We start from the raw sequence: 72,089 nt of genomic DNA on the forward strand, positions 1-72,089 counted from the left end.
GTTCTTCCTCTGCATGAAGAACACTAGATACTGTCAGTACCCTCTTCCAACAGACTGTTAAAGGTTCATTTGATCTGAAATTGTGGTATTTAGCTTTAGTGCATGAAAATTGAACACATTATTGAATTGTAGTTACTTCAGAATTCAGATATTCTTCTTCCACTCTCTAGGAAATGTTCTTTTAATTGAGTTCCATTGGAAACTGCTGTTTTATGCTTCCTGTAGAAGATTTATGAGAAGTAACTTCATTAGCTATGTTCGGTAGCATAGAATTGGTGCCTTAAAATTAGAATCGGGTTAAAATTAGTCGATCATATTTCTTTTAAATTTTTATGCGTCTGCTGGATTAGCAAACAGAATAACAATGGTCCAATTAAGTGTACTTTCTAAGTCCATTTGATTTGACAACTAATTAAGTTCTTTGGTCAAAATAGAGCCAATGGAAATTCTATCATACTTTACTGGAAACCCTAATCTCTATCTTGATAAGAAAGGAAATTGAAGCAAGAACTTAATAATGAGGACATAAATTTCTCTGCTTTTAATGGAAGTGGTCTTACCAACATATGAATGCATCACTAAAAGGATATTGTATTCTATGTAGCAAATCATATAAACCCTCAAAAAGAGTCCTATATATATATATATATATATATATATATATATCATGCTTAATTTACAAGAGAGTAGTTTTGCTCAACCATACCACCCATGTTGGTGTAAGTCTAGGACATTTCTTGTGATTTATAAAGGTGTTGAGGATCCGGTCCTCGTTGTGTGACGGCATCATTGCTCCCCCTCCAATTATAGTATTTTCTGTCAAAAAGTTCTAAATTTTGTATATCAAATCTTAATTTGCACAAGGTAAAACCGCTTTGAGTCCAGGAGAAAGATGATAACCAAAAGTCATTACAGAAAACGATCACCGAGGGTGTTGTGAAAAGAAAAAAAAACTCAGATTTTTCGTTGTTCACTTGAAATCTAAATTATTCACAGAATTACAGAGATTTCACTATGATAAAAAAAACAAGACAGAATTAGGAGATATATACCAAGTGAAAAAGTCCAAAAAATTCAGATAGGGGAAAGTCCCCCAACCCCCATCTTATGGGCAGAGGGCCGATACCCCTGCAAGGTTGGGCTATATAACATTTTCAGGCTTAGCACTTTCTATCAGAGGGCTTACTAACAGATAAATTATCATACATACATACATATATATATAAATATATATATGCACATTTACATACATATATATATATAGTAGCACAATGCTAAGCTATACTACTAGACTTAACTAGTTTTGCTCTTCAGGACTAGGATTCGTAATTTAAGTAGCTAGCTAAGAAACTTGACATAGTTACAAGAGGGAGCCAATTAATAGCTAATAGTATGACTAGGGACCTATATATATATACACACACAACACACAACTCACACACAGAGTGGCAGGACATTGTTTTTGGAGGATGCGGATGCAATTTTAAACTCAAAACATATTGGATTATCGTCTAAGCAGATAACTGAGACAGAAGATGATACTTTGTCTTCTCTGTATAATGGAGTTTTCTGCTTTCTCAAGTCATCTCCATTACCTTAAAACCATGAATCACAAAAACACGTACGCGCATTATGTTTTCTATTCATCATAATTGGAGTAGTACAGTTGGTGCATCATTCTCTCACTCACCAACTATGAATCAATTGGACTGCGATTTTTGGGTTAATTTTATATCTAGTCATCAATTTGATTTCTCTTTTGTTTTTGTCTCCATCTTAAACTAGTATAAGTCTATATATATTATTTTCAAATAGTTCTCTCTTGTGTGTTTGTGCCTTTTCAGTGTCCAAACCGCCACCAACGACGGATATGCCGACATAGGATCTTCAGAATTATCCTTTTGCATGTTAGTGCCATCTTTTTTTGTATTCTTGAATAACTTTTAATTTGTAACGTAGTTGTTTTTATTTTTTATATTTCAAGTTTATTTAAATGTTTTTGTCGTGATACCAAAGTCTAAAAGTCGAATTACCTAATGCCTAAAGTTGAGAATTACAGTACTTAGCAATATTTCATTGTTGGAAGAATAGTCAAAATTTTCTATTAATTTGTCAACGTTTTGATTTAGCAACTAAGGAACTTGATCTTAAAATGTTGGTATCTTCTTTATGACAGGTGAGAAGTCACTGTCATGGGTAGTCGGCTTGATATGTGAAGAAGCCATCGGTTATGTGCATCAAGAACATGTTTTTTATTTGAAAAATGTTGGAGGGTCGGATTTACACCTGCCGACTATCTCATCGTTATTTATTTATTTTTGAATATTTTATGTGAAGATAATATTATTGGAATTAAATTTCTCCCTTTCTCCAATAACAATATATAGAAGAGTGATATGAAAATTGAAAGTATTGACCTTTCAAACAATATGATATTATCTGTTGGGTAGGTACTTTAATAGTGTAATTTGAGCACCAAAGTCTGGGGGTGCACACGGTTCGGTTTGAACCGGGTTTAAGAATTTTTCGAAACCAAACCAACTCTATCGGATTCATAAAATTTGAAACCAAACTGGACTATTTGACTAAAGGAACTAAACCAAACCAAATCGTGAAAAACCGGTTTGTTTCGGTACGGTTTCACGGTTCTTTTTTTTTTTGGTTTACAGAAGTATTCATATTATCCACATGCACAACAATAAACCAAGTTACCTAATTCAACAACAAACGATCAACCACAATTCAATTCAGCCACTAAAAAATATATATTATTTAATAAATTGATAAGACATAAGATAATTAAGAGTGGACCATATGATTGATAGTTGCTATAAACTTCTGAGTCATTTAGATTGTAAGATTATATTATGTATACTCTATAATTTAACATATATATATAACATAGCGGTTATATATATATATATAACATAGCGGTTCGGTTCGGCCTAATGATCTCAAACCATGATCAAACGGTATCTTTACGATTTCACAAATTTAAAACCATGACCGAACCAAACTATTAGAAAACCAAACCAAAATGTCCGGGCCGATTTTGAATTTCCGGTTTGATTGGATTTTTGTGCACCCTTACCGAAGCCCACTAATAATGTGATAGATAGATGAAGTAGACTCGGGGATTGTCCTTGGCAGTAAAAAGTGTTGGATGTTAAATTTTGTTAATAAATGCATAGGCTCGAGCCTGGACATCTGCTTCCTTGGTGGTAGGCTTGATATCTAAAGAAGTCATCCGCGATATATGCATTAAGGCCCTGGTTTTAAGAATTCTCCCCAATCACCACATATGATAGTTAGTGGAAAGACTGAAAAAAAACCAGTATTGAATGAAGACACCGCATATGTTAGAAAATACTACATATGCTTAAAGTAAATTTATATGCCCGCGATCTTAAGGGTTGGTCTAGTTGAAAAATAATACCTTAAGAAATATCAGCTCTCATGATCAATTTCTCTTAATTATAAATAATTTTTTAGAAGATATACCCGTAAACATAGTCCGAGTTTTACCTGATTCGTGTGGGGTCACCTAGCACGAGTCTCGTTGACTAGTCGGGAGCAAAGTCCCGAACACCCCATCTTGAGTTTATTATAGTGCATTTTTGTAGTTCAGAGACGGATCAGGAAATTTTGTGATTTCTTTAGAATTTTATACAGATTCTTTGTTTCTCATATGTCACAGCGTTCCTCTGCACTTCCCTCATTGACTTTATATATATATATATATATATATATATATATATATATATATAATAACAATGGATCTTTTCCTTTGTTAATTTGTACTGTCAATGTTTGATTAAGAAAGCAAGGAAATCCCATGTGATTCGGCCATTGTTTCTGGAAGCTTTTAGCTAAAATATTTATATGATCAGTGCATTGAATGATCTCCACCATTTATATAATATGATCAATTACGGGGAACCACTTACGGAATTGCTAATTAGAAAAATGTTGGGACAGACTTTATAACTATATAAATACACACACGCATGCACAAGCACCCCCCATTAATTAATAGAAAAACTTTTTCTAGGTAATTTTCTTTCGCATCTCTGCATGTAATCGAGGTCCTCCTGATAGCGTAACACACACCACATTGTATAAGAAGTTCGTGAAGTTCGTCAATGTAATATAATTGTTACATAAACAATATAAAAATATATAATGGGACACGTATAGAATGAAATGGCACGAAGAGATAGAACATAGCAAACGTTTATTATTAACCAAATGGTCAGCACTTTATTACATGCATGCATTCTTAAAATCCAAAAACAAGTACTGTTACAAAATGCCTTCTCCATCCGAATCAATCGTCGTCCGGGCCATACTGGATTTTCCTGACGACCAACTAGTGGTGTCTAGGGTCAGGTCCTCCAGGACTCAGACGGTTGGGTACATAATGACTTTCAAGATCAGTTATATTTTTCGTCCCAAGACGCGCCTTAAACATTTCTTGGGCACTTTGAATCAATGCCCTTTTGGCCGATTTCAAAAATGGATCAGGAGAGCGAGTTTCAGAGCTCGAAAATGAAAGCAAAACCAGGAGAAGGCAGAACCAGATCCTCAACCCAACCATTCTATAGCGACTAGCTTATGGTAGCTATATAATGCTTGGAAAAAATAAAACTAAGTAGTGTAGAGAGTTTGAGGTATAATGGGGGATATATATAGGCCTCCATTGACAGACAAGTCAAATAGGGACAACAATTACATTCAACACAAAGATCTTCCACTTTCGTAATTAAGTGGGTGCGTGTGTGTATATTCTGTATATATATATATGGCTGTGCATCAAAGTCCAATTAAGTGGCATACTTCTGATCAAAATTTTAGTTGACTTAATTCAGGAGTGTGTGGATACTTAATTCTATATGAATCAGTACAAAAGGTTCTCTCATCCATGGGGCCAATTTTTTTGCGGCCTTCGTGGTTTTCACTTTGTGTGTTTTATGTATGGAGAGCCAATGCATATCTAGATATGTGGTTCACATCATATCCAGTGAAAAGCAAAAAAAAAAAAAAAAAAAAAAAAAAAACCAAAAACAAATAACCCTTCAAATTCATTGAAGCTGGCAACTTTAGTTTTCCTCTCTCATTACTCAACTATATATGCCTTTTCAAACTTTTCAAAAGTTAAAAGAGTTGCGGGTCCACGTCTAATCATATGCCTTGGCACTATTAAGCAGTTTTATTATTGTTTATTTTTAAATATAAACTTGGCACGTATTCACAATGGACTATTCTACTTCGACCTAAAATTTCAGTGTTGCGTTTAATGTGTACGAATGAAATAAAATGCAAGCAGTAATGAAATGAGAATGTGTAAGAATGGAATGACCATAATCATTTTGCTATTTGGTTGGACCAATTTAAAATTTATAATGAAATGAAATTCAGATTGAATTCTCTAAAAGACCCTTTAGTGACAAATCAACGAAGTAATATTTATACTTTTTAAAAAATAGAAATGGCAATGATGGTGACGATAGTGGTGGAGGTGGAAAATGATAGTGGTGGTGAAGAAAAATGGCAGCGATGTTGGTGGTGGTAATGGTGGTGGAAGGTGACAGTGGTGGTGGTGGTGGTGGTGGTGGTGTTGGTAGTTATAAAATTCAATGGTGGTGGAGGTGGCAATGACGGTAGTGGAAGGTAGTGGAGGCAACGACAGTGTGGTGATGGTACGTGAAAGTCTGTGGCGGCCGGTGACAGTGATGGAAGGCCACAATGAAGTGGTGGTGGAAGGCCACGGTGGTATAGGTGGTGGAAGGCGGCAGTGGAGGTGAAAATATAAGGTGGTGGTGAAAGGCAATGGAGGTGGAGACGATGGCAAAGTGATGGTGGGAGTCGGTGGCAATACCTGTGGTGAAAGGTGGCGGCGGCGGTGGTGGTAGAATATAGTTGCCTTGACGGCGGTGGCGGTAATGGTGATGGTGGTGGAAGGCAATGGAGGTGGCGGTGGTCGAAGGTGGGAATGGTGGAAGTCGGTGGTGGTGGTAACGATAGAGGTGGCTGTGGTGGAAGGCAGTGGAGGCGGTAGGGCGGTGGTTGAAGGTGGTGGTGTTGGCGGTGGTAGTAACGGTGGTGGAAGATAATGAAGGTGACGACAATAAAATATGATGGTGGAAGCGACATGGTAGTTTTTGGACTTGGAACGTGAGGTTTTTTAGAAATTTAGTTTTTTTTTTTAAATAAATTACTTCGGAATGAAATGACCATTTCATAAATTTAGTTGTGAAATAAATTTTGGTTAATCGGCGTCCTAAACAAGGTAATGATTGAAATGAAGATTCTATTTCATTCCTAGACACTAACATAACCAAAAAGTTTTTATCTATTGCATTAGATAAGCTTAAAAGATAAAACTTATCCATTTTATTTAATTAATAGATAAAAACCCATCACCTAATTTTCTCATTAGAATTTTAAGGTGGAGAAACATACTGATTGGACATTCCATTCCTACACACTAACATACCATAGAGACCTAACAAAAAAGTTTTTGTCTATTGCATTAGATAAGATTAAAAGATAAAACTTATCCATTTTATTCAATTAATAGATAAAAACCCATCAGCTAGCTTTCTCGTTAAAGTTTTAGGGTTGAGAAACATTTTTTATTCACAAATACTTTGAGAAATGAATATTGTAAAAGTTCAGGTATCTGGCCGTTTATTGTTGTGAAGCTTAAGTACATATTAGACTTATAAATGGATCAATTCGAGTCCAATAAAACTATTCATTGATTTGATGTGATCTAATAATTAGATCGATAATTTATTAATAAATTGGATCAAGTGAAAAAAAAAATACACTTCTACTACACTGTGGTATATACCATTCTCCTCATGCACAAAACACTAAGTACTGATTCGGTGCAAATAAGTTTGACCTGACGCAATATGTACAAATTATCCTTATGGAGATATTTTATATATTATTTTTGTGTATATTTTGTTTGATGCACACAATAATATGTAATTTTATATATACACACAATGATATGGAATTTGCTTATATATTGTTTGATTCTTGTTTCATTTATACATGTATTAATTTTTATAAAAAATATATGCAAAAACTTCAAATGTGTTACGTTAAATATAGTTGATGTGCGCATAACATTTTTTCCTTGGACATATTAGATCAGATTATTATCGAATGAGATTTACCTTAATATATATCCCATTTGTTTAGTAAACGAATTGTATGTAATCAAAATAAGAGATTCAAGAGATTTATATGTAATCAATGAAATTTTTTTAATCAATTACATTTCCGACAAGGTTTTTCGATTCTAACATTTGCTTCTCATTTGAGGAGGAGAGGTAATATAAACACCCCGATATCTTAGTGGCATTTCCTACTTACGTGTGTTTTTTAAAATTGGAATCCTACATGTGGTGTTGAAGATTCACAATTCTTCTTTTCATCCATATCTATTTACTATGTATTTAAGTTCTTTAATTGTTTTTTTTTTCTTTTTATTATTTTTGGAAATTAACTAATTTTAAGTTTAATTTTTAATTATACCTTTTAATCTCAACTTTTGAGGACAAAATCACAAAATATTTAAAGGACCAACTTAAATAAAATTCTTCACCAAAAATTCCCTTTTATGGATGTAGTACCAAGAATGCACCCGAATTTATGCTTATCTTATAAATTTCTTTAATTTATCATATATTCTCATTTAATAATTGAATTTGGAATTTACCTTGCACATCTCAATAAACCCAAAATGATTCTGGAATATTATGATCAATCATCCTCTTTTTTTTAAAAAAAATAAATTCATGAATTGCTCTTGGTAATATGGATTAAGATTTAAGAACACCCCTCTTTCAGTTTTTTCAACAAAAAATGAAAATTCATTTATATATTAAGGGCAAATTACACTAACCTCCTATAAGATTTAGACAAATTATATATGAACAGAGCATTTAAGCTTTATTACTTTGACATTCCTTAAAAATGTGAAATGCCATTCATACTATTATCTAATTTAATAATGTCTAGCATTTTTTATTTTTTTTAAAAAAATCTTTGAGTACAACAAATTGTTTAGATCCAAATAATTCAAGGATACCAAATTTTATTAGGTAAATAAACTTTAACGTAATCCTTTTGTTTAAGAAGAGTTTCACTTTTTAAGCTTGTTGAAAAATAAACCCATAGATAAAGGCAATGACGTGTCATGCATACTTGCAGTTGACCAACTAATATGGTAAAGGGTTGTTTGCACCATTAAACTTTTAAGGTTGCTTCAAGTGGAAAAAAAGGCATAAACTTTTTAATAAATTAAATGTAAATGTGGATTAGATTTGTCACTAATCTTATTATTCTCATCTTCATCATCATCGACAATTGGAGGCTTTTAATTTCAAACTTTTCGACTAGCATTAACCATTACTTAGATGAACAACTCACCCAGTCACCCTTATTATAACCTTCCAATAAAAAATAAAAAAAAACTTACCATTATTATATTTATTTTCCTTCTCCTTTCTCTCCTTCCGTACCCCTGTCACTATATTTTCTCCACCTCTTACACTTCAACCCTCTAACTATGGCCATCTCCACCTTTTACACCTCTACCCTTCAACGATGGCCATCACTCTTCCCTTCTCAACTTCCTAGCACCACCCCTCCTCTCCACCAACCATCATATTTATAGACGCATATACCTTGGTAAGAATGTACACCTATATCTATACCCATATGTATAAATTTAATTTGAGCAAGGATCAATATATCTATGCACATGTACTGGTGAATCAAAACATATATATGTTTACACATTGTTCTTCTCTGTTGAAAATCCTTTATACTATAATCGGTAGGAAGGAAAGAAGAGGGGTGTCGGGGTGTCGGTAGAGAAAATATAAAGAAAGAAAGGACAATAGAAAGGATGAGAAACAAGTGAGCCTATTATATGGGTGGAAGATAGGAGGGAAATATAAGGAAAGAAAGAATAATAGAAATGATGAGAAATAATTGAGCCTATTATATGGGTGGAAGATAAGACGGAAACAAGTGAGCCTATTATAGAAGTTTTAAATTATTACTCCACCATTCATAAATATTTAATAAATTTCATAAATAAAGTAAGGGATGGGTTTAATGATAAAAACAACTTAAAATTTTATATTTTCTTTTATCCGATCAAATTAAATTGTTAGTTTTTTTCCATTCTTTTCCATCCAACCAAACAAAAAAAGGGAAACGTCTAATCTCTTCCGGGATGTCTCAGTCATCATTTCTTCTTTCCCTTCCATTCAATGTTTTTCCTTCCTACCAAATAGAGTATTAAACATTTTTCAATTAGTTTTTATCACGTTGAATTATTTTGAGGATTGATTAATATTCCAAAAAAAAAAAAAAAAAACAAGTTATTTAAAGGAGTTGCCAAATACTACCTTAATTAGTTTTAAGTGACTGCCAAATTTGCATCCAAACTGCCAAATATGCATCCAAATGTCATGTGATTTCCATCCAATTTAGATGAAGCACTTTTGTGGTAAATATAGAAATGTTTTTTTTTTTTTTAAATAAAAAATAAATAAATTATAAGGGCTTAAACATGCATGAAAAAAGAATTATTAAAGAATACACTCATGGTCATGGGCCTTGCAATTTAAGCCCATTAACAGCTTTATAATATCAATTAAATCTAATTTCACGGGAAAGAAACATATCACTTAAATGGAAAGGCTCGGGTTTGGTTTAGTGGGTGTTTAGGCCGTGCATGTTTGGGCGTTCTCTTGGTCATGTCCTCGGGCCTATTTTAAATGGCTTTTTGATGGGCTTTTTTTTAGCCCATGGGCTTTCACTTGATTGTTTAACCTTTTGGTCCATGGTTTGTTTCAACTTTCAACTTTCAAATGCACGGAAAGTTAAAAACATAGCAAGCTCAATTCTAAAGTGTCCTATACACATTTTTAAGGCTTCAAAATATCATGTCAACCAAAATTTTGTAATGAAATTTTAACAACAAAATAAAATAAAAATCGGTTAGCTAATTATTGGTACCATTTTGGAGTGATTTGGAAACCAAACTAGCTTCTACTTTAATTTTCTAATTAGCCAAACGCTGTCCGAAACAGTTTTTAAGTCCAAAAAACCAAAAGGACCATTTGAGAAGCCAATCCAAACAAGTTCTTCGAGCTTTAAAGGCCAAGTAGAAACTAGATTGGAAAAAGAGCAAGAAAAGATCGAAGAGGAAAAGGGAAACAAATGAGAGACTTATTGGTCAAATACTGAACTTTATGTGGTTTCAATTTTCTTGCATTCCAAGCACCGTCCAACATTTTCTTTGGAAATACTTTTCATCATAACCACAGACAGCTTGACAAGTCTTCAATAACATTTATTTTTTGAAAGTTGATTCTAGATATTATTGAGCAACTTTGTGTTGGTTAGAAAATGAACCAGTTTCCTAGTCAATTGGAATTTGTTTGCCTTCAAATTCCATAGAACATTATGCACAATGACAATAGAAATATCACGAAATTACTCCTAACCATCAATGTCACTGAATGTGAAAGGCCTGATAGGAAAACAGAGGATTCCGACCTGGTTTCCTTTTTTTCTACCCTCACCTCTCACATTGGTAGGCAGTGACAACCGGACATATCGGATTAATTTTATGTAAATAAGAGTTGATATCACAATGACATAATACTAATAATATCATGACAATATCAGTCCCCTCACATAAATATAAGGTGTAGAATAACTTTATCATATATGTTACCATATATATCTTTTTGATCGTATACACTCAAATTATGACAGATTCATTGATTTCTCATTATTTTTTTATTTATTTACAGTATGACCTATATTTTTTTGTTAAAATTTTAAAAACGCCCATACTCAAGTTTTAGAAATACACCACTATATAATATTTTTAGGCCTTAAAAAAGAAGAAGAGGAGATTACTTGAGTTTTTCTATTATTTTCCAACTCTCTACAACCCACCACATCCATTCTGTGAAATTTACTATTACTCCCATTAAAAGTGAAATTAATTTCGGTGTTCATTGTTATAATTTGGAGTATTATCTTTTTCTCTTCACAAGTTAATTATGTTTATGTTTGTTCTGGACAATATTTATCGACAATTGTATATTAATAAGAAACAAATTTTTTCTTATGAAAACTAAAGATAAAAATAATCACTTAAATTTTTATTAATAAACAAATTTATTTGTTACATGACCTTCATTTTGTTTGTTTTTTTTCAATAAACCAATTACCTAAAATAATAATAATAATAATAATAATAAATATATAAAAAAAAAACTGTGATAATAATCTCAATTATATATATTAGCATTTTTTTATCCTAACAAATTAAACAACTCACATACTAACTTTATCCCTGTGGGACTTGTGGCAATAGTGCAATACCTCAGTGTTACAGCCCTTGGTTCCATCCTATCTCATTACACCAAATAGATTTTGTGGATTGATAGAATGCTTCAATCCACACAAGCACTAAAAAAACGAATGTTGGAATGGTATGAGTAGTAGAATTAAATTAAGTTATAGAGTCTTTCATATTTATATAAAGAAATATAGAGCATTATAAAGAGTTAAAAGATTGCAGAGTATTAGAGAATTTGTATGTGTGTATCAAAAAATATTTTAGATGTGTAGGGAATTTTATATAGTTGTAGATATTTAGATGATGAATTTTAGAGTAGATCTTAACCCTTCATTGTAATGCATCCTAGCTGTCTATTAGAGAGATGTATATAAATAGATGAGAATGACCATTTGTAAGCTCCAAGATGGTAACTTTTTTTGGTTACTCGAGCTATATGGATGTAGATGATAATACTGTACAAATCAGGTAAAATATAAAATATTTCTTCAGTTGCTTCACATAATATTTTTCAATATTTTTGAGTACTCAACAATGTCTGATTTTCTTTGAGCACAAAATTTGTTAGAAACTTTTGTCTACGAAGTATCACATAATGATAGATTACCTGGGACAAACCCAAGGCCAATACTCGTTTAAATTTGGAGTATGTGAGGAAGTTAAACTCATTTCACTAATTCATAGGTTAAAAGTCTAGATAAAAATGTTAAATTTTGTGGAACAGTAATTCTCAATTCTAATATGTAAAATGAATAAAATAAATTCTAATATGTAAAATGAATAAAATAAATATGTCTTTTAATATTTGTGTATGTGTATTATGTGCATAAAAGGTGGAATATTTGCAGCTATTTCATTTTGTTGCACCTAACAGGCGAACATTCTTTTGTATCACATGTGGTGAAGAAGCATCCTGTAGATTTAGTATATTTCTGTAAAAGAAATATGATTATTGATCCAGCCATATTGGAAACGGAAATAGCAGTACTGTAAATGATCAACCAATTTTTTAACATCCTTTTGTCTTGGTTATTTTCTTTGTGAGAGTTGCATTTGATGGAGGTGTCACCTGAGCGCTCATTATTTCATTCCATTCATTGAGTGTCACTTTCTTCATCCTGGGCAGACAATATATATATATATATATAGACATGTATATGTATATGTATATATACAAGTTTGTGGAGTCTAGGTGTAAGAGTTTGGCCATAATCAAATTTATGAAGGAGAGAGAAGAGAAGAAAACAAAATGCCAATGAAGCAAAGGAATAGTGGGAAAGGGGTCTGGGTATTTTGTGTCACAGTCCCACAGCACATGACAGTGACCAAGCGCCTTGAGATGAGTACTACTACTAGCAAGCATGCCCTTTTTCATCAACAACAAACAAACCTCCACCCCCTCTTATCGTCTTCATAAAGTTAGCTACATTGCAGGCGTGCTTTAGACCCCTTTAGGACTCACCATCACACACACACACACACAACCCCCAATTAGTCCCACTTGCACTCCTACATTACCCCCAATTACCATTCTCTCTCTCTCTCTCTCTCTCTCTCTCTCACACACACACACACACACACACACACACATAAGACTAGCTAGTGTCATTTTAACAGGTGGGTTCCCTTCACATAGCAATAAACATCACTGTATTGATGTTGATCCCACCAAAACTCACCCATGTATTGCTGATTCTTGGTCATCTCTATCAGAGAATCCTATTAATGGACACAATCTAGACTTTTTCAAAGGTTGATAAATTGGGTTGATAAATTGGAATTTATATGGTTACGGTGATGTGAAGAAGTCCAACAAATTTTAAAATTTCTATTTTTATGCCGACGTTGCAATTCAGCAGATAAATGATCACTAGGCGATAGGTCTTGATGACAGTGATTAAATTGATTGATACGTATCAAACTTCAAAGTTCGAGATGTAACGTAAATATATGAATAGAAATACTGGGTGAGTTACAGAATTATTTAAACTTGGGAAATTAATGATAAAACCATGTTTTGATATATTTCTTGTACACTTATTGGCAGGTGTTTGTTATTTGATCACTTAAGAGACCAAACTCATTTTATAGTAGTTGTATCACATGGGAAGTCCAGGAGGGGCAATTCAATCATCTCATGTTCCGTGGGCCTGTGCTCACATGCCCTTAACCAAAGCCAATTCGACAATCTAGGTCCTACTTAAATTCTCTCCAATCTTAGTACGAACTTGGAGATTTCAAGGACATTCATTATTGGTGAACAAAATAATTCCAAACCTAAATTCACCAACCAAAACTTTTCTCAAGCTTAACCCAGCACTAATCCAATCTTCTTGTTACAAAAAAAAAAAGGCTACAAAAATAAGACTATAACACAAAAGTTTACGTAGTTTGGCCAAAGAATTAGACGATAGACTTCACTATGCCAAAAAAAAAAATTAAAGATTACAAGTTTTCAAGTTTTTGAATCCTTTGTCTCGCTCTCTAAAATAACTATAGTGTTTTATTTCAACCCAAACGTACCATAAATCCAAGCATTCTTAAATACGCGATTATAAGAGAGTTTACAATATGAATCTACGACACCCAAGACAAAATGGGTCAAACAAATTTTACCACGGACGTTGCCCCTGAACAGCAGTGGACCTTTTTGGGTCATTACCAAATTGCAACAGAACTCGGACCAAAACAAAATTCGGGCCATAAAATTCACATGGACTCATCAAATCTGTGCAGGTTTGGATCATGTGTGAGAATTATTGTACCAGGCAGGAGTAGAATTTAACTGCTGCTGCTTTAACTATTTCCCCAGGTTTGGATTATGTGTGAGAATTATTGTACCGGGCAGGAGTAGAATTTACCTGCTGCTGCTTTTAACTATTTCCCCCCCCCCCCTTCTCTCTCTCTCTCTCCATGTATATGTACATGTGTGTGTGTGTGTGTGTGTGTTTGGGCGTGAAAAGGATTAATGGGTGGGCCGGATGGTGCACAAGGGAAAGAGACTACACAGTACACAGCAGGCAGTCACACAAAGCACACACCTTTTTGTCTGAGCCACACAATGGATAGAGTAGAGTGAGGGTCCCAAACCCAACCTAGTCCTCGGTTTAAAATTATGGGTTACTCTCAAAATTGTCTCACTGCCCCCCTCCATTTCTCACCACACAAATCAAATTCAAATCAAATTTTAAAAATCACTCACACACTTGGGAATGTCCACTTTAAGGTAGCACTAATACTTTTTTTATCATTTAATTTTGCTTTGATTCCTTGTAGATTCATAACATCAGATCACTGTTGTGTTACTCTCAATTTGAATCTATGCTTATTCAATTGGATAGGTATTTTAGTGGCAATCTAAACCGTTAAATATTTTAACCATCAATGATTGTATTCTAACGACATTTCTTCCATGAGGGTAGAGTTCAAATTCTCATAAAAATAATATATATATATATATATATATGTTCATCAAATCTTAAAATATCTCATTAATTAAATTTAACAAAATAAGAATTTGTGTGTGTCTATGGACTTTCAACAAAATAATGAACTCGATTTCAATCGAAATTCCAAATGAATATATCAAATGTTGAATAATACATTACATGTTTTATTTTTGTTCGTGTAAATCCATAAATTAATGGATTATGGAAATTCTTACTTTTGGTGTCCAATTAAATCAAATTTAAAATTCTCTTCTAAATGAATCAAGTATTACGAGTTGTTAGAGTTTCTTTTTCCTTTCTTCCTTTTTCCCTCTATTAATGTTATTATATATATATATATATATATATATATATATATATATATATATATATATATATGCATTTGCATTTGGTCTGTATATTAAAATGAATAAAGAAGAGAAAAATGTCTCTGTCACCACTCTATGGCAAGATTGAGCCGTCAACTAATTATTCATACAAAATTGAAATTAAAAATTTTAAATATGAAAATACGAAAATGACTACTTAATTGAAGTAGGTGAAAGTACTCATTGTACCAAATGCTTACAAAAATGTCTTGAACAAAATCAACCAAAAAGAAAGCCCCTAAACTTCTTTTTTTTTTTTTTTTTAATATATAAATAAATCAACATCACAACAATATACTAACATAAAAGTGTAATCATATATACTCCTATTATATAAAGTGTACGAAAGAAGTGGAGATATATTAATAAAATAGCATATAATAATTAGTATTTTCTAACATAATCCAAACAGCCACTTGTTCCAGCGCTGATGAGACAAAATTATCATCCAATTTGTCTTGTCCTTGTAGGAGTATTAAAATCCTTGTTGTTTCTTCATATTGATCTTTCCCTTTCCCGCTATAAATTGTTTTTTAATATGACTTTCTTATACCATATGCAGTCATAATCGTGAACACGATGTAACAGAATTGGCTGAAATCAATATAACATAACAGAATTAATTATTATTATTATAAATACTTTTTAAAAATACACTGCTACATAAAAATAAATTTTATGAACTTTTTGAAAAACATCTAACACAAATAATGATTTATTTATGAATTCTAAAGAACTGTAGTTATTAAAAAAGGTTTGATAAACGTTTTAGGAAATTAATCAATAAATTTGTGTATATATAATTTATGATCAATTTTCATTAATTTCTTAAAACGTACATTGCCAAACTTTTTTTTTTAATAACTACAGTCTACAGTGATGCCAATCTCTCACACCAAAGGGAGGGTAATTTGGTCATTTCATAAGGCACAGGGCGTCACTTTCCTCGACGATAACGAATCAAAACTGGTGGGACATTCCACGGCGACAGGCGAAACCACATTGTCTGCTTGCGAAAATGCCCCTGTGGATGCGGAATAATTACAAAGAGCAGTGTTATATACTTAAAATGATTTTAATCCCCGAAATTTAGACAAATATACGATTACCTATCAAAATATTCAATGAATCTGAAAGATTGTTCTGAAAATGACAAAACAAGAAATTAATGATAAGTGATCGTCACAACCAATCTAGTTTGCATTATGTTGGATCTAGTACCATTCACAAAATAATTGAACCCATGTGATCTTCTTAGGTTTGAAGCTCAACATATTACGAAACAATTGAAACAAGATATTTGAAATAAAAATATAGTTTGAGTAATTCGTGCACATGGGTTTCTACGGAAATGATGTTAGCTCATACCCACCAATTTAAAATGTTTTAAGAACAAAAAAATAATAATAATATATATATATATATATATATATATATATATATATATATAAATTATTATTAACCAAGACTTCTTATCGAACTCTATCTATTTATTAAAACGACATAAAAATCGATCGGGTAACGTAACATTACTCTTTTAACTTTTGGTAAAGTAGGGCACTCCCTCTCTCACGCTCCGCGTACGGTCTGACTTAGATTTTTACACTTAATTCTGTCGCTCTCACTTTTTAATTCTAGAATTTATTTTTACTTTCGCTTCATGTGTCTTAGCCTATAACCATCCCTGAAAGATTTTGGATACATTGAATTTGTTTTTCATTTACTATATATAGTTAAATGTATGTACACAAGAGTTAAAATAAATTCAATAGTTTTAAGCTTTCAAGGTGTTTATAGCATTGGTTAGAGTGGTTTACACACAGTTTAAAAACTTTAAGCATTGAATTTAAGCCTTGAAGATGTTAATGGCATTGGTTAGAGTGGCATCTATTTGGTGGTGGGAGTGAAGCATACAGTGGAATTTAGTGTTGGCATTGGTGATTTTCTTGAATGCTCTAATTCTTTTTTATTATTTGACATATATAAAAGAGAAATTATATTTTTGACGAAAATGGATTCTAGGTTGACCGTTAACTTCTATTATGGTTGTAATGAAAAATGTGTACTCGTATGAATTTATTTATATATTCTTGTCAATGAAGAGTCGACAAGACACAGAATTCTAATACACTAAAACACACTGTTCAAGGAAGAAATTTTTTTTGTTACCTATGTATATCCTTTTTATAGCGCATGTTACACGAGTAGAAGGTTGAACTCATTTGATTATAGAATAATATATAGTTGCCAAGCATGTTACATCAGCAGAATGTTGAGAGCTCTCCTTTCATTATAAGAATAATGCTTTGCCTTCACACCAGATGAACCTCTTCTTTGTTAGTGATGTAACAAGATGACATGTTATTTTTCAAATTTTAAATATGTAAAGAAAAATAGAAAATATCAGAAAAATATATATTATATTTAATTAAAATAGACAAGTATTATTTTATTATTGTGTTACTTTAATGATAGCAAAAAAATATGAATTCAAAATAAGAATGTGAACATGGATTTAAATACAAGACCACTTGAAATAACGAGTTACTATTTGAATAACTATTCAAACCATTAAAATATTGTTTCATTTTGTGAACTTTATTTTATTTAATTTTGAATGAAAAGGAAATTTTAAAATATTATGGACTCTCCAGTCAAGCAGTACAAAACTGGTTGTCGCATGTAAAACAATAGGATTATAAATTTAAAACTAATTAGAGTGACCTAATTTGGAGAGCACTCAACTCTCTAAATCGATATGTTTGTGTTCCAATATATCTTCTTCTCTCTCAATTTATCCAGAGGTGGAAACCGTGGCAACTATCCGCGCTTTGAAGATTGTTATGTTTCATTTAGGGAAAAGCTAAATGAAAGTTTAAGCCTGATTACAAAAAGGTGGTTACCGTATTAACTACACTGAAAAAGATTGTAGTAAAAGAAAAAGTGAAAAATGTGACAGTGGAGTGGAGTCAGAGAGAGAGAGAGTCAGAAAAGATGTTTAAGCAGGAAAAGTAAATTCACAGTACTTCTAATAATAAACATATGAAAAGCACATCAAAATGATTTGGGGCTACTACTTAAGCGATTGAAGAACAAGGGCAGTGCTGCAAAAAACATTGAATCATGTTGTTCCGAAAAAGGGAAATTAAAGACAGACCATGTACAGTTTTCCCAACAAACCAGAAAAAAAATAAAATAATAAAAAATAATAATAATTTGTGGGGGAAAAGATGATGTTATTTCTTTTTAAGTAAAGCAATAATAGAGATAGAAAAGAGCCCTAGAAAGAAAGAAAAAAAAAAAAAAAAAAAAAAAGAGGGAAAAACAAAAACAAAAGCTGAAAGAGGTCACTTTCAAAGGGGGGTGGCAGTGGCAGTGGCAATTGAAGGATCTCTCTCTCTATCTATCAAAGCCATCCATATTCCATTTAGACACTCCTTGAACTGTAACCAACTGCTCTAACTAATAATCAAGAAGTAAAAAAGAAAATCTAACTAGAGTAGAATATAATTAGGTAAGTCAGGCTTACCATGTCATTAGCATGTTTATCTAATAAAGAAACACTATATTATTTGCTTATGCATAGGTTTAGCCTGCATTCAGTTGAATGAAACTAGAGCTAACTTGAGTGTGAAAATGATGACAAAAATTTGATATGATGCATTTTTCTTTGGATAATTTATACAGATCTTTCTTATGGTTTGTCATAATTACAGATAATATCCTTTCTGTTTCGAAAATTACGCGAACCTCTCCTACTTTTGAAAATATTATACATGGACCTCCTTTATGTGTGACGGACCGTTAAATACATTAACAGAGCTGTCAAAATTACTGAAATACCCTCTCTTTGGCATCTGAAATTACTAAACTACCTCTTTAAGTTATAATGTAGGCATGAGATCAGCTTGTCATCTTCTCCAATTGCGCAAGTCGCAGAATCTCTCACCAACCTTCAATTAAGGATTTACTTTCTCTCTCTAACTTACCCAAATCCTCTCTCATATGTCAGAGATGAATCCATAAAAAACTGCCATTGTTGTTCAATTTGTTCTCAAATGGGTTTTTGATGAGGTTTGTTGGCAAGATTGGGCCACACTTTGATGAGGTTTGTTTTTATAATTATAAATCAGTCACTGATGGGTTTATTATATATCAGTCAGCTGCCGCTGACCTCCACCCACCGGCGAATCATTTCGGCAATCTCTTCCTCCACCTCACGCTCTCTCTCCTCATTTTCTAAGTTTACATAATATACGCATACACAACAAATATATATATATAACTACAATTAATAAAAGAGAATAATTTTATTAATGATTAGGAAAACGTGAGGTTGTTGAAGAATATTGAATAATCAATCAAAGCTTTTCAATTGCAATTTTACTATTCAAGAGGAAAAATGCGTCAAATTCAAACAATACCCACAACAGATTCATACAATTCTTGTAATATTATTTATGATTTGATTTTGATCTCCTTTTAGAATAACACGGCACATACCCACTCTCCCTCTAAAAGCCCGTGTCTCTCTCTCTCTAAAAAAATCCATCTCTAGAAGCCACCAAAAAAACCCCTTTCAATTCCTTTTAAAAAAACCGGTGATGTGTTGAACAGAATTCAAATCCCCAGATGGGCTCAACTCCAGCTGCTGCCAAATCCTTCTCTCTCCTATTTCTCTCTCTAACTTTCTTTACCATCCTTGTGTCCTCCTTAGATTACACAAAATTGGTGTACAGAGGTTGTGCAGACCAAAAATTTCAGGACCCAAGTGGAATTTATTTACAAACCCTCAAAACCCTTTTTGATACACCGGTCTCCCAGTCATCCACCGCCAAATTCTTCAAGACCACCATTGGTGAATTTCTTACGCTGTTTCAATGCAGATGTTTTTTATTTCTCTCTCTCTCTCTCTCTCTCTATATATATAATATGAAATAATATAGATAAGGGTATTTTCGGCATTTTATGAAAAATAGTAGCTGATGTCATCATTTTTCGTTGTTAACAGCCTTGACTATAACAGAAGGGAGATTTGTGTATGATATTTTCAAAAGTAGGAGAAGTCTGCGTAATTTCTAAAATAGAAAGGATGCTGCATGTAATTATAACAAATTATAAGAAATTACCCTTTTTCTTTTATCTTAAGTACTTAAAAACGAGCACACACCCTCACTCGAGAAACTTGATGGTTTACAAACTAGACGGCTAAATAATGCTCTTGTTTACTAACTGTGCGACTAGTTGTAAGCTTGGCACATCCAACGGGGGTAGAAGTTCCAAGGAATAAGTTAGCTTTGGTTGAATTAAAAAGAGATTTGGTACTTGTGTTTGTGTAGGCAGAAAAGGGTAGTAATGAGATTACAAAAGTCCATTATAATATCCTTTTTGACCCAACACTGCCACCCTTGGCAGTGACTTAAAAGAGCTCTAATTGTAGGCAATAGGAAGTATTACTCTTCCCTGATATCCATATATTTACTGTTCCCCACCACCTCCAAACCCTCTCCCCCTTTCTCTATCTCTCTAGAAAATATGAAACAATTCCAAGACAGTCACTGGACACCCTCTTGAATATAGGGTTTGCTTGTTCAAGTGGATACTGTCCATATTGCAACCCTCCTTGTTCTTGTTTCACTATCTGGTTTGCACACATCTATATCAAAAGCTGAGTAAAGACAGAGAGAGATCGAGAGAAAGGGGCATAGGAAAATGGGTTAGGCTCAATTGGAGCTGATTTAGGGTTTCTGATTTCATGATGGAATTTTTTGGATTGAATGACAGGGGATTTTGGGAGAGGAAGAGGCAGCAATATCAAGTTACAAAGTGGTGGCAGATACAGAAGAAGCACAACAACAAGAAGAAGAAGCAAAGAGAGGGGAGTGAGGAAACAAGAAGCCAGTAAGAAAACGTGTTGTCAATCAAAAGCTGGAACAAGAAAAGCACAACAAGGGTCTGAGTCTGGATCCTCAGAGGAATCATCATCACCATCAGAACCAGAACCAAAACCAAAACCAAAACCAAGTCTCAACTTCAAGACATGTAGAAGAAGAAGTAGAGGAAGAAGAAGACCAAGACCAATCAGAAAAGGAAAAAGAACTGGCCTTTCATGGACACAACCATCTATATCTCCCACAAGTCCAAGACCAACACCAACTACTGTATGGAAGATTAGATGCACAAAATCATCAACAACAACAACAGCCTCCACAGCCCCACAAGAAACGCTCTTACCTACCTTCTTCATCCTCATTGGGGCAAAACGTCGAACATGCGAGATTGCAAGAAAAAATGGGAGACACCCATCAACACCACCAAACAGTATCGTCAAGATTGGGTCTAAGAAACGCCGGCGGCGACATCGTGGAAGTTCACGGAGGCCACATTGTCCGATCCACCGGACGGAAAGACCGGCACAGCAAGGTCTGCACCGCGAAAGGCCCGAGGGACCGCCGTGTCCGCCTGTCTGCGCACACGGCGATTCAGTTCTACGACGTGCAGGACCGCCTCGGCTACGACCGACCCAGCAAAGCTGTCGATTGGCTCATCAAAAAGGCCAAGAACTCCATTGACGAGCTTGCGCAGCTACCCGCGTGGAACCCAACAACTGGTTCAACAGCAAATGCTAATTTCGATCAAGAACAAGCGGTTCAAGCCGCTCAGAAGCAGCGAAAAGAGGAGAACCAAGATCAGCTTTTTCTTATCCACCACCATGACTCTGTGATGATGGATACAGTTGGCGGTTCTTCTTCAACTAGGAGGGCTATAGCAACTACGAGATGCGAGATTCAGAATCATCAGCAGCAGCAGCTACAAATTAGTAGCAACCACAACGAGAATAGCTCGAGTTTCTTGCCGCCGTCTCTGGATTCCGATTCCATCGCCGACACGATCAAGTCTTTCTTCCCAATGGGTGCTTCGGCGGAGCCGAATTCGTCGGCGATGCAGTTTCCGAACTTTCCACCGCCCGATTTGCTGTCGAGAATGAGCAGTCAGAACCAAGATCTGAGGCTCTCGCTTCAATCCATTCAGGACCCAATTCTTATCCAACACCACCACCACCACCACCACAACCAAGCGTCTCAACATCAGAACCACCAAAACGAGCAAGCCCTTTTCTCTGGAGCCACCACCCAACTGGGTTTTGATGGGTCTGGCTGGTCTGAGCACCAGTCGGCGGAGATTGGGAGGTTTCAGAGAATGGTTGCTTGGAATAGTACCGGTGGAGACGCCGAGAACAGTGGTGGTGGAGGAGGATTTATCTTTAATTCGCCGCCAACGTCGCCGTTGCTGCAGCCGTTGTTCGGCCAGAACCAGATGTTTTCTCAGAGGGGACCCCTTCAGTCCAGTAACACACCTTTGGTTCGTGCTTGGATAGACCCGTTTTCCATTTCTACCACCACCACCACCGCACATCAGCACCACCACCATCAAACACTTCAGGTCCATCCATCATCCATGTCCGGCATTGGGTTCGCCCCAGGAGGCGAATTCTCCGGATTTCGGATCCCAGCACGAATTCAAGGTGAAGAAGAGGAACACGATGGCATTTCCAATCAGCCATCTTCTGCTTCCTCTGACTCTCGCCATTGAGTGAGCTTAAAGACTAAAACTCTCTCTCTCAAGCAGGTGATTCCTTTCAAAGCCATTTGTGAAATCCATTCAATTGCGTCTCATTCTAAAATTTACATAATTTTCCCACAAATAATATAAACTGTTACATTGAACTGATCTTTCAGAACTCAATCCATTATCAACTACAGCAACCTAGAATTTGCTTGTATGCTGCTATTGCTGTTAGCAGGCAAGGGAGAGAGATTTTGGTCTGTTCAATCAATGGCCGCTACAGTGGGAAGAAGAAATCTGAGTGTATTTCAGGTTTTTTTTAGTTCCCGGTTTGCTTCAATTTTAGTTATTTATGTTTTAATTTGCTGTTGAAATGTGCTCTTGGAGCTCAACTTTGTTATATTCTACGTTGGATTGCTTTGCTTTAATGTTGCTAGACTTGTAAGTTGCCACTGTTTGCTTGACATCCATTTCTTGAGTGACGACTCCTAAAAGTGAACTAGTTCTTCATGATTGTATAGTTTCCTCCTACGAACAGGTCAAATATGCTGAAATCTAGCAAATTTTTTGAGAGATTCTCTTGAAATAAGGCAACACCAGATTGAGAAGGAGCATAAAGTTTTTGGTATTTCATTGCTATACTGATTTTGATTTTAGCTGCTGGTTGCTTTCTGGAAATCAAAATGAGAGTACAGATATAGTGTTTCCCTTGGTTAAAAATGTTCAATTTGTCATGTGAGTGAAAGAGAGAGCTGTCTTTTGGTTGTTTTGTTGCTTTGATACTTTCTAATGGAACAGTTCATGTCTCAACTACTTCCTTAAACCAGCAAAAAGAATTGAAAGAAATAAGCAATCTTTGCATCTCTATCATTGCCTGGATTTTTGGGAGCATTGGATTATAGGTCATTTTCCGTGAACAGTAGAGGTGGTTATCGAAAGGGTTAGAGAGTAAGCTAATTTCTCAATTTGATCTTTATACAAGCTTTCTCCCTTTTATAGAGAGGAATCCTTTGTTTTTTGTAACCGTCGTTTGCTGGTTATAGCTCTGTTTTACATAGACTCATTTAGTAAAGAAAAAGCAGAGCTGGAATAAATCTTGAAAGCGTCGTGTGTGCTTTGTTACTCTTGTGCAAGCTTCAAGCATAACCATCATCAACCTAGAACCCAAATTACTCCTAATAGTAGATTCTTGAATTCTGTTTCTGACTTTAGAAAAGTTGTTCCAAATCAAAGCAGACATAGATGTTGTATTAGAAGAGGTTGTCATTTTGAGTCATAGGTTCTCAAAGCTACTTTAGCTCTAAGATCAGGTTGTGGAGGAATCTAAGGTGATGGGCACATTAGATAGATATAGCAAAGGCAAACCAAGTTGGGGTAAGTGGAATTCAGCTGCAGGAGGAAGTGAGGAATCATGAAAAAGTGAATGTTAACACAACAATCTCAGTTATGGCACTTAGGCTACTATTTCATGGTCCCCTACCCTGTAAATTCTTCTGCATAATAAAAATCTTTAATCTAGCTGGAAACTATGTCTTGCATAAAAGGAAAGACCAAAATAGAAGAACACTTCGGCTTCAATTGAGATGGTGACAACTGTATAATGGTGGTTGGTGCTTCTTTATTGTTGACGAGTCCTACTAAATCTACAATAAATTTGTACAATAATTTGGATGAACGATTCAGAGTTCAAGGGAAGTTTGTTCAGTGCATTTAGAGTTGAAAGCCTGCTGGTATGCATGAGCTGAATCTATAGGCTAGTTATAATGGTAATTTTCATTAAAGAAAAACAGGGTTTATGGGTGGAATTTAAGGGTTTAGGAGAATAGGGACTGTAGTAAGATAATGTATAATAGTGACATGAGTTGGATTGTACTACATTTGGTTTTATTTATTCAAGAATTTACAGAGCATATATAATTCTGTAATAGCTATGTTTTCCTTGTGTAATTGGACCCTTCTTGTTGAAGGAGTGTGTTAAAAAGAAAACAAGAAGTCAGTCCACGGTAGAAGAATCCAAACAAAACTGAATCGTAGAAGTTTCAATCATAAACCCCGTGGTTGGCACAATAATTTACTATTACAATCCTTAATTCCATTATAGCAAGACAACTCATAACCCCTTAGTATGCATATTCTACAGTATCAACAATGATGATTGGAACATTCCCAAATATTAGGTTTGTTTTAAATTTTATATACTTAATACCAAACCTTATTTCTCCACACCAATCTCAAATAGATAAAATAAGGAATGAAGGCAGTAAAAGACCCCAAAAAAAAAACCTTCACAGTTCAGACCATTGAACTGCTAAGCAATAATTTGATCTTGCTCTGCACTTGTTTTATTACTTTCAGCTTGAGACAAGCTTAAAACTTCAGTATTTGCCTCTTGTGGAGCTTGCGTCTCAGCAGCTACGTTGTTCTGTTTGATTCTCTTGCTCTCGCAGTTCCCTTCCCATTTTGATGAAATAGGTTTGACTGAAACCAAGATTTTGGTTGGCGACCGGTTTGTAGTTTTACCTACCTTGCTTCCCTGCTTGGTCTGAACTTTCTTTGGAAGTACGGTAGGTGCAAGAACACGAGCCTCCCATGGGCGAATAGCTATCCAGCGCTCCATCCAGCTCCAACCCCAGCTCTCTTTGCCAAGATCATAATAAGCCTGACCAAAGTATGGACTAGAGTTGGCCCTCCACTGCAAATCAGATTAAATCACGCGATATTTTCGAAAAGAAAAAGCATGAGAATTGCAAATAAAAATCCTAATAATTATTTTCAAATTGGCATACCTGATGAGAGAAGGCGTATGCCATGGCTCGCTCGCGCTTAATGGCTGCTTCTTCTCTCTGTTGTATCCTAGAGAGAATTTCCTCCATGGTTTCATAGCCACCACACCATTCCACCTGTTGGGCAAAATCAGATTATTGTTAGGAAGCAAATTTGGTGCCTGAGTTGTTCATTTGCAGTTAAGTTTGGCAGCTTGGAAGCACTTAAATGCTGTGTAGAAATTTAGAGGAATTTCAATTTTCATGTTATCTCTATATATTCGCTTATTGTGTGTAGAAATTGAAAACACTCTTTGTAAAATCATGAGGCCTTACTGAAACATCCTCACACCAAACAGAAGAATGAACAGAACTGACAACGTGTTGTTCTTGATAAATTTAGGCCATGAAAACAAACATTCATGATGCATCAGGGTCATTAGTACCTGTAGTTCATGAAGCTTAGCCTCGAGTTTTAACTGATTTTCTAATTTCTTTTTCCTTATCCGGCTTTCTGCCACCATGCATAGTCGGCGAGCTCTAATGTCTGCCTGAATTCTGCTCCAAGAATGTATATGGCTCAAAGTGTTTGATGTCTGCATTGCAGCATTATTAACTTCGATCAAGGAGTTAAATCTCACTGTTCCTCTAAGATGGCGTAGAGCTCTCCTTGCCTATAAATTTTATACAGGCAGAGAATTGTTATATACTTTGATCTTATCCAATGCATCCAAATAATAGCATTTTCGGTTTGAATTTTTTTTTAAATAGTATAGTCCATACCATAAATGCCCGAAATGCAGTTTGAATCCGCGTGGCAGCAACATCCTCCCTGCGCATTTTAAAAACACCACCGTCTCTGCTGGAACTACCATTGGCAACATTATTGGATACTTCACCATTGACACCTCCCCCATTTGATCCATTTGATTTTTTGGTAGCTGATTTTACCTGTTTCTTAGAATCTTAGTAGCATGTATATGAATTGAAGATAGAGGTTTTGGGGCAGTTAGAGACCAAATAAATAAATAAAATAAAAATAAATATTGAATAGGAAATTACCTTGGCTTTCTTTGGGCTAATTATTGCCTTAAACCAACTTCCACAACCCATTTGTATCAATCAAGATGCTGAATGACATATAGTGTCTAACACAACCCTAGCACAAAACTTTTCAAACCGAGTAGAGGCAGAAATCCAAGAAAGATTGTGATTTTAGTTCAGAGTCGGTAACGTCAGGTTCAAACTTCACCGTTACTATGATAATTAAAATTAAAACACATGTCAGACCAAATAAAGGCCACTTGAAAATTTTGTATTATGATTAAATTTCCAAATGAAATGGCATTAGTATCGTTATGAATCAATTGAACCAAGAATATAAATATGTTTTATAAATCTAAAAATGGTATCTAAAGCACTGCAGATTTGATAAGCAATACACTATTGAAACAGATGGCTAAAGAATGTAATGAATTAACAAATGAAGATTATAAACACAAATGTCACATCTAGCATCCAAAAAACAAAAAACAGGAAATTAGGAAACAAGTGTCAAGATGTTGAAGATACATACTAGGGAAGAATTTACCCATGACCTTGGGATGTGTTGCAAGATGGCTTGTAAGTAATAGCAGCATCAACAGTGGAAATGAAAGAAAAACATGGGGGAGAGAGAGAGAGAGAGAGAGAGAGAGAGTTTTGAATTTACAAAATATTGCAATTTTATTTATTGAGGACTTCTTCTCTAGTCTCAATTATTTATTTATTTAGTTTTTAAAAAAATATTATCATTATTATTTTTTTGGTTAGCAATTCTCTATTCTCAACTGACACCCCAACTAAAATGAAAGGAATTTTTTGATATTTGAAAGCACAACAGCCAAGCAACACAAAATGGTGTAGAATCAGGTGAAATAAGTCCATGAAAGAAGGTAGTGTCAACCAATCATATACCACCATGTGGCGAAAATTACGAATCTATAGACTTCTTTAACACAGATCCTAGATTGAACTGGTTGAAACAACATAGCTTGGTGGTATGAGACTCTCAGAATCGCAGGGGTTTCTGGGCGTACAGCGATGGATGAACAAATGATTGTTATGGGCCACCTAGTTACGGGCCAGTACTTAATGTTGGGCCGTCATGTAGAATTTAGGTCTTACTGATGTGGGTGGGTCCCATTTATTGATGGGACCACGTTAACAGGCTAGATCAAGTGGTTGACAAGAGTGGTTGATCGGTTGATCTGACGGTTAAGCTTGAGGAATATAAATTCATAGGGTTAATTGCAATAAATCAGCATATTTTTTGCTTTTTCTTGATTGAATCTTTCAGTCATTTTTTATAATTGAAGGGGGTGATTTGCTATATTTTTTAGTTTAAATGACGACTTGTATAGTATAAAAGTTTCTTGACTCAGTCATTTTTTATAATTGAAGGGGGTGATTTGCTATATTTTTTAGTTTAAATGACAACTTGTATAGTATAAAAGTTTCTTACTAAAATGAGCAACCTTTACCAGAGTTATCGTGGCATTTGTTGTTGTTTTTTTTTTTTTTTTTTAAAAATCAATTTAACTAATCAGTTATCTTAAATAAATAATAAGACAGTACTTAAGTCTCGTTGGAGCTGTAAACAAGACAAACAGCTTATGAACAGTTCAGATTCTGTTAGATTAAAGTTCGGCTCAATCCTATTTGCTAAGCAAATAAGTTAAGAGCATCTCCAATAGACTCTTTAAAATTAGGCTCTCCGAATTTGCCATATCAGTATTTTTCAATAGTCACATAAACATTTTCTATAGTCACGTCAGCATTTTAGAGTCTCTAAATTTAGCTATCGCATGTACTCCAAGGGTACACTTTTGCTCTCCAAAAATATTAATATTTTTAAAATTTAAAATATAATTTATTTTTTAACTTTTTCCTAACGGCTATATTTCTAATGGCTATAATGTCAATACAAACATTACAAAATTTAAAAACAAAAAAAAATCACTTTTTTCTAATTTTAAAAAAAAAAATTTTGCCTAAAAAAACTTTTAAGGCACTGTTTGTGTTAGCCAAATGGTGCCTTAACGACTCTTTGGTTCAATTATTTTAAGGGAGAAAAAAGAGTTACCAAAGTAAGCCAAAAATTTGAATTTTAGCTTTTATTTCAGCCAAACATGCCCTTAGAAATGGTGTTCTGGGCTTAGGAAATAGTGTTCTGGTCTGAATTTTAAAAATAAAAGAAAACAAAATGGGCACAGAAAAAGTGAGCCCAATTGTCAACCCACTCTTGCTTTCTAGCTACTTCCATCATAGGGGTGCACAACAAAATCGGAACCGTGGAACTGGAACCGGAACTGTTTTTCACGATTCTCACAGTTCCGGTTCCGAATTTAGGAACCGTGTACATACGGTTCCAGTTCTTGTTCCAGCCGTGGGAACCGATAAGAATCGGAACCGTATGTATAATTATATATTATAATATATAATTATATATATATTATATAAAACTAACCCCGTATATATATATATATACCTATTTTTTTTTAGTTTTTTGCCCTAATTTGAGCCTCAGCCTCCCCAATCGCCACCAATCTCCATCTCTATTCTCTCGACTCTGAACTTGCCCTCTCTATCTCTGCAACTAACTGTATGTAAACTACAAAATCTAGTGGTTTGAGAGATGATACTGATACATCAGCTCTTGGGTGCGAGGCTCCTTCAGTTGATGAGGTGGAAGATTCAAGATTATGCAGCAGAGATGAAAAGCTGGGATTAGTAATTTAGTACAGATGTACAAAGCTCGTCTCTTTCCGATGTCAAAACCTAACCCATCTGAAGCTTTATGCTTGCCGAGAGTTAACCAACGCCGGCATGTTGGTCAATTGAGGACATCATTATCCGACGCTCCTGATCTCCTCGACTACATCTCCAACCTTCCCGACGAGTGCTTAGCTTGCATATTCCAGTCGCTTAGCTCCGGTAATCGGAAACGATGCTCTCTCGTCTGTTGCCGGTGGTTTCAAATCGAGGGACAGAGCCGTCACCGTCTCTCTCTCAACACCCAAACCGATCTGCTCTCGGTGGTTCCGTTTCTATTTTCGAGGTTCGATGCGGTGACTAAACTCTCTCTGAAATGCGATCGCAATATGCGAGCATCGGCGACGAAGTTCTCAAGCTCATCTCTTTCCGATGCCGAAACCTAACGGTCCTAACCCGTCTGAAGCTCCGTGCTTGCCTGAGAGTTAACGGTTGCATGGGAACCCAACCGGAACCGTACCATTTCTACGGTTCGGTTCCGATTCGGTTCCATGCTATACGGTTCCGGTTCCGTTTTCAAGGAACCGTCGTGAACGGTTACGGTTCCGGCTTCAACCGGAACCGTGAGAACCGGAACCATGTGCCCCCTACTCCATCAAGAGTCATTCTTTAGGGCTCACTTTTTCCATAGTCCATTGGAGCATCCAATCTTCAAAAATTGACCCAATTTCGCCAAAAAGAGCACTGATGGAGTTGCTATAAGCAGTTACTTGTTTCTTAAGCTCATTTGATCAACGAGCAGGGCCTTGGGCTTAGAAATAGGTTTATAAACAAGTATTCGTGAACAAACTTGATAAAGATTGTGAGTTTGTCTCATGTTGAGCTCAAGAACAATTGAAGCTAACTAAATAATTAAGCAAACAAACGGAGCTCAAAATTAAACACGCTTGTATGGCTCAACTCAAGCTCGAGCCCGAGCTGAGACAACTGAAAGCTCTCGTAGATTCCTTTAGCCCCATTGGTATGCAAGACATATAGTACCCATCCTCTGAAGATCAAATGGTTCTACAATCCAGGAAGTAATGAAAACAACAAAGAAGCTAGAAACAGAAACCTGATAGAAATTCATGATAAAGAGAATCTTATGAACAGATGCTTGGATATGGTGACTTTATATCTTTATGTATATCTAACAAAATGCTGACATCTTCAGTGGTAAAATAATTGGTGTCATGGAGGCTCTACTGTCCTCCTCAAACATAGTGTGTGGCAGGTCGTCACGAATATATATACACAACTTTTGTTTTTGTTTTCACCAAGTTGGAGATACAGTTTCTTATGGCTGATGTAAAGGCAGATCTCTATTAGCTTAGATGAGGGCAGCCGTGGGTCAAGTTTGTTCCATTTTGATACGAAGGTCACGTTAAAATATGGATAGGAAGGTTACAGGTTTAAAATATGAAAACAAAATTCTCTCCGGATCTCACGCAATCCTTCTACCACACTAAATTTGACATTTTTAGATCCATTAGCATAGACAATAAAATAGCATAGTATATTGAAAATAAAGTAAAATGCAAAAAACTCTTCTGAACTATTTCATTGTTACAAATAATTCCCTTAAATTAATTTGCTGCAATTAAGAACAAATCCATTATAAAAGATTATTTTATCCTTTCTTATTAAAATTATCATTTCTTATTAAATTATTTTTTATTATATTTTCTATTATTCAAAATTAATTATATCAGTTACCTTAATTTTATAATTAGTGTCAATTTATCATAAAAATGAAAAATAATAAATAGATTAGTAGCTACCATTTTTTAAAATGATTAACTTGTTATAATGAAACTTATTATACTCACATTTAAAAAAAAATTAGTGTAAAAAAATACCTTTCTTTTCATATAATATTCATGAAAATTTAATAAATTACGTAAATAACAAATATATTTTTTTATGCAATATTAATAAATTACATGAATAATTTTTTTTCCTTTTTTATGTAATATATTCATGAAAAATTATGAAATTACTTAAATTATTTCAAAATTTTCAACTTAAGATTTTCATTTAAATAATTAATTTCAAAATTAAAGGCAAAATTATGCAAATTTAATGGAGAATATTTTATCAAATTAGTATGAATTTTTTTTTTATATTTGTTTCAATAAGAAAAATAAATCAAGTGTAATTCAATAAGAAAATGTATTATGGTCATTTAATAAAAAATAGTTAAGGCAATGGGGATATTTTGCAACTAAATGTGATAGTTCAGGCGGTTTTATGGAAAAAAATAAAAAAATTAAAAAAAGACGGTTTTATGAAAAAAAAAATACTTCTGTATTATTTACAAATTTGGACATAGTTCAAAGAGATTTTTTAGACTTTACCCTTAAAAATATGATGAAATTTAAGATAGCTTGGCCTCTCCAATTATTTAATATCCTTCTTGGAAAGGCACTTATTAATTAATAAGGGAGGGTTGTACTGTTGTTTCATTGTGACCTGAAGGTAGTTCGAAACAAAGATTCTCTTCATATTTTGCAATACCAAAGCTTTGGTACTTCTGATTCATTATAAATTAAATTTATTTTGGATTTTTTTCTTTCAATCACATATATATATATATAAAGTAGCTAAAAAGAATAATATATTGAACTTTTACATGTGTGATTATTATGGTTGTTGGTACAACACAATTTGATTTGTGCCAATTTATTATCATTTCATTTTTTTTTCCCTTAATTTATTATCATTTCATTTCCAATTCAATGTTGGTTCAAATTGCTTTGAATCTATGAGAATTTTTCTATTTTTCAGTCTGATGATTATAAATTCAAAATCCTCCAACAAAATAAATAGAAGCAAAACATCCATTTACTAAATTATTTTTCACTTGCGATACAACTTTAACATGTCTGTCATCAAAATAACTATAATTTTTTATTTATTTATATGAAATTATATAGTTTTTAAAATTTCATATAATATGATTGATTACTAGTATTGCTGCAAATATTAATCTTAAATGACAAAACAATTCATCTCAAGATACTCAAAAATTGAGCCAAATTATATCAAAATAGGTATAAATTAGATAGATTATGAAGTTATTCCATTTCATGTTGCATCCCTATTACTATGAGCCAATTAATATGCCCATCAAATTTGACTATTTTTTCTATAAAAACTCCAAAATATTTATAAGAATCCCAAAATTTATGTAAAAAATATATATTTTTTATATTTTGTTTTGAGAGCATTTTAGGTATTTTAATTTTAAAAATGAAGAATTGTGCTTATGTGTTCAATATAAAAAAAGATAATACTTGCCTACTCACCTGTGAGTAAGAAGTTCATACTTATTTTGATGTGATGCAAAATTAGTGGAACACGTGTCCCTATAATATAAAATAATAAAAATTAAAAGATTTAAGAGGTTATCGTGATTAAACCTAATATGATTAAAATCTAACTCTCTCCCCGTCTCTCTCTTAAGCAATTGTGGTTTCTTTTTTTTGTCCACGAAGTGAATGAGAAGGGGATCTAAAAAAAAATTTAAGCTAAAATTCTTCATTAAAATTATATTACAAGATACAAACAATCAAACAATCATTTATCGAAACCTGATTTTAATTTTATATAATTTGGTGTATTTTAGATAAAAATAATTGATTAGTATATGTAAGGATTATATATTAAATCATGAAATATAAAAGTCAAAACTTTCGGTATTAACATATTAGGTTTTTAGTAAAATAGTTTGAGAGAGAGAAAGGGAGGGAGATAGTTAAATTAAGATTTGATTTGCATCATTTTGGGTTGACTCAGTAAATATTCTATTTTTAAAATTTTGATTATTTTCTATTTTATAGACAGTTGTTCCACTAATTTTGCTCCATATCATGGGTAAGTATGAACTCCCTATCATTAGTGAGTAGGTAAATATTATCCTAAAATATATATGGGATTTTTTTATTTTTTGAGCATTTTTTATATATGACAGGAGTTTTTTTTTACACTACTTCTTCTTCTTCTTCTTCTTCTTTTTTTTTTTTTAAATATATCAGGTGAAGACAAAACGAAATGGTAACAACCATAAGTTCAATCACCAATTTTAATGTAAGAATGGTTACTCTTTACAAAAACAACATCAAGATAATTTAAGTATAATTCTCAAGAATATCAAACTTAAACAAAACTATATTATATATTTATTAAAATTTTACAAATAACAAATTAAATTTCACTATCAAGCCAAACATGTTTCAATGTATCATTCATTAGGTGTTATTTATTTGTTTATTTTATTAATTTGCTACATCCTTTTATGAATCAGTCATCAAATATAAAAATAGAAAATGACAAATATAATATATAGTACGAGAAATCAATATTGAATCTAACCGAGTTAAATTAATTCTTTCGTGTGTGTGTGTATATATATATTTGTGAATGAATCGAAAGCTACGAAACAGAATCAAACTTGTTTCCATTACTTGGCAAAGGTGCAAGTTAACACAGAGAGAGAGAGAGAGATTATCATGGGAGAGAGTCGGTCTAGGAAGGAAAGGAGGAGTGGAGCGAGGATTTGGGCGATAAATTAGAGAGAGAAAGTATTCAAAATTGCTTTAGATTTGCTTTCAAGTTTGAATTTCGAAATTTGGGTCTTTCTCTTTTTTATTTTTAGTCATCTGATCTGTCTCTCAGACAAACAAACAAACTGGGTTTCAGAAAAATCCGAAGCTCTGAGATACTCTCTCTCTATATATATACGCACATATACACACTCTCTCTATATATATATACATATATACACACACCATCATTTGCTGAATTATTGGTGTTCTTCTTTGCATAGAAGTTGCCGATCTCGACTCCATAACCCACGAGATTTAGATACTTGGGTTCCTTTTGACCTGGGTTCTCTTCATTCCTCTAAAAATTTCGCATTTGGGTTTTTCTTCAAACCCTCAAATTTTGATTTTTGATTTTTGATTTTGTAGATTGTATCTTAATTAATGGGACAAATCTTTTGTGTATGTGTTAACTCATTTGTGTTCACTGGATAAGAATTCTGTGATTGCTTGTTATTATTAGATGGCTGAGACCAAGAATGGCTCAAGAGGAAAAACATGCCCAGAAGTGTAGAAATAGTGATGGGGATGGTGGTGGTGGTGGCAGTGGCAGTGGTAGTAGATCTTCAAAAAAGTTAAAGCAGAAAAAAGTCCCACAAAGAGGACTTGGTGTTGCTCAGCTTGAGAAGATTAGATTAGAGGAACAACAGAAAAAAGATGCAGCTAATAATATTTTGTCAAACAATTCAATTGTATCCCCAAGTAATTCATCATGTTTAGCTGTTCAATGTGCCAATCTTAGGCATAGCCCTTCACCTTCCACTATCCCTTTACCACGACCTTCTCTCGCCGATCTCTCTCCGCCGAATTCGTTGTTATTTAGACCACCCCTCTCCATCCCAAATGCTGATAGTTTACATCCAAATTGTGTTACATTGTCCAAACCATTAAATGGGACTGGTGTTGAGATTGGTTGGTCGGAGATTTCGGGTTCAGGGAATGGAAAATGCCCCAAGTTCTGGAATTGTGAGTACAATTCTGAGGGGGAGAATCAAAGGTTGGAAGACCGTGGATTCGGATTGTTATCAAGTATGAGTTTGCCTTGTGAATCTTGCCCTCCACCTAATGTGACGTACAGAACACCACACATTCAACAACCTTCTTTTTCATCAAAGGTTAGCCGGTTGCATATTTGTTTTTCTATATATTTCAATGGATTTTCTATGTACCTGAACTCATGGGAATTGTAGGTGAATGTCCCATCAAGGACTTCATCAGCATCTGTAATGAATTTTCATTTGGAGCCCCCTTCAAACCAAAGCTATCACAGCAACAGTTATCCGACTATGTGGCCAGAGGAAGAGAAGGTAATGTCCATCTTAATGGCTTAAAAGTTCTCAGCTTATAGTCTATTCAACTGTATAATTTAGTTGTACATTCTTCTTTAGTTGAAAATTCAGTAGAATCTGTGTACTTGTATAAGATGGAGACTTTCGGAATATGGGATTTTTGTGGTTAATTTCTTGTCTATCAATTTTATCTTGGATTGTTCTTTTGAAAGAACAAAAACCATCGTAGAGCATTTTCTGGAATTGGTTGTGCTAATTTAAATTGAGATGATTGAAAGATTGGGATTTACGTTTTTATGCGCATATATAAAATGGAGACTTGAGGAATATGAGATTTTTGTGGTTAATTTCTTCATATTTCAACTCTGTCAACTCTTTCTTGGATTGTTATATTAAATGAGGAATACCCTAGAGAGTATAGAAGAGGTAGAAGAAAATGGTTTTAATATAGGAATGCTAAACAGAATCACCAACAAGGAGGTGTTGGACACACTTGAGAAGATGGGGGAAGTAATAAAGCTGTAGGCCCATATAATATATCTATAGAGACTTTGTGAACGTTATGCAATGTAGGAACTGAGCGGCGAACGAAGTTGTTTAACAACATCCTAAAGCAAGGTATGATGCCAAATGAGTGGAGGAAAAGTACAATAGTACCAATTTACAAAAATAAAGGCGATATACAAAATTGTGGCAGCTATAGAGGAATTAAATTAATGAGTCCTTCACAAATCATAAAAAAGTATCCAAGATCAAACTAAAGTGCATACAACATATGGAGACACTAGTGAGTGATAATGTGGGATTGCACCAAGGTTCGGTGCTAAGCCCATATATATTTGCAATAATCTAGATGAGATAACAAAAGAATTCCAAAACGAGATACCATCTTGCATGATGTTTGCCGATGATATCATGCTCTTGGATATCTCTAAAGAGAATTTAACAATAAAATTAGAAATGTGGAGAAACGCTCTAGAATCGAAAGGATTGAGAATTATTTGAACTAAAACCGAGTATATAAAGTGTCAATTTAATAAAGAGTAGGACATTGATAATGTAATGATAATGCTTCAAAATCAATTTCGTTCTCTAGGATAGATAATACAAAAAAATGGAAAGATAGATAGTGATATAACTAGTATGATTGGAGCCGGTTGGACAAAATGGAGACAAGCTAGTGAGATCTAATGTGATAAAAATAAATAAAACGTAGGTTAAAAGAAAAATTTTAGGGGATCGTTATTAGACAAACAATGTTGTATGGAGCGGAGTGTTGGGCCTTAAAGAAAAAACAAGAACATCGCCTTCATGTGGTGCAGCGGCAAAAATGAGAATGTTAAGATGGATGAATGGAGTAATTAGAAGAGATGGGATCACTAATGAAAGGGTGAGTGAAGGATTAGGGGTAACACCCGTTGGTGAGAAAATTAGGGAGAGTAAACTTATATAATTTGGACACTTGCATCAGAGACATAGAGATATGCCGATCAAACGAGGAAGATTAGTTATAATATAAGGTAAAAGATGGAGAGGGCAGCTAAAGATAACATGGGATGAGGTTATTAAAAATGACTTTAAAAAGCTAAATGTAGTAGGTGAAATGGCATCTAATAGAAAAGATTGGAGAGAGAATTCATGTGGCCGACCCCATTCATATGGAATTAAGGCAAGGATGATGATGATGGTTATGCTAATTAAAATTGAGATGATTGAAATATTGGGGTTCGTTTTTTTATGTACCTATATGAGATGGAGACTTGTGGAATATGGGATTTTTGTGGTTAATTTCTTCATATTTCAATTCTATCTATTCTTTCTTGGATTGTTATATTGAAAGACCACAAAACCTCCTTAGGGAATTTTCTGGAATTGGTTATGCGAATTAAAATTGAGAACCTTGAAAGATTGGGGTTCGTTTTTTTATGTACCTATATGAGATGGAGACTTGTGGAATATGGGATTTTTGTGGTTAATTTCTTCATATTTCAATTCTATCCATTCTTTCTTGGATTGTTATATTGAAAGACCACAAAATCTCCTTAGGGAATTTTCTGGAATTGGTTATGCGAATTAAAATTGAGAACCTTGAAAGATTGGGGTTCATGTTTTGATTTTTGTACGTTAAATGTTTAACATTTTCCCTTCTTGAATGAAAATTAGTATAAAATACTCTAAATTTGTGATATTTCTAATGAGAGCAACTTGAATGATGCATTAATTTTTCTTGAATTGAAATTAGTAGATTTTTTTTAATTGATTTTGTTGGTTAATTTGTTCACAATGCAGAAGGTTGGTATAAAGAGGCCGTATTCCTTCTCTCTAGAAAATCCACCAGGCCCCTCTTTACATGGCAGATTTCCTCCAACATATGTTGCTCCTCCCATCACCAGATCAGATGAATCAGCTTCATGCAGCAACGGAGGCACAAATAATATTGAACCCATCAACCCTGCTTTCAGGTCAGCTTTATCTTAATTTGTAGAACTTTATGTTTATTATTTTTGTAATTCGAATGTTCACATGGTATTGTTGCTCCCTTTCCAGAGAAAGCCCTTCAAGCTCAGCTTCAATGTATGAACCGAATTTGAGTATAGTCACCAAAGAAAATGGTAATCTGAGTGGAGATTTTCTCACATTGGCCCTCCCCACAAGTACTTTGCCACATCCAAGCTCAAAATTTAAGCCCCCTTCAGCTTATGTAGCCACCCATCACCGTCAATTATCTGAATTAGAAGGTTTACCTTATCCAGTAAGATTAAACAACAACACCACATTACACAATTTTCCATTTTCAGTTTTCATTTTGTGGGTAATTGCTATCTATAAATTTCAAGTCCATTAAATTTCCAGGGAAGCATGGAAGAATCAGTTCATCAGCAAGGACTGTGTGGGTTGATTGAGCGACATCCATTTTACAGATTCATTCCATCAGCAAAAGCACATACTGGCCAAACAGCAAATACTACAAGCAACTGCAAAACTGGCCAAGCAGCTGCTGTTAGCAACTGCAATGGTGAAGCAGGAGGAGGTGTTGACCTCAATCTCAAGTTATAAAAGATAGCCCTCTCTTTGATGTTTTTGGCAGGCCAAATTGTTTCTCTCTAAGAAATGGCTTGCCAGCTTCTTATTATATCATCCATTTTTCCTCTAAGATCATACTAGGATTATTTATTTATTTATTTATTATTATTATTTAATTGATTCAATGGCTTATATGTATAGTGGCTATTACTTTTCCTATGTAAACATGAGTGTAAGAGAGACCCCAAATCTTGGTCATGTGAGAGGGAAGAGGAGAAAATAGGGAGAGTAGTAGATTTGTTTGTTTGGGTGTTAAACTATTTATTCACGGCTGTTTGGTGTTTTTGTTTTATAAATTTTGTGATTTGTTTGATTTGTGTGAACGAGTCATAACAAGCTTTTTGGTTCTGAGTTGTGGTAAACTGATTGTGGGTTTGTGTTGTCTGGCTTTTGATTGTTCATGCTATGCTCATCTCTGAAAATCTAAAATGAGATGATATCAAAGAGACCTTTTAAAATTTGATGAAACTTTTAGGTTTTAAAACTCATTAAATCCAAAGAGAATAATACTCTTAAATTATTAGTGGGTGGTAATTTTTCTACACCCAAGAGTTATGGTTGATTTAAAATCAAAAGTTTCTTTCAGTTCTTAAATATTTATGTTGAAATTTTCAAGTTAGGAAGTTGCTTTTGAGGAGCTGTGATCCCAAATCCTTGAGTTTTCTGTCGATTCTTGGTGACTTCAGTCCGTTATGTATTCTTTGTGTGTGTGTTCATTGGATTCACAAGCTCATTATCCAAGTTTAAGGTGCAAGCCCTACAAAGTTTAGAGTTCAGGTTTGTGCATTCTCAGCCGAGATGGATTGAAAAAATAAGAAGAAATCCTTAAAATAAATAATAAAAAAAAATCTGATCTTGAACCAAAGATTTTATGGTTACAATCACGGATTTCTCAAGATATAATTTGACTTCTAAAGTTTTTCTTTCACTTTTATAATTTTCCCAGTGTCAAATATTACATTTGCTTTCAATGTTCTAAAGCCTGATTTTCAAAAACGTAAATTGACGACCTAAATGGCATAAACGTAAATTGACAACCTAAATGGCTACAAAAGGGATGCTTTCTTTTACAACCCATTGGAGAAATTATTTGAAATTCGCACAAGTGAACAACCGACAGCAAGTTATTTTTCTTTATTTAAGCTCATAAATTTCTTTATGTAAGCTATAATAATAATTGGGGGACACACATTGAGATTTGTTTATATTGACCGTTCATATATAAGTTAGCTACTTTTTTTAGACAATGACATTTCATAAAGTTTGAAAAAGTTGACAAAAATATCTTTGTAGCCCCCTGCCACATATGAAACATAAAGAATGGACAAACTTATCATTTGACCGTTTTAATGGACTTTTTTAACTTTACAACTTAATGAATTGCCCTTTGACCGTTTTAGTGGACTTTTTTAACTTAACTTTACAATTGACGTAAAAAAGTTGAAGTGTTGATTTAGAAACAGCGCAAACAAAATATTTTGAAAAGTAGACTCACGGAAGTATAAAATTGAAAATGGTAGTAATGATCTGATGTCCAGAAGTTTGTCAAAGAAGGAAAAAAATCCTCTCCGTTTGCTCTCCCACTTGATTGGTCCAGTGAGGGGTAAAAAAACTGACTTGACACTTGAGTTAAATTCGTGTTTACCAAGCTGCTAATTTATACATATAGCTTCCGTATAAAACATATTTATATATTGTAATATTTAATGAATTTAATTTTCACTTTATGAGTCCCACAATTTATACATACAACTTTTGCATAAAACATATATATATATATATTGCAATATTTAATGAATTTAATTTTTACTTTATGAGTCCCACTTGACAAAATAAGTGACAAAAAAGTTGAAAATTAAACTTCCCAAAAAGAAAAAACAAAACCTTTTTCACAAAAAGTCAACTTTGCATCCAAACAAAATGAAAACTTCTCCTCGTCAAAATTAAGCCTAAAAGAAGCAAAACCAAACCAAACGTAAAGCAAATCCAGAACACATTGCATAAAGTGATGCTTTATGATTAATGAGCTCTCTCTTCAAAGAAAAAAAATCATCGGACCAATTTTGGAATGAAGATTCTGGCCATTTGGCAATTGTAAGTGAGACAGTTATTTTTATTTTTTTGTAATTTTTTTCAAAATGGGAAAACAACTATTATCTTATTTAGAGACAATCCAGGAATGACTTTGGTTATCCAAAGAATTTAAAGTCTGGGTTATTAAGTTTGATGAACATAAAAATATATATATAACCAAAATTTGGAATGCATTTTACATTGTTTGGAGGCAACTCGAAATTTAGTTTGTTTGTTCTTGTGCATTTACATTATTTAGGACGGAAGAAGAATAAACAATATACGAATAGAATTCCGATACAGAAAATAAAAAGTAAAAAAAAAAGTATTTTAATTTAAATAAAAAGATAAAGTTGAATAGTATTTTTTCAGTAGTATAATATATCGTATAAAATATAACTGTAGAAATTAGTATTCGTATATATGGTAAAATAAAGTGTAGATTAGTTAATTTTTTACTTACCTTGCTAACTTGGCGATGACAAAGCTATGTTAGAAATGTAGCGTTAATCACCACCGTTAGATGTTCACTTCCTCCTTTGAGAGAGTAAATGGAGATGATTTTTTTTCCATCAAATAAATAAATTAAAAAACTAATTTCAAAAAGTGGAAAATTCCAAACAGGATGTGCCAAATTTCTATAAAAATATCTGTTTGACTAAAATTATTGAAATTTTCAGAGTTACTAGACGTGCAAATGAACCTTTGGTAAAAATTTCATAGCAATTAGAATATTACAATATCTCAGAGAAATTAATGAATTTCAGTACAATAAATTGACGCCATTTTGTGGCTCATATTACCTCAAGGGTAATTTTGACATTTTAACATTTTTGATATTTTACAATAAAACTGATTTTAATATTAAGGGGCAATTTTGTATTTTCGAACCATTTAAGGCTTTGTTTGGATGACAATTTTGATAAGGAGTGTCATTGTTCAAAAAACAAACAACTTTTATAAGGCTGTCTATATAACAAATCTCAGGAGTGTCATTGTACTTTTCCCTAATAATTTTATAACCATGAGATTCTACTGTCACATACAGTAATAATTTTTCAAACTAAAAAATCTAGAGGTTTAACATTTTTCTTTCATAATTTAATTAGTTAGATTTTCTAAATTAGCAATCCGGCCATATGCCGAGCACTCTCTGTTAATACACAGTAGTATTGTAGTAATAATATCTAATAGGGTAAAGTGGGAAAAAAAAATAATAATAATAAAACTCTTAAACTATGTCCAAATTTATTTTGTACACAATACCCCTAAATTATTACATTTTGTTACAATTAGCAATCCGGCCATATGCGAGCACTCTCTCTTAATACACAAGTAGTATTGTAGTAATAATGTCTAATAGGGTAAAGTGGGAAAAAAATAATAATAATAAAAAAACTCTTAAACTATGTCCGAATTTATTTTGTACACAATACCCCTAAATTATTACATTTTGTTACAAAATGCCCCCATATTTGGACTATTTTTCATTCAATGACCATAATGCCCTTTTGTTATTGAATTACATTTAATCCATTTTTTAATTAAAATATATGATGGAAAAAAAAAAAATTCATACTAATTTTATCACATAATCTCCAATAAATTTGCATAAATTTACCTTTAATTCCAAAATTAAATGTTTACATATAAATATTAAGTAATTTTTTTTAAAACAATTTAAATAATTTTTTAATTTTTATGAATATATTACATGAAAAAGAACGTATTTTTATTTAATTTTCATACATATATTGTATGACCCAAAAAAAAAAAAAAAATTAAATAAGTTATATATATATATATAACAGTAAAAAAAAATTAAACCAAATATAATAAGTTTTATTATAAATAGTAAAATTTTAATAATAAGTTATTATTTTACAAAATGGTAGTTATAAATTTTTTTTTTTTTTCATTTTTATTATAAATGAAAACTAATGATAAAATTAAGGAAAAAAGTATGATTCATAGTTATATAAGAGAAAAGATCATAAAAGTAACTTAATAAAAAAATAAAAATTTAATGAGAGTTAAATAGTCTTTTGTGATGACTTTGTCCATTACTACAACAAATCATTAGTTCAAGAGGATAGTTTGTAACTCAAAGAATTATTTGCAAAAATGCAGGAGTGCAGGGAGGTTTTATGCACTATACCATATCTAATATGTCAATTATTTCCGTACAACACTAAAAATCCAAGTGCATTATAGTCCTCAAAACAAATTAAGGTTAGACTTGTATTCAGTCTTTTAGCATGCCAAGTATCCTCAAATAGCTGTTAGAATCATACAGTTTCATATTTTATAGTGAAATTTCAAATTTTCAAATTTCATTTTGACACATAACCAGTAACCATTAAGGCTCCGATGCTGCCCCTTTTCAAAAAAACAAAACCGGAAAAAATTGCTTTAGAAAAAACAATTATATGGTACTTAGGGACAACCCACCCGCAACCAAGAAGGTGTTTATACAGAAAATATCAAAATGGCTTCCGGAAAAAATGTCACAGCCTTATACACATCTGGAAAGAAGTTGCAATGCCATGCCAAAGTTCCAAGATAGTTCAAAATCACTTAAGGACAGTCCCGAGTGTCATCTAAATGCATCAAACTCAAGCACCCAAAAAAAAAAAAAAAAAAAAACCATCCCTCAAGTAAAAAGAGAGAATCATGACAACTAACAATAGTTTACCAGAGAGCGCCACCACCACTGAACCTATGACCAGCCCAAATAGGTGTCGAGAACATATACCAGCGCCAGGGAGAATGGGTAAAATGCGAAAGCCACTAAAGAGGTCCAAAGAGGGAAGGTGGTGCGGAAGCTGGCAACGGCACCCATCACAACGCAAACAATCAAAATAACCAGCACCTCAGATGAGAAGTCCCAGGTCAATCCCCTAAAATAAACAAGGGCCAAAAACACTGATAGGCAAAGTGTGTTGTTCATGGTAACAGCACCGTATAACTGCAGCAGAAAACTTGAAGAGATTAGATATTGTTTCAATTGCACTTTAAAGAAGACTAATCTCTCATGATCACTAAATATGCAGACATACAGATTCTAGTAGGAAATGTTTGTCATTATTTACACTTGGAACATGTCATATTATGCACTAGTCACATTTAAAGATCAAACTAACAAAAACTATAACTTCGCTATTGATAAGCTTCTTTTCCTTTTAAAAGCATATTACTGATATGAAGTTTTTTTTCCCCCAAGAAAGTTTCACTGATATGAAGTTTGTAAAAAAAGTATTAGCTAACTGATGCAATAAAATTTTTCATAACAATTATAACCCAGTAGAGCTTAAAATCTTGGGACAATGAAAGAATATTGTAATATCGAATTGTTAAATTCAAAGGATGCAGAAACCAAAAACTAGATTTGAATTTTTTTTTTTTTCCCCCGGTACAAGGGGATGGAGTGTGGACAAGTTGCAAGTTTTATATACTGTTGCTAGAATGCCAAAAGAATAATTAATAATGACATACAAGTTTGTTAAATGACTGAATTTATGAGAATTATCTCCATGTACAAGAAAGAAAACCAGAGGGGAAACAAACCTCCGAATATGTTAATGAGGCAGATCTCTGCTTTTTCCGGCTGGCAAAAATAACCGCAGACACTGCTTCACTGGAGTTGGTTGCCATAGGCAGCGCAATGAATGAGATAAAAAAAGAAGGAATGCCTGTGGCATCAGAGAAATTATCAACAACATCTACCAAAGGATCAGCAAATGCAGCAGCAATGGCAGCTCCCAGCAACAATAACAATACTGCTTTAAATATTGTCCACCTAGGATTTCCAGCACCCTCAGTGGCTTCATCACTGTGATCCCCCAAAAGATAATGTTCTCTCTTTGTTTGCTGCAAATGCATTTCCATAACATTACTATCCCAGTGGTACTAAGTGCACAACAGGTTTGACTGGCATAACATTCACGATTGGATTAAAAAAAGCTAGGCCTCGGACAATTTGGCAAAGGAAAAACTACTCCAATAAAGGGCAGGATTAAGACAGATACGGATGACACTAAAAATATTAAGCGTGCAAATACCACTATTTTTATTTTCTGGATCTTCCAAATCATTCCTGCAGGAAATCAGACCATTTTTCTGATCCTTCCACAAAAAATATATATTCTCTTCATAAAAAATAGAGGCAGAACCAATAAAGATTTCTATTTCAATTCTTCTGATCCTTCCATAAAATAAATAATTAAAATATATATATATATATATATATATATATATATATATATATATATATATATATATATATTTCTTTTTCAGTTCATCCCTGGAGTTGAATACCTCATTCAAGAACTGTTACGGGATTCATCGTGACAAAACATACCTTGTGATAATCATCCAGGTAATTTTTTGCGCCAGGACCACCCTCAGGAGAAGAATCCCCAGAACACTTGGCCTCCTCAAGCCATCTTTCGATTCCCTCTTTGAACTCTCGCTTATCAACTTTAGAATCACGAGTTAAAATGTCAAAATCTTTCATCACTTTATCCACGGCATCTTCCTGATTTAAGTTTATATTATCAAACTGAATTCCTACAATTAGTGCTCTCAATTCAGCATCTGAAATAAATCCATCATTATCCCCGTCAATCATCTTAAATAGCCTGAAATAAAACAAGAAATCACCCAAGTTTTCAGTAAGGAAAAAGCTATCAAGGGAGCATTCTCAATGGAGCTCCCCACTGCAGCCACCGGATTGAGAGAAGTATCTCAGGCTAATGGCTGCAAGGGGAAGCTCAACGTGGGAGCGCTACCTTGACAGCCTTACTCTTGCAATAAAGGCTGCAACAGGAAGGATTCATAAATGTATTAATAAAACTAACTTTTCTACAATATCCTGATTAACCGTGCCATCATCATTGAGGAACTTTTCACGGGAACCCAAATGTTTCAAAATTCCGGATTTTACATGCTTATGCTTTGCAAAATCAAGTCGTCTGCTCTGGATCCAAGGCTGAAAAACCTGCATAAAATTTTAAAAGGGAAATCAAACTAAAGCACAGATATCAATATTCAATTCTGATAACCAGTGAACTATATGGCTAAGAACAGAACTCACTATCAGGATTCAACACGATAAATAGGACTTCCTACACATCAGCATTTATTAGTGCCGATTAGAATTTACACATCAGAGAAAAATAAATATGCAAGTGCAGTTGATCTCTCCTGGCAGTTGATTAGTTTTTACACCCATTCATTATAAAGGCGAATAGATGGTAGCAAAAAGTTAAATGTACCATATATCTGAACCATAACTCTAACATGTGATAAAAGGTTAACTTAATTTTTGAATCTCTCTTATAAAGGGACTTGCACTCAACCTAGAAGAGGGAGATGCCAAATCAGTAACTTTGAACGCAATTTTTTTATTATACTTTCCAAACATATTACAAGTATTCTATAATGGCAAATACAATAGAAGAGAGCGCACAAACAAACAAGACAGGATTTACGTGCTTCGGCAAATTGCTTACGTCCACGAGTGAAGAACGACTATCATTCCTTTTAATATAAAGAATACACTCTCTTTCTCTCCCTCTCAACTCTCACGACTTTCCGTCTTACAATTCTCTCTCTTTCTCTTAACACTTCTCTCTCTCTCTACCTTCTCCACCCAATTCCACCTCTATTTATAGTCTCGAATTACCAATTCCTTGTTGGACAAGAATTCCACAACTAACCTAGAGTTACCAAAACAATCACCGGCTCTAAAATAGAAGCATCCCCATGAAAAACAACTTCCTCCACAAAGTCTAGGCGGCTGTTGTTGGTATCAGAGCCAAATGTGAAGAAGATCCAGAAAACACAAGAAATCTCAACATGTGCTACAACGGGTTTCAGTTGTAAGTGGAGTCAATCGGCTTTGTTACTCGAGTAGTCATGGTGGAGCCTTGATTGATCGAGTAACGTATAATGTGGACAGTCGGAGTTTTGCAGGAGTATTGTCAAGATTGAAGTTGCAAAATAATTGTCCTGATCAATGCCATGGGAAGCGATGATTGGCTGGATAAAATTTGAGCCAAGGTGGAGATTGTTAGGATTTGTGTCTCAAATTCCTATTCTAATTTGGTTTCTCTTTTAGAGTTGAATTATTTATGGTAATTTCTTATCAGACAAGTTTTGGGCTCCAAGGAATTGTAATACTTGTCCAACAAGGAATTGTATTTGTAACTCTATAAATAGGTACCTATCTTGTGTGGGTTGAGATTTATGAGATTAAGAAAGAAGTAGTCTCATGAGGGAGTTGATGGGTAGAGGCAGTGTGCGAGTTGGTAGAATAAGAAAAACGTTAGTCACATAATTCGTAGCCGTGGTCACTGCTCCCAAGCTCCGCGCGCGGATTCACGCCTTGGGAGCAGAGTCGCCACCAATCCGCGAACTCAAAAACTTGAGTTCGCATTTTCAGATCTTGAAAACGCATGAATACGCACAAGGCTTAAATCCGCAAATTTGTCTAGTGTCCAAATATTGTCTACCCAGATAATGATTTAAAAAAGGGTAAGTGCACATGGTGTGGATTGCGCCAGACGTGACAAGTGCATATGGGGATTGAGCCCATGACGCGTCAAGTATAAAACAAGGGTAAATACCATAAATACCATCATGCCAACATTTGAATGTGTATTACAACATTGCACAATTAACATATATTATAAATTTAAGAATTGAGCCCATACGTGTCAAGTGCATATTGTTTTATAAATTTAATTAATAAACTTATTATAAATAAATATCTCATTACATTTTAATAGTTTTATATTAAAAAATTAATATATATATATATATATTTAATAAATTAAAATATTAATGTATTAATTAAAATAATACGTATAAATAAATATACATACGCTCTAAAGACACTCCCATTCTCTATTTTTTTAAAATTTGCGCTTCCACTCCAGCAGCTCTCACTCTCGCTTTATGTGACTTAGGGAAAAACACCGAGAGTGGTAGCGAGGAGATAAGCTCGTGGAGTGATACATGGTGAAAAGACGTGCATAGTGTTTGTACTCTATTGTTATAATATCTCTACGAATTATAGTGGAATCTCTTCTCATCTATGGACGTAGGCCGGTTTTGGCTGAACTATGCATATCTTGTGTTTCTGTGTGGTTGTTTTGTTGGCTTTCATTAGATTTTTGTATTCGCATGCTTCCGCTGCCCCAACACTAAGGCCTTTTGGAAAGTCCCAAACGAAAAAGGAAATTGATTCCCACGGCACATTGGACCTGTCTGTAATTCTTAGACCGATCCAATGTCCAATTCCACCAAAACCCTGATCTTCAGTCTACAACCACATTAGACCGGTCTGCTGAAGTTGGACAAGTCCAATTCTTCCAAAACCTAATTTTGCCAAAATTTGAAACACAGTTTAACATAAAAGGGGTATATCATAATTTAATGCATAAAGAGACCTAAAATACCTAAAGAACAAACATTTCCGATGTCAAAAAAAAAAAAAAAAAAAAATGAGAGATTCAGGACATCGACCAAAGCATTAGAATATGGATAAAATGGAGAAATGTTTTCAGAGGACTGTGACTGTAAAGTTGAAGTTCTATAGGACTGTACCACAACCATTTTAATTTTATGGTTCAGAATGTTGGACGGTTAAAAGGAAATAGATACAAGAAATACTATAGTTCAAATGAGAATGTTGGAATCGATGAACAACATTACAAGAAAAGACAGAATAAGAAATAAGTACATCATAAGGATGTTAACCGTGACACTGATTGAAGAAGCTAAGAAGAGGTCAAGTCGTCTAGGGTATTTCGTATGTGTAATATGAACCAATTAACGCCCAGTAATGGCAGTTTGATTCGATCACAGTGGAAGGTACCAAAAGGAAATAAGGAGACCGAAGTGAGTTCCTTTTAACTTCACACAAAACCCTTTTTTTCCTTCAAGTATGATGAAATATATATGTTCTCCTATGCACTTCCTAAACATTTTTGTTGCTATAACTTCACAATTGAAATCTATACCAATTTTAACATTATTAATTATCTCAAACCCCTATCGACCGAAAAGGAAACTCATCCACAATGATACGAGGTCAAAACATTGGGATTAAAAGGAGAATATATACATATATATAATAGATATTTTCCATCTTGTGATGATTTTTACCAAGAGCCCATGAATGTGATATATGTACATCAATTATAAAAAGTTGTGAACCACCCTGTACGAGTGTCAGACACGGGTATGTATCTATGCGTCGGACGTGTCAGATCTCCAAATAGAAAAATACACGGACACGGCTAAATATTCATTTTATTAATTATTTTATTTTATTTTCTAGAGTAAAGTAATGTTTTTATCTAATATAATGTTCAGTATAAGCACTTAACTCATTTTAAAGTAATAATATAATGTAATTGAATGATTGAATATGCTTTTTAAGTATATATCCAACCAAAAGTGTCGGACACATCCCATACCCATGCCCGAGGGACATGTGTCCAACACGGGTACTTCACTACTTTTGAAAAGTCCATATTAATTTAACAGAAAACCACCCCAACTTAAACCATGACCAACGGCTTAGTCCCCAACGACCTGAACTTTTTCTCAGTGAAAACACTCAGAATAAAGAGATACTTTATTTGTATCTAAACAAGGATATAGCCCAAACAATTGAAAAGTTCGGCATCACACGTATTTATTTAATTGTGATGCTTGTAACATGATTTTGAGATTTCTTTAGGCAGTGATCCGAGTAGTACAATTATCCTGTACATTTCTACAGTTTACAGAAAAGATAAAAATACTTGGGAAAAAATTATATGCACAATACAATGCATATTTACTGCACAGAATATATAATCACCTGATAAAGGCAATAAGAAACTAGTAGCGAGAAAGAGACAATAAGTCCAATCAGGATTGCTAAATGTCTTCCTGAAGTAGAATTGAGAAGTTGTGGTAATTGGACAACTAAAAAGGGCACTACAGATATGGCCATGATCCTTGCAGCATAGCTGGTCCAGATATCAGTAGAGACACCAGATTCTGCATAGATGGAGTAACTTTTGGATTATGTAATTATTAACAAATTGGCTAAAACTCAGCAAACAATCTTCGCAAATAAGAAAAGAATCAAAAGATGACATGTATTAGACAAGCCTATGATATACCAGTTAAGCTAAATCCCTTAGTATCTTTTCCATCTCTTGCAATTGAATCTTGATCAAGGTCACACTTGCCAACAACAACACATGTTCCCCATACTACAGTAAGCAGCATCACTGTTGACCCAGCTAGCAAGCCCATGCCAACCGATACCTGACTCTGAGCAGTTTCTGTACTTCCAGAGATTCCAGATACTGTTAAAAAGAAAAAGGGAGTAGATTAGAAGCAATACATGGATCAATATCAACTATATGATGTTTGTTGGATTTACATCATAAGCTAGAAGAACAAAAAAAAAAAACAAAAAAAAACTCTAGCATAAAAAAGATACAAACTATTAAAACATGACATTAACTAACTTGTGCAATCAACAAAAGAGAATATTCATCACAGAATGAGTCCAAGTAGTACATAATAAATAAATAAATAATGTTCACAAAAATATTTGAAACATCCTTCTTGTGGCTTATTGTTGTCCATAGCTACTATTTCCATAGGCTGATTGTTTAGAGCTGGTCAGTTAAAACAGTAGATATGACAACAATAAGCCACAAGAAGGATGTTTCAAATATTTTTGTGAACACGGCATATATATTTCCTTTACAATAGCTGGCCTATACTTTCTTCAGGTAGTGCAATTCGTACACATTAATCGAGGAGAAATTAAGTTAAAATAAAAAAGGATATTTTTTACCTATAAGGAAAACAAATCCCCAATAATAATATGACCACCAACAAAATCTTCAACTCTCTCTTGCCCTGTCCCAAAATAATGTCCCTTTTTGGGAATCCAAAATTTTCAAGGGGATGAGTTTTAGCATTTTGTTATTGGATTGAGAGTGAATGAATTACCAAAACTATCCACGAGGAGGTGGTTGTTTACTTTTTATAAGTTCAATGTTAAATTGATAATGTTACAAAATAATAGTATGATATTTATTTTAGGACAGAGGGAGTACGGTACATCTTTACTCTTCACGACCATTCCCACCCTAGTTCCCTTCCTCTGACTGCAACAAATTGCATCAATTACCTCTGCCACCTATTCTCAGTGTCAAGATCGGAGTCCTCAGTTCCTATATTATAGTGTGCATATATATACAGAGAGAGTAAACAACTTTATCCACGCCAAGTAAGCTATGATTTAAGTGTCAAAAAAGTAAATACTAAAAAAAAAAATCATATCCAACTGATACCATGCTGTGAATAAATTTCTTACTCATCATTTATGACTATATATAAAGCAAGAATAATGGACCAAATGAACTAAATAAATGAGAAGCCTGCAATTAATTTAAACCACAATTTAGCCCTAGATTATAGCAGATCTTGATTTCTCCAAGCACCACAGAGCAACAAGTTTTTTATGACTCCTGGGCTCAGAGGAAACGTCTTCACGTACACAAGGAGAAGAATGTTTGTGTGTATCAATATCCACATAATAGGTGCATATGTGATTCAACTAACCATTATTAAAATATTAAAAGAACAATGAAAAGAGAAAACAAGAAACATCTAATTCCCGATCGACTTATTAGCCTCCATGTACAAAGAATTATGTTTAACAATCCAAAGCTTGAAATTAAAATAGGGAGCGAAAATATATATATATACATATATATCTTTTTCCTGCTCAGTCAACGTTAACTTAATTTTTTGGGATAGTTAATGCGACTTCCTTTTATGTCAATTTTTTCCAGAATCCAAAACAAAAACACTAGATTAAATATTCAACTTAAAAGTTATTTTAATTCATTCTTATCACTTTTCTCAGCAGCTAATCAGAAGATATTTACAAACTAAGGCACTACCACTTCAAAATATTTGACAAACAAATGGCAGTACAAAAATAAAAGAAGCCCTGTTTGTTTGCTCGTTGAGACTATAAAAAAGAAAAGGAAAAAGAAAACTCGAACTCTAAAGTTAGGTGAGTTCAAATCTCCGAATTCTACTATCCGACAAAACTTGAAAGAAAAATTTTTAAATTTCTTTCATATTTTTTTCTTAACTTTCCCTTTCCTCCACTTTCTGAGCAACCAAACAGAAGCAAAATCCAAATCAAAATTAAACAAACTGAGATCGGAATCAGATCCCGTACCTAGAATGAGCATAGCATCTGGTAGAGCGCCGAGCGTGGGAAGCAAGAGTCCTCCAACAAGACCAGGTCCAAGAAGCTCCAACAAGAGCTCGCTTCCACTGGATAGGTACGTAGCAGCGAGGAACATCAGGTAACCGTAGACGATTATGAGGAAGAGATTGCCGAGTACGGTGGTGGTGCAGGGCAGGAAGCCGTACGTCTGATCGCAAGACTCGTCCGCAAAGAACCGATTGAGCCGGAGAAATTGCGGACCCCGCAAACCATCTTGGACACCGTCGGAGATGAGATCTGAGGATGGACGGCCGGTGATGAATCGGCCATAGGAGAGGTCGCAGAGGATGAGAAAGACGAGAATAGTTGAGAGGAAGGTGGGAGATCGTCTATGAGCCATGTTTGGAGCTTTGTTGATGTGTGTCAGAGATGGATATGCATATCTGTATGTGTATATCCTATATATATTTCTAGAGTTAATATGTCTCTTACTGTAAGAGTGTGCGACCACTAACCCGCGTATGGAAGTGAATTATGGACGATAGGCGATTCAAATTCGATATTGTAATGAAGAGAGTGGGATGAGAACCTTTTGTTTTCTTTTTCTACCCCCTAAGTTTTGAAAAATACTGACCTGCCTTTATCTTGTATTTCTGGAATTTCCATTTCAAGGCCGGACTACTATATATTTACACACCCTTATTCGATCAGGTATTATGTGGCTTAAAAAAAAAATCTATTTTCTATCCAACTAAAGAAAATGTCACCTGTAATGTTGTCAATTTAGACTTGGTTGTCTTAATTAATGGGATGAGTTATTGATGCATTGATATTATTCTTCCTATATTTTTCGAATTTAATTTCCTTTATAGTTTTTGATTTTGTTATTCTTTTTCTAATATTTATATATAGAAAAACTTAGATTTCACTAAATGTAAACATGTTGAATTATTTTTTTAGTTAAATTATCAATTAACGTGCATTTTTAGTACTCACTATTCATGAAATTAATAAACAAGCAATTTCAATGAATGGTCTAGTGATAAAAGACTCTCTTACCTTATATTTTTGAAGTCCGAGTTTGAATTCTTTGGAGCTGAAAATTTGGTGCATGAGCGATACAAGGAGACTGCGTTTGAACTCTTTGGGACTGAAAATTTGGTGCATGAGCGAGTCAAGGAGACTACATATGACTAGTGATAAATTGTAAAATGCTTTAAGATGCTCGATATTATTATAGTTGTCCAAAAAAAAAATGAGAGACCAGGAAGAAGAGGAAGGGGGAAGAGAAAAACAGGCTAATTTTTTTAGATTTTCATTCCTTTAACTTTTTTGGTTTGGTTAAAAAGGGAATAATAAAACTTATTAAAAAAAAAGTAAAATAATTTTTACTCTATTTACTTTTCTATTTTGGTCAAAAAGGGAATAAATAAAAAAGTAAACTAAGAATTTGCTTTTTTATCATTTGAGAATAAAAAACTTGAAACAAATTTATATTCTTTTTTCCTTTTTCCACTCGTACATTCTCTGTGAATAATAATTTTAACACACACCAACTTGTTTCACTCCTCCAACCTTTAATTTCCTCGTCTATTTTAAAGGAAAAGGGGTATTAAGATGATTTTCAATAAACCAAGGGGTAAAGCAGTAATTGAAAATGTTGAGTGCTTACTCACATCGGTATCTTCTTCAATGTCGACACAAATGGACACGTTGTGATCGATAGAAGACGGCTAAGACAAAATGGAGCAGAGAGAGGTTAGAGGCATCAATCAGACTAACGTGCGCCAGCCAGGTGTCCGCGGCGATAAGGCAGCGTGGCTAAAATAAAAATATTATATCCCACATAACAAGCGGAAATTTGACTAAGATGGACCCTTTGACTTGCAAAAGTAATTACTTTTTGGCACTATTATTTTATCAATATCGATCAAATTTGCATTGAAAATTAGTTTTGAATAGTATTAAAAAAAAATTGTTATACTTGACGGATTTAGATTTGTGATTTTATATCAAATTAAATGACTATTTATTTGTTAATTTATTTGCCTACTTTGTATATTTTTAATATATGAGAGATCTTACTGGACTAATAAAATAAAATAAAAAGTGAAAAAATAGTAAAACTTATTTTTACTCAGTCATTTCAATTCAATTGGACACATATATCTTGATTTGGAAGATCTTTTCTATTAAATCTTCAAATAATTAAAAGTAAATTTTACTGTGGATAAGTGGATATCTTTCTAGTAAATAAAAATCCTAATTTACATAATTCATTTTAAAAAAATTATAATTATATTTTGATTTGGAATTTTTAAAGAAAAACCCAACAAAGATATACAGAAGTTGAGAGAGTGAATAAGAGAATATATATATATATATATAGATATAGATATATAATGAAAAATATTAGTAGAAAAAAATAAAATGTATATATAGAAAAAAAAAAAAACCTAGTAAAATTGTTTGTTCTTATCTTATCTTTCAATTGTCAATTTGTTTAGTTTGTTGAAATATGAAACATAAATGTATAAAAGAATAAAGTGTAATATGTATTAATATGTATTAAAATAGAAGACATTCAATCTTGAATTAAAATTTGAGATGTGTAATACTACTCAAATATTAAAGCATATAATATATTTTTATTTATATAAGTAATTTTTTATATATTATGAGATGATTCACCGTTAGACATTAAACAATATGTCTTTTAATTATATGATGTTTCAATTTAATATGCAGGCGATATATAATAATATTATAATTTAACTCGATGTGTTTAGTGAACATAATTATTCATATTCGGATTTAAACTCTTATTATTTTACAAAAAAAAAAAAATTGAAGGATCACAATTGTTTGTGGTGATAATGTCTATACACTTGTTGATTGAGAAGTATCATCCACGTCTATTGAAGTTTTTTATAAAGTCAATGTTGTGAAGAAGTTTTATAATATGTTTATTATTTATCATGAAGGCCTCGTTTGGATTGAGAGAATTGGAGAGATTTGGAGAGAAAAGAAAGGGAAGGATAGAGTTTAGTGTGTTTGGGTGGAGAGAATTGAGAAGAAAAGAAATGATTGGAAAAGATTTGGAGGGATAGGCTATCCCTCCAAATCCCTTCAACAGTGTGAAACCAAATCCCTCCAAAATTGACTAGATTTGGAGGGATTTGGAGAGAAATGGTTCTACTGACAAAAATAGCCTTGAGAGAGAGAGCTTGAGGAGAGTTGAGAGAAAGGGGCCGGCTGAAGCTTAAGAACGGCGACTGAACTGGAACGGCGACCGAAGTGAATATATATATATATATATATATATATATATATATATATATATATATATATATGTATCATTTCAATCAATCGTTGAAAAAATATAAAAACACCTGAAATTCAACACATATATTCAATACTGAATTGAAACAGCGATGAATGGAACTAAACTCAATCTTGATCTTGCAAGGGCCACAATCGGGCGACGAAGGCTTCAAGATAAGGGGAGATTTGAGCGTGGAATTGACGGTGGTTTCGGAGTCGATCGGAGAATCTGAAGAGTCGAAGGTGATAGAAGAATCCAGAGAGCCATGAGTAATTGTCCAATTCGCTTCGGAGCTCCATGAATTGACGTGAGATATTTCCATTGTTTCTACTCTCTCTCTCTCTATCTTTTCAATTTCGATTGGTTCAAGAAGGAGTGTTGTGACTTCTGAATTTTCTTCTTCTGATATAGGGCTTGAGTTAACGAATTTTCTTTTAATATCTTGTGATATATATCTAATAATAATAATAATAGAAAAACACATTTGGAAGATTGAACATCCATTTAGAGAGAGAGAGAGAGAGAGAGAGGGGCTGAGAACGAGAATAGAGATGGAGGCTATTGGGGGAGGTTGAAATGATTTGCCCTATTCAGGTAAGATGAAATTAGGGTTTACAAAGGGAAAGAGAAAAAGGGGTAAGATGGTAAATTATTATTTTCTTTCTTTTCTTTTCCATTCATCCAAACAAAAATATTACCCATTCCTTTCTTTTCTTTCCTATCCATCCAAACATGAATATTATTATCTCTATCCCTTCCTTTCCTTTCTTTTCTTTTCTTTTCTCATATAATTATTCCCTTTCTTTTCTCTCATGTGTATCCAAACGAAGCCGAAATGTTGGGTGCCAAGTCAATTATGTTTAATGGATAATCTGAAAGAAAACAATCACATAAACCATAGATGGTAACGGTAGTGGAATGCGACAATATGTTGACGATAAAAAAATTGGCAGAATTGATGTTGAAAAAGAAAAATTATGGATAAAGAAGCACATTCTGACGTCTCCAGATATCAATAATTAAATATGATTTTAATATTAATTATATTAGTGCGTGTTTCGCGATTGTATCAAAAAAATTTAAATTATTAAATAGAATTAGCATCTAACTCATATCTATTTAATTTTCCATTCGAATCAAACATGGGACAAGTTGCCATTGTCACACCTATCTCAAGATCAGGTAATGGTAAAACAAAATTTAGACATTGATGGATCTCTCATTTATTCAACTCAAACACTAATAAATAGGAGTTAGAATGAATTCTTGTGGAATTTTGTTCATTGTCTGTTACGTGCCTAAGGTAACAATTTTATATTACGAATGCAATAATTTTAAATCATTAATGTTATAATTTTAAATCAATAATATACCGACAATATATTAACTACGTAAATGTAAAAATTTTAATTTAATAATATTACAATTTAATATAATATATTGCATAAATATTGTACCTTTGATATAATTATTGCATTTTGTTACATTTTATTTTGTGTTTTAACACCCATGTTAAATAAATAGGAAGTTTTATACTCTTTTTTTTTTCATTGGCATGAAATTCACATAGGTTCTACTATCAACTCAAACTCTTACCATTCTATTTGGATCTTACTAAAACTCGAACCTTTACCATTGTTCTATTTGAAAGGTAAAAATGATACACAATAGCTAGTTTAAAATTTTAATTATCTTAAAATAAGTATCTCATTTAAAAAGTTAAATTATTATTTTTTTAACATTACTAATTTATATTTAACTTATAAATAATAAATCATCTAATCCACTGTACTATTAAAAATAAAATAAAAAATTCATTCTTTTTAATCCTATAAAAAGACATTTAATTTGGAGGAGAGATGGTGGTATAAAATGGTAGGAAATAACATTTAATTTATTTGAATGGTCGGTATCCTCCCCCATCTTATATAGATTTTATATTTAAATGGTTTACCCTTTTTGTTAAGTAGTACAAGCAGAGCTGGTGGGGTCAATAGCATTGACAAGCGTTTCAGAGGGGATGTTAAGAAGTGCCCAAAAAATCAAGGGAAATTATTAAAAAATAAGAGTGGGTCCAGGTGGCTTGTTTATTTTATATGACTTCTTGTCGAGGAGAGAATCAAATAGACATTTGAATGGAATATTTTACATGTCGGTAGAGAGAGAGAAAAAGTTTATCTTTTCAGATGATAAAAAAGAAATGGTAGCATTCGAAAAAATTAAAAGTCAAATTACACTGATATTTTCTTAAGTTAGGTCAAATTTTATATAAAATTTTACTTATATATTGAAGTATTTATCCGTATTTTAATTATGTTAGAGCATTTTTTACATATAAAATAATATTATTATTGTTACTATTTTGACTTTGTACATGAGACCAACGTACATAATTGGAAGAAAAGCGAAGACCCAGACAATGAGAAGAAATGGTGTGACTTTAGTTATGTTTGTTCATACTTAAATTTGAATTTTTTTTTAAGAAAGAAAAATTATATCATTGGACTAATAGTCATTCATATACAGTTTGTTATATAGGTAATGTAAAATTGTGCATAAATAATACAAAAATAACCAAAAAATCAAATAACTCAGCGATATTACCTCCTTTCTCCTTAAGGGGGAGATAGGGAGTTCGAATCTCGATGGAAGTAAAGTGTATTAGTAAATTATTTTAATTTTTTTAAAAATAATAATACAAAAATAATTATACAGAATTTAAGTTACGTATAAAACGAGTACTCCAATAAAATTATAAAATTGAGAAAATCTATATCACACATGTGAGAATAAGAGCCAGGTAACTTAGGTCACGGAATGGAGTGACACAAAAGAAGAAGGCTGTGTCGGCAAGAACCAAATGAAGCCATATTTGAAAAATGACTTAACCACCATTTGGTTCGAACACGCACCAAAGGTAGATGGGCCTCCACGTCCCCTGATTTTGACCTTACATTAATAATCCGAATCAATCCCACCAACTTCAAAATAGAAAAAAAAAAACAAGGGAAAGAGGAGAGTACGATCTGTTAAAAAGGGGAAGAGTACGATCTGTTTTTTAAAATTCCAAATTTGCCCCGTTCACACCTCACATCCTTTGCTCTCTCTACTTTGCAAATTGTAATGCATTAAGACGTTGACTTTGTCGTCTTGTAAATGAAACCAGCTTTGTTATTTATTTAGAATATTTTATAATTCGCGTTGCTTTCATGGAACGTAGCATTCATTATTTTGAAATACAGTGACGTTTTCAACTTTTTATTCTGAGAATAAAAATAAAACATTTCGTAATACTCGGTACGTGATATTTTTAAAGAATAATGATAAAAAGATCAATGAATTAATTCTAAATAAAATAATTTTAAAAAATAATTATTTAACACATAAAAAGAATGATCAAATACGTTAAATTCGATATTAATTGAGTGACTTTTTTTGGTTTCTTCTGTCATTTCATATTTTTAAAAAAATAGTATTACATTCTCAAAATAATCGGTATTGTATTTTTAAAATTTAATCTATTCGATGGGATCCACTTTTTTAAAGACTCGATCTATCATTGATATCAACTTTACCAGGTCGATCTAAAAATTTAAATTATTAAATATGACTAACACCCCTTTTTGTCCATGCTGCCCCACTTGATACTTTTTATTTTTTTTATTTTACATAAATTTGTAAAAATTGATAAAATATCTCCCCTTAAAACTAATAAAATGACATCTCTGTCCCTAAATACACTAAATTTTATTTTATTTTATGCGTATAATTTGTAAATATTTATAAAACACTCCCATAAAATTTATAAATTATCCTCCATAAAATTATCCATTTCTAAAAACGTCTTTAATTCTTTATTCATTTTCCTTCTTATTCTTTAATTTTTTTTTTTTTTTTTTCGTCATCTTTAAAAACTTTGCATTCTCTTTTTACAATAAAAACCTATTTTTCCTTCAAAATTATCTCATATTTTTTTCTTTTTTAAATTTATTTTCTTCTTAAAAATTTCTTTTTCTTGCACTTATGCATAATTTTGTGCAATAACCTTTTCTCTGTTTTTTTTTTTTTTTTTTCTCTTCTTATTTATTTTTTATTCACTTATTCTAATGCACTATTGTTACACTATTATATTTTCAACCTGTTTGAAAAAAAAATTATTTTGTCAATGTTAATATGACCCTCGAACTAAATTTCTAACTCCGCCGCTGATTAACACGGAATGAATTCGATGCAGGACAACTGGATAACTCCCCAATGTACCATAAAAGCGTGGTAGCATGTGACAGACTTTGGAGGTTACATTTTCTTTTTCTAACATTACTCGTTAGAGCATCTCCAATGCTAAAATGCCAAATTTATATTTTGACAGTGCTACAGTGTTAAAATGTTACATTTTAGCAATTCTGCTCCAATGATGAAAATGCTATTTTTTAACACAACCATTATTCTTTTTCAACTACTATTCCCACCATTCATATTTGCATCAGTAATGTTAATATTAAGCACATTCCAAGTTAAGTTGTAAACATTAGAAGAAAACTAAAATTAAACTTAATTAAAAAGAATTAAAAATTTAAAATATCTGATAAAAAAGGACCAAAATATATATATATATATATATATATATATATATATATAAATTTCCGAAAAAGATAAAAAAAAAAAATTATATAAAAAAAATTATATAATAATATAATCAAATATCTAAATTTATATATATATATATATATATATATATATATATATATATTATATTATATTTGATTATATTAATATTAAAAATATATATATATTTAGGGCAAATCATTTCAGCCTCACAAATCGCCTCCATCTCTATTCACTCGTTCTCAACTCTGAAATTGCCCCTCTCTCTCTCTCTGCAACCGCAAACTACAAAATCTACGAGAATCAGATGTTCAAAATCATTATATTTAACTTTATCTATCTGTCTGCAAGAATAAAAAATCCAACACCTATTAGCTATATCAAAACCCATATCGGCCATATCATTTCAGATTGTTCAAAAAATCAAAACCCATATCTTTCAGTTTCCATATCCTGCTGTTCCAGTTCGGGTTCGCCTTTGCAAGCTTCAGCCGCTGTCTCAAGCTTGCTCCCCTCTCTTTCTCTGCAACTGCTAACTTGTATGTATGGGTTTTGTTTTGATTTTTTTTTTTTTTCTGTAATTCTATTTTATGATCAAGGTCTGTAATTTTTATTTATTTTTTTATTTTATTTTTGTAATCAAGGTCTGTAATTCTTGTTTTGCAAACTAAATCCTATTTGGTGAAATTTTTTATGATCTTTTAAAAATATGTATATATATATATATATACACACACAATCATATATATATATATATATGAAACTCTCTCTCTCTCTATGTGAAATAGCTACGGCTATTTCTTGTACTACAATTGGCATAAGAAATAACAAAGTTAAAAAATAGCAGCCAAAATAGTATTGCATTGGAGAGCCTATTTTTAAGCCAACTTGTTATATTTTGAATTGACAGCCCATATAGCAACCCCATTGGAGATGCTCCTATAAGAGTTATTATGATTATGCAATTGTTCAATTTTTTCCTTGATGAGGTGGACCCTTCATATTTTTTTCTTTGAATGAGAGAGTGGAAATTATTAATTGGCCGAATTGATTATTGACCAAACATTCTTCTTCTTAATTTTTCAAAAGAAAAAAAAAAAAAAAAATGCTTTTGACCTAAGTCACATAAAGTGAAAGGGAGCGAGAACGAATTTGAGACCAAGAGCGTGAAAGTAACAAAATTAAGTTATAAATAGTGACAATAAGAGCAAAAACGTGCATTGAAGAGGATTGTATGACTTAAGTTTTGACACGAGATTAAAGGTGAGACATATATGTTGTAGATTAATGTCATACTTGGATCATGACGTCCGATGTAGTAATATTAGGTCCAGAAATAAGAGGATAGCTATAGCAGCCAACACTGGACTGGACCCAATCTTGATATAGGCTTCAAACTGCTTAACATCTATGAAGGCCCAATTATTATTCAAATTCAAAAGAATTATAATATTTCTCCTTGGAAGGTGTTTGAATGGGTTTTCCTTCATATATACTACGTAGTACATAAATATTTATAGTTGGTCCCGCTAGATATTGCGAATCTGTAACTGGCTTCTTTGGGATATATTTATTTATTTATTTATTATTATTATTTTTTTTTTCCAATTTTTCAGACCTATTTTGTATGCGTTTTATTTTTGTATTTTACTTTAACCCGAAAGAAAATAAATGTTTTTTTATATGGTGTTTTGAATAGTAATAGGAAGCATGTTTGGCAATGTCTATTTGTTACAAAGTTTTTGGAAGTAAAAATTTAGTAATCGGGTGCGTTTGGTAACGTTTTCATCTTCTGTTTTTGCAGTCTTAAGAAAGCATAAACATTATTTTGCTTTGTTGAGTGAAAATAGAAAACAGAAATGATGTTTATTACACTTGTTGTCACAAATTTGAAAACATAAAACAATAACTGTGTTTAGTGATACAACATATTTGTTACAAAATGTACATAATATTCTTTAATTTTTTATTTTATTTTTTATTTTTTTCATGCCAAGAATTTTAGGAGTTATTGATTAGAGGGGAGGGTAGATGGCTTAACATGAACTCTTGGACATAGGGAGCAACCCAATCACTCAGGCATGACACTTGCTTCCATTAATATCAAAAAAACCATAAATCTAGAAAATCTAACTTAAAATTATAAATCTTAAAAATACCCAGTACATCATAAGTACAAAATTAGATATACCAAGACAAAAATATTCACACCAATTATGTATACAAATACATGTATATGCATGATGTACACACTTATTATGTGATATATAATATATTTAGTATATGATAATTTATTATGAATAAAAAATATTAAATAATATATCTTATATGTAATAAAATATATTTTGTGTTATAATATTATAAATTAATTATAATTTAATATTTACATATAATATAATATAGATATGATATATAATAATATAAAATATATACTACTTCATAATTTAATAACATTATATTCTATATCAAAAATTATTTTGTTACAAAAAATAATTTACATTATTATTTAATATATTATGTATTAAAATATATTTTTATCAAGTAGAAAATAATATACAATATTTAATTTATTCTATATTAAAAATATATATTTTTATTAACATTTAATATGCAACTTAGTTTATAACACAAATAATATGAATTTTATTTGAAATGAATAGTGCATGTGCAGTAACATTAGTGAAAACGTTTATGCGCTACAGTGCCGAAAACATAAGAAATATCATTTTGATGTTTTATCTTTTCTTCACAAAAATTGAAAACGTTTCCTGCTATAGAAAAATAAAAACTTTTTATTGAACGCGATTTTTGTTTTTATTTTGCTTTTTTAGAGGTTGATAACAGAAAATAAGAAATGTTTATTTAGTAAAAAAAATGTTACAACTTTTAAAAATATAATGGCTAATTTAAAAAGGTCATTTTAGAGTTTTTCAATTTTTGTTTTTGGTGTTGTTCATTGCTAGGGTACCAGTTGCTATAGTGCGAAAATATGTAAAAGTACTAAATTGATGTTTTGACTTTTAGTTAGTTAATTAAATTATTGTTCATTATTATACAAAACAAAACATTTTTTACCAAATATTTTTTCTACTATTTCAATACTACAATACCAAACAAAAACAAAAAAACCAAAAATAAAACGAGTGCTTTCTTTTATTTTCTCGTGTGACACTTTCTTTCATCCATAAACACATTATTTTGAACTATTCATTACCACACCTTAACTATGTAATTTAAAAAGGTCTTTTAGAGTTTTTCAATTTTTGTTTTTGGTACTCTTCATTGCAATGGTTGCTATACTGTTAAAATATAGAAAAATACTAAATTGATATTTTAACTTTTAGTCACTTATTTAAATTGTTGTACAAAACAACATATTTTTTTACTAAATATATATACATATATATATTTTTACCGTTTCACTACTTACAATACCAGACAGAACATTGTTTATTTTCACTTTCTTACAACATATATAAGTTAAAAAAATATAATGGCTAATTTAAAAAAGGTCTTTTAGAGTTAAAAAGGTCTTTTAGAGTTTTTCAATTTTTGTTTTTGGTACGGTTCATTGCAACTATAAAGTTTTTGACTTTATCTATATATATATATTTAGGTTAAAAGAAATTTTTTATTTAGCTGTGGGACCCACTTTATTTTATGTTATCATGTGCCAAATGGGATTAGAGACTTATTGTTTCTGTTCCTCTTTTCTCTCCCCACTGCCTTTCTTCCTCTTTGTATTTCTTTTTTTCTTTTTCTTTTGCAACTTCCACTCTTGATTTCTTCTTTAATCCTTGGTAGATTTGAGAGCCGTTTGAGGCAAAACGAAGCCCACAACGAGCTCTACGCGCTAGTGTAAGCAATTTCAGATTTGGTCTTCCTAGGGACTTCGAATTTAAAGACCCATTTTAAGGGTTTTGGCTCACTTTTGAGGTAGGGACACCTTAATCCACTACTTTCTTGTCCCATTGTGAGTTGTACTCCTTTGTTGTGCCAAGCATGCTTAATTAGAAGTTAATTGTATCAATGATTATTTTAAATGAATGTTGTCTAGAGAAATTCATGTGTATGAATGTGAGTTGTTTTATGTGTAAAGCATGCTTAAATGTATTTTGTTGTATCTTAATGTGTTAATAATTACTTGGGAGATATTGAACATGTTGAATGTTTAATTTTATGGTGTAGAATTTTAAATGCCCTGGTATTGAATGTATGGAACATATATACATGCACATACCATTGGGTTTGCATGAAATGGGAGAAATTGTTCTTGAAATAAATATGGGGAATTTCAGGGAAGTGTTTTTGATGAAATGGTTTTATGTGAAACCTGGTCGCTGCGGGGTTACTAACGGGCCGGAGGTTAATATAGCCTAGAGGGGACTAGGGAGTCGCCCTAGCGTGGTTGAGCTAGCTGGGCCCCATAATGACGCCGCGGGGTTACCAAGGGTCAGGGACACTAGCCAATCCTCCTCTCGTGTCGCGGCGGGGCTACCAAAGGGCGGGCTGTATTAACAGTTTGGAAATGATATTTTGGATTATAAAAATGGCGAGCCACACTAGCATGCATTGCATCTCATACCATCACATTGGATATACTTGAGATTGAATCGTAATGTTGTATTATTTCCCGACATTATATGATCCCCATTTCCCATTGGCCTATGCTTTGTTTGGATTCACAAGGACACAAGATGTGTATCTTAAGTGTCACCTGCTGAGCTTTATGCTCACCCTACTATTTATATTATTTTTTTCAGGTCTTGGAAATGAACTGGTGGACGACAATCCACCTCAAGCTTGAAAGTTGTTAGAAGGTTGTTTGCTATTTTGTATTTTGACCGTTCTATGTATATTCGTAGTTGTGGAAATGTAACTAAGTTAGTATTCATGGCCTTGTAACTTAAGAACGAACTTATCTTTTGTTTGATGTAAATGAAACTAATGGAATTATGGTATATGTTTCCATGCAATTGTATCATGTAACGTTGTAAGACAGAGACTTTAAATCTTAACCATATATTTTGGGACTGTAATTATGATAATTTAGATTAATTGGTGTGTAGATGTTCCACCATGAGAGGAACTATGTTGAGGTATAATGAACGGATGAATGGGATGCTGGATGATATTATGTATTTTGTGTATTGGAACAGGTTGTTGAAGGCCCATTTTTAGGGGAGGTTATGCCGAATTTTTTTTAAAATTTTGGCATCAGCTAGGGTCGTTACAAATTTAGTATCAGAGCGATGGTTCGAATACCATTAGGACGACGGGTAGAGGCTTACCTAGGGTTGTCTGGGAAGTCATTTGCATTGTTATTTCCTTGTTTGGAAAAGTGTTTTGCTATGTGAAAAAGCATGTTTAACTACTTAATTGCTTACGTGCTTATGTGCTTATATGCTTATATTAATGTGTTCATTGCATAGTATTACATGCTAAATGTTTGTACAGTATTTTTTTGCGTTGGGTTATTCACGGTTGGACCTTAGTGTTATCGTTATTGAATTGTTTCCTTTGTTTTATAGAACGATGTCACGGCGTGAGGAAATCAGGGAAGTTGGCCCTAGACCGACTAGGGGTGATGTTGGCGAGAGCTCCAGCTCCAATCCGGAGGAGCTAAATGATGAGGACACACTTCTTAGGGACTTGATTCCCCCGAGAGTTGTCCCCACAAGGAGGGATAATGTTGAAGCACCCGTCGAAGTGGGTGAAGGTTCTGTGGCACTGGAGTTGAATCGTTTGTTGCAAAATGTCGTGAGGGCAACGATTGCTGCTCAGTCGCAGTCGGCACCACAACCCACAGTTCAAGTTGAGGAGACGCCAGCTCAGAAGCGTCTCAAGATTATTAAGGGGTTTTCTCAGCTGATGCCGGTTATGCTTGAGGGCGGTGCAGATCTAATGATAGCAGATGACTACATGGAGCAAGTTGAAACTCAATTGACTTCTATGGATATGACGGAGGATCATTTGAAGATCATCCTAGCTACTTATAAGTTTGCTAAGGATGCCAAATTATGGTGGAAGTCGGTTACGAGCCGGTACAAGGTAGAAGAGATGAGTTAGGACAAGTTTAAGGAGTTGTTTTATGAAAAATACTTTTCACTTTCCAAAAGATGGGAGTTACAAGACCAGTTTCATAACCTTATCCAAGGGAGCATGTCAGTGGCAGAATATGAAAACAAGTTCACTTCACTTTCTCGTTTTGCTCCAGAAATGGTGAGAGATGAAGTTAACAAGACTCGGAAGTTTGTTTCTGGTCTTAATGATCGGATGAGGCCGTTGATCACGACACAGTTCATCAAGGTATATTCTGAAGCAGTGGAAAGGGCTTTGATGCTGGAGGCTAATAATAAAGAGAAGGATGCAAGAAGAGAGCAGTTGAAGCAAAAGAGGGGTGCAAGGCCATCTTCAGAAGGATCCTCTTGGAAAAGGAACAGGGGCGATCCATCTCAGTTTCAAGGACAGCAGTCTGCACGATCTGCTCTTACTACTCCGTTGCCAGCTGGGTCTGATAGGAATGCAGTTGTTTGCTTTCAGTGTCAACAGCCTGGGCATTACAAGTCCAGTTGTCCTATGAGATCATCTTCAGTTTCTTCAGCTCCGAAGGCTTGTTATGGGTGTGGCCAGTAGGGCCATTTGATTCGGGACTGTCCGAGTCAGGGAGCAGGCACCACTAGTGGCAGAGGGTCACGGCAGAGGCCGTTACAGTCGGCTACGGTTTAATCAGGTTTCAGACCACCGCCGCCACCACCACAGCCTGCCTTGTCTTCTCAGGGTTCACGACCAGCTAGGAGGGATACTCCTACTGTGTCGGCACAACAGTCTAGTGTTCAGATTAGTAGTTCACAGGTACAGGCACCGTAGGGGCGTGTCTTTGCCCTTGCACCGACTGATGCATCTCCTAGATCTTCAGTTCTCCGAGGTATATTTCCAGTGTTTGGTTCTTGGGCCCGTGTTTTGTTTGACTCTGGTGCATCTCATTCTTTCATTTCATCATCATTTGCACTTGTATCGGGGTTAAAGGTCAGTTTTATGGATCGGGCGTTGTGTGTTGATACGCTAGTTGGAGTTTCAGTGTCTTTGAGCTGAGTCGTGAGGGACTGTTCCATTGTAATAGCTGGGCGGACTTTTGTGTTTGACCTTATCCTCTTGGAGATGACTAGCTTTGATGTCATTCTCGGGATGGATTGGTTAGTTTTCTTTCATGCCATGATCAACTGTTACAGAGGAAGGGTTACAGTTTGTACTCCCTAGGGAAACTGTTTCTTTTTTGTGGGAGATCGGAGTGATTCCCACATTTCATCGTTTTATGAAATTCGTAAACAGAGTCGTGGTGATTACTTTTTGGCTAGCCTTATAGCCGAAAAGGATGATGTTGTGGAAGAATATTATCCTGCAGTTGTTCGTTATTTTCTGGATGTGTTTCTGGAGGATTTGACAGAGTTGCCTCCACACCGAGAAGTGAAGTTTACTATTGACTTGATGCTCGGTACTGCGCCGATTTCTATGGCACCGTATCGTATGGCACCAGTTGAATTGGAGAAATTAAAAAAATAGCTTGATGATTTGAGGATGAAAGGTTTCATTCGACCGAGTGTGTCACCATAGGGCGCACCGGTCTTATTTGCTAAGAAGAAAGATGGTTATTTGAGGTTGTGCATCTATTATCGGAAGTTGAATCATGCCACCATCAAGAACAAGTATCCTTTGCCAAGGATAGATGATTTATTTGATCAGTTGAGGGGAGCCAGTTGTTTCTCCAAGATTGACTTGAGGTCTGGCTATTATCAGTTGCGGGTTAGGGATGAGGATATCTCGAAGACAGCATTCCGTACACGGTATGGACACTATGAGTTCCTTGTTATGCCTTTTGGCTTGACTAATGCTCCAGTGGCATTCATGGACTTAATGAACCGCTTCTTTCACGATTACTTGGACCAGTTTGTGGTAGTTTTCGTGGATGACATTCTTGTGTATTCACGATCTCGGGAGGAGCACGAGATTCATTTAAGTATTAGTTTACAGATTTTGCTGGAGCACCGGTTGTATGCCAAATATGAGAAATGTGAGTTTTGGCTACAAGAGGTAAAGTTTTTGGGACATATTGTTTCAGAAGGCGGAGTGTCAGTTGATCCATCAAAGATTGAAGCTGTTTTGAATTGGGAGCAACCCAAGAATGTGTTTGAGATCCGTAGTTTTCTTGGTCTAGCGGGTTACTACCGGAGATTTATGAAAGATTTGTCCCATTTAGCAGCGTCTATGACCCGTTTAACCCGGAAAGGGATTAAGTTTGCATGGAATGAAGCCTGGGAGTCATCTTTCCAGGAATTGAAGACAAGATTGACTACGGCTTCAGTGTTGGTGAAACCTGAGTGTGGCTTGGGTTATGTGATCTATTGTGATGCTTCACGTGATGGTTTAGAGTGTGTGTTAATGCAGGATGGTAGAGTAGTGGCTTATGGGTCTCGGCAATTGAAGACTCACGAGTATAACTACCCTACTCATGATCTGGAGTTGGTAACAGTTGTGTTTGCTTTGAAGTGTTGGAGACACTACTTGTATGGTGAAAGATTCGAGGTGTACTCGTATCATAAAAGTCTCAAGTACCTTTTCTCCCAAAAGGACTTGAATAATAGACAGAGAAGATGGGTTGAATTCTTGAAAGATTATAATTTTGACTTACAGTATCATCCGGGCAAGGCAAATGTGGTAGTAGATGCCTTAAGCTGAAAATCTCATGGAACTTTGGCCTGTTTGGCTATTCGGAAGTGGAAGATGCTTAAGGATTTGGCAGAGATGGGATTGTATTGTTTTGATGATGATATTGACAGTGAGCCAGCATTCTTATTTAGTCTTGTGGCTCAGCTTACTCTTGTTGTATGAGTGATTGAGTCATAAAGACAGGATCCGAATTTAGATGTCCTTCACGCTTTGATCTCCAGTGGTGAGACAGTGAAAGATTGGGCCTTGTATGCAGATGGGGGTCTACGGTTCAGGGGTTTATTGGTGGTTCCTACGGTTTGTCGTGAGAATGTCCTACGGGAGTTTCACACTTCCCGCTTTGCAATTTATTCAGGTGGTACCAAGATGTATCACAATTTGGGACGTCAGTATTGGTAAAACGGGATGAAGAAAGATGTAGCACAGTTTGTGGCTAGATGCGTTACCTATCAGCAGGTGAAAGCCGACCATCAGAGACCAGCCGGTTTGTTGCAACCATTACCTATAGCGCAATGGAAATGGGAGCATATTGCTATGGTTTTTGTGACAGGTCTTCCAAGGTCACGAAGGGGCAATGAGTCCGTATGGGTCATCATTGACAGATTGACCAAAACGGCTCACTTTTTGCCTGTTAAGGCAACAGATGATGCAAAGAAGCTTGGTGTTCTTTATGTGAAGGAGATTGTAAGGTTGCATGGAGTTCCAGTAACCATTGTTTCAGATAGGGATGCCAAGTTCACTTCGAAGTTTTGAGAAGGACTTCAAGCAGCGTTTGACTCAGCGTTGCATCTGAGTACGACATTCCATCCACAGACTGACGGTCAGTCGGAGCGTACTATCCAGATTTTGGAGGATATGCTTCGAGCATGTGTGCTTGACTTGGGTGGTAGTTGGGAGGATCACCTTCCACTTATTGAATTTGCCTACAACAACAGTTATCAGGCGAGCATTCAGATGGCTCCATTTGAGGCGTTGTATGGTAGACCTTGTGGGTCTCCTGTTTGTTGGACTGAGGTAGGTGAGACAGCCGCCTTAGGACCTGACATTATACTTGAGACTACTGAGAAGATTAAGTTGGTAAGACAGAGGTTACTTACAGCTCAGAGCCGACAGAAGAGTTATGCGGATAAGCTGAGACGGTCGTTATCCTTTGAGGTGGGAGACCATGTTTTTCTACGGGTTTCTCCACGGAAAGGATTGATGAGATTCAGGAAAAGTGGCAAGTTGTCGCCACGATTTATCGGACCGTTTGAGATTTTGGACCGTGTAGGAGAGGTTGCCTACAGACTTGCTTTGCCACCACAGTTGGATAGGGTCCACAATGTTTTTTATGTATCAATGTTACGGAAGTACGAGCCAGATCCATCTCACATTTTGAGTTGGGTTGATGTAGACATTGATGAGGATGTTTCCTACGAAGAAGGACCAGTTAAGATTTTTGACACACAACAGAAGGTGTTGAGGAACAAGACGATACCAATGGTGAAAGTCCTTTGGAGACACCATGGAGTCGAGGAGGCTACTTGAGAGCTCGAATAGGAGGTTCGCTCCAAGTATCTAGAGTTGTTTTCTTCTCCAGGTATGTCTTGATTTCGAGGACGAAATCTTTTTAAAGTTGGAGAGAATATAAAGTTTTTGACTTTATCTATATATATATATTTAGGTTAAAAGAAATTTTTTATTTAGCTGTGGACCCACTTCATTTTATGTTATCATGTGCCAAATGGGATTAGAGACCCATTGTTTCTGTTCCTCTTTTCTCTCCCCGCTGCCTTTCTTCCCCTCTGTATTTCTTTTTTTCTTTTTCTTTTGCAACTTCCACTCTTGATTTCTTCCTTAATCCTTGGTAGATTTGAGAGCCGTTTGAGGCAAAACGAAGCCTACAACGAGCTCTACGCGCTAGTGTAAGCAATTTCAGATTTGGTCTTCCTAAGGACTTCGAATTTAGAGACCCATTTTAAGGGTTTTGGCTCACTTTTGAGGTAGGGACACCTTAAGCCACTACTTTTTTGTCCCATTCTGAGTTATACTCCTTTGTTGTGCCAAGCATGCTTAATTAGAAGTTAATTGTATCAATGATTATTTTAAATGAATGTTGTCTAGAGAAATTCATGTGTATGAATGTGAGTTGTTTTATGTATAAAGCATGCTTAAATGTATTTTGTTGTATCTTAATGTGTTAATAATTACTTGGGAGATGTTAAACATGTTGAATGTTTAATTTTATGGTGTAGAATTTTAAATGCCATGGCATTGAATGTATGGAACATATATACATGCACATACCATTGGGTTTGCATGAAATGGGAGAAATTGTTCTTGAAATAAATATGGTAAATTTCAGGGAAGTGTTTTTGATGAAATGGTTTTATGTGAAACCCGGTCGCTGCGGGGTTACCAACGGGCCGGAGGTTAATATAGCCTAGAGGGGACTAGGGAGTCGCCCTAGCGTGGTTGAGCTAGCTGGGCCCCATAATGACGCCGCAGGGTTACCAAGGGTCAGGGACAGTAGCCAATCCTCCTCTCGTGTCGCGGCGGGGCTACCAAAGGGCGGGTTGTATTAACAGTTTGGAAACGATATTTTGGATTATAAAAATGGGGAGCGACACTAGCATGCATTGCATCTCATACCATTGCATTGGATATACTTAAGATTAAATCATTATACTGTATTATTTCCCGACATTGTATGATCCCCATTTCCCATTGGCCTATGCTTTGTTTGGATTCGCAAGTGCACAAGATGTGTATCTTAAGTGTCACCTGCTGATAAGCGCCGAATATTGTATATTCAAGCGCCCTAAATTGCATTAGTTAAGTCCATCGTTTGATTATTTAAATAGATTATCTTCATTTGTGTGTATGTATATATTTTCAGGTCCATTTGCCAAAAAAAGAGCAAAATCAAGGCTTTGTGGAGTTTTGGCCATCAAAAGGCACAAGGCTGAATTTCTGGCAGCAGTGGATCCTGAACTTTGCTTGCCATTTTAACCTTGAAAACTTGAGAAATGGGCTTCTATCATAACATGAAAGATTTAGAGCTCTGAATTAGCTTTCTAAATCTTCTAACGGTTTGTCATTCGGAGCTCGGAGCAGAGAGTTATGGCCTTGTTACCAGAGGTGCATAGAACTGCCTGGCAGCAATGAAATTCTGCCTTGATCTTCATTTTCGACCAACCATCCTTGATTATTGGATCTCCACCTAAACATGAAGTATTTAAAGCTCTGATTTTTCTCTCCAAATCTTCAAACGGTTCGTCATTCGGAGTTTGGAGCGGAAAGTTATGGCCATTTCATCAAAGTAGGTCTGGGTGTAGCAAGTGAAGCATGTAGCTTTTTACACTAAATTCGAGTGCTCGAGGCCTTGCTTCGAGTGCTCGAATTTTGGGCAGAATGCCCTTCGGAAATGGCTCATTTCAGCCCACTTACACCTTGGTTTCTTCATTTTATTTTCCTCTTTAATGAAGTGGTTGGAGATGTTGGTTGGTGGCCTCTTGGAGTGGATAAGATATCTAATAAAGGGAAGGAGGCTACACATTGACATTATCCTTCATTTTCTTACAAGATTAGAGGAGAGAGAAGAGAGCAAAGAGGGTGTTCTTCAAGCTCCAAAGAGGGTGCACGAAAATGGAGATGAAGATGATGCTTCTTCCTTCTTCTAGCTCACCAATGGGCAACTAAACCTCATCTAGGGAGGTGATGAAACCCCTCCCTTGTAAGCATGTGTTAGTATAGTTTATTTTTGGGGATTACAATGTATTTTTGATAG

At 33.8% G+C, this 72,089-nt stretch overlaps 5 protein-coding genes across 8 annotated transcripts in view; 3 read left to right on the forward strand and 2 right to left on the reverse strand.

The window, feature by feature from the left end:
- The window catches only part of LOC132309719 (uncharacterized), a 1,452-nt gene extending 1,391 nt beyond the window's left edge, over window positions 1-61 (forward strand). Inside the window, exon 1 of the mRNA XM_059808004.1 lies at window positions 1-61. This exon is cut by the window's left edge and continues 1,391 nt beyond it. Coding sequence (XP_059663987.1) covers window positions 1-61 — 61 coding nt within the window.
- Window positions 62-21,113: 21,052 nt separating this feature from the next.
- LOC132307650 (transcription factor TCP4-like) lies at window positions 21,114-23,221 on the forward strand (the record flags this gene model as incomplete). Its single annotated transcript, XM_059805471.1, has 2 exons — window positions 21,114-22,856; window positions 22,967-23,221. A coding segment is annotated over one exon (1,707 nt), but the record flags the coding sequence as incomplete, so codon positions are not given.
- Window positions 23,222-24,948: 1,727 nt separating this feature from the next.
- LOC132307651 (protein IQ-DOMAIN 10-like) lies at window positions 24,949-27,278 on the reverse strand. Of its 4 annotated transcripts, none has more exons than XM_059805475.1 (6): window positions 27,147-27,278; window positions 26,618-26,725; window positions 26,339-26,506; window positions 26,002-26,229; window positions 25,580-25,693; window positions 24,949-25,485 (listed from the first exon to the last, which is right to left on the reverse strand). In XM_059805475.1, the coding sequence occupies exons 2-6, from the start codon at window positions 26,666-26,668 to the stop codon at window positions 25,102-25,104; spliced, it is 945 nt and encodes a 314-aa protein (XP_059661458.1). In that variant the 5' UTR covers window positions 26,669-26,725; window positions 27,147-27,278; the 3' UTR covers window positions 24,949-25,101. The 4 variants fall into 4 exon arrangements, with proteins under 4 accessions (XP_059661458.1, XP_059661456.1, XP_059661457.1 ...); XM_059805473.1 differs by having other exon boundaries at window positions 26,618-26,812; XM_059805474.1 differs by having other exon boundaries at window positions 27,132-27,278.
- Window positions 27,279-33,742: 6,464 nt separating this feature from the next.
- Window positions 33,743-38,641, forward strand: LOC132307653 (uncharacterized). Its single transcript, XM_059805476.1, has 5 exons — window positions 33,743-35,066; window positions 35,142-35,258; window positions 37,530-37,702; window positions 37,788-37,992; window positions 38,094-38,641. The coding sequence occupies exons 1-5, from the start codon at window positions 34,431-34,433 to the stop codon at window positions 38,295-38,297; spliced, it is 1,335 nt and encodes a 444-aa protein (XP_059661459.1). The 5' UTR covers window positions 33,743-34,430; the 3' UTR covers window positions 38,298-38,641.
- Window positions 38,642-42,808: 4,167 nt separating this feature from the next.
- LOC132307654 (sodium/calcium exchanger NCL-like) lies at window positions 42,809-52,204 on the reverse strand. Its single transcript, XM_059805477.1, has 7 exons — window positions 51,673-52,204; window positions 49,580-49,768; window positions 49,273-49,454; window positions 45,257-45,396; window positions 44,758-45,037; window positions 43,965-44,267; window positions 42,809-43,365 (listed from the first exon to the last, which is right to left on the reverse strand). Exons 1-7 carry the CDS (start codon window positions 52,061-52,063, stop codon window positions 43,117-43,119), a joined length of 1,734 nt encoding a protein of 577 aa, XP_059661460.1. The 5' UTR covers window positions 52,064-52,204; the 3' UTR covers window positions 42,809-43,116.
- Window positions 52,205-72,089: the final 19,885 nt, after the last annotated feature.

This window comes from Cornus florida, unplaced genomic scaffold (genome assembly GCF_030987335.1).
Source record: "Cornus florida cultivar Cherokee Brave unplaced genomic scaffold, ASM3098733v1 CherokeeBrave_3.0.0_Hap2_Chr05, whole genome shotgun sequence".
NCBI lineage: Eukaryota > Viridiplantae > Streptophyta > Magnoliopsida > Cornales > Cornaceae > Cornus > Cornus florida.

What these genes read in the sequence shown, in the direction of transcription:
- LOC132307651 (XM_059805475.1), bottom strand. Translation starts at nt 26,668, where the DNA reads ATGGGTTGTGGAAGTTGGTTTAAGGCAATAATTAGCCCAAAGAAAGCC. An exon ending in CTGCATTTCGGGCATTTATG is followed by an intron (nt 26,230 to 26,338) that starts GTATGGACTATA and finishes TAAAATTTATAG; the next exon opens with GCAAGGAGAGCTCTACGCCA. An exon ending in CATACGCCTTCTCTCATCAG is followed by an intron (nt 25,486 to 25,579) that starts GTATGCCAATTT and finishes TCTGATTTGCAG; the next exon opens with TGGAGGGCCAACTCTAGTCC.
- LOC132307653 (XM_059805476.1), top strand. Translation starts at nt 34,431, where the DNA reads ATGGCTCAAGAGGAAAAACATGCCCAGAAGTGTAGAAATAGTGATGGG. An exon ending in CCCATCAACCCTGCTTTCAG is followed by an intron (nt 37,703 to 37,787) that starts GTCAGCTTTATC and finishes CTCCCTTTCCAG; the next exon opens with AGAAAGCCCTTCAAGCTCAG. An exon ending in TAGAAGGTTTACCTTATCCA is followed by an intron (nt 37,993 to 38,093) that starts GTAAGATTAAAC and finishes TTAAATTTCCAG; the next exon opens with GGAAGCATGGAAGAATCAGT.
- LOC132307654 (XM_059805477.1), bottom strand. Translation starts at nt 52,063, where the DNA reads ATGGCTCATAGACGATCTCCCACCTTCCTCTCAACTATTCTCGTCTTT. An exon ending in ACCTGGATGATTATCACAAG is followed by an intron (nt 44,268 to 44,757) that starts GTATGTTTTGTC and finishes ATGCATTTGCAG; the next exon opens with CAAACAAAGAGAGAACATTA. An exon ending in CCTCATTAACATATTCGGAG is followed by an intron (nt 43,366 to 43,964) that starts GTTTGTTTCCCC and finishes TTTCTGCTGCAG; the next exon opens with TTATACGGTGCTGTTACCAT.